At 36.6% G+C, this 72,089-nt stretch overlaps 2 protein-coding genes across 6 annotated transcripts; one reads left to right on the forward strand and one right to left on the reverse strand.

The window, feature by feature from the left end:
* Positions 1-5,452: 5,452 nt before the first annotated feature.
* Positions 5,453-32,524, reverse strand: ddx23 (DEAD (Asp-Glu-Ala-Asp) box polypeptide 23). Of its 2 annotated transcripts, none has more exons than XM_073938116.1 (17): positions 32,290-32,524; positions 25,424-25,602; positions 25,242-25,343; positions 24,282-24,375; positions 24,128-24,193; positions 23,895-24,033; positions 23,520-23,653; positions 20,913-21,025; positions 20,601-20,744; positions 15,639-15,864; positions 13,614-13,759; positions 13,352-13,529; positions 12,126-12,368; positions 10,233-10,384; positions 10,010-10,118; positions 9,137-9,311; positions 5,453-6,317 (listed from the first exon to the last, which is right to left on the reverse strand). In XM_073938116.1, exons 1-17 carry the CDS (start codon positions 32,299-32,301, stop codon positions 6,094-6,096), a joined length of 2,436 nt encoding a protein of 811 aa, XP_073794217.1. In that variant the 5' UTR covers positions 32,302-32,524; the 3' UTR covers positions 5,453-6,093.
* birc7 (baculoviral IAP repeat containing 7) lies at positions 29,126-45,402 on the forward strand. Of its 4 annotated transcripts, none has more exons than XR_012398207.1 (7): positions 29,126-30,000; positions 34,828-34,927; positions 36,639-36,720; positions 36,818-36,857; positions 39,275-39,434; positions 42,004-42,072; positions 42,256-45,402. XR_012398207.1 is itself a non-coding variant. In NM_001430917.1 (7 exons), exons 1-7 carry the CDS (start codon positions 29,496-29,498, stop codon positions 42,456-42,458), a joined length of 1,215 nt encoding a protein of 404 aa, NP_001417846.1. In that variant the 5' UTR covers positions 29,458-29,495; the 3' UTR covers positions 42,459-42,509. The 4 variants fall into 4 exon arrangements, 2 of the variants coding, with proteins under 2 accessions (NP_001417846.1, NP_001092238.2); XR_012398206.1 differs by having other exon boundaries at positions 39,164-39,434; positions 42,256-42,498; NM_001430917.1 differs by having other exon boundaries at positions 29,458-30,000; positions 39,219-39,434; positions 42,256-42,509.
* The last annotated feature ends 26,687 nt before the right edge of the window (positions 45,403-72,089 follow it).

Here is a 72,089-nt window from a genome sequence, read left to right on the forward strand (position 1 = left end):
CTTGGATGATGCGACGGCAGCCACAGGACAACAACTTTAGGAGGAGTGGAAAGATACTGATAGAGCCAATTCGGTGGGGATGGGAATGACCACAGCGAATCAGGACCTTTTGGACATCTTATCCGAAAAATGGTGCTTACTGACAGTATAGTGTCCCCTTCACTTTACTGGGGCATTTGGACTCGCACAGAATGCAGGTTAAGTGCCCCCTGCTGGCCTCACTAACAACATTTCCAACAGCAACCTAGCTTTCCCATGTGGTCTCCCATCAATGTACTGACCAGGCTCAGCCCTGCAGTAAACAACATATTTTGTAAAGATTCTGTCAATTAAACTGCACAACCAGCCTGTTCTCAAGAGGAAACGTAGCTATTTTTTATTTTGTCCGTTTAGTGTCTAATTCGTATGAGTTGTACGAAAATGTATGATTTTAAGGAGGCGTAGCACCCAACCACACCCCTAAACCCAACCGACATTGAGTAATAAGCAAATTATACTAAATTGTACGAATAAGCTTGTACGAATTCACACGAATACTGTGCCACTACATCAAAAATTTACAAATTGCCACGAGATTGTGTTCACATAACCCAAAAGAAACAACGCTAATCTAAAGTTGGCTTTCTATAGAACAAAAAAATTATTGATTTAATTTAATTTGACATTTTTATTATTCTGCAGTAATGTAAAATATAAGCCTACAAAAAAAATTATAATAAAACACGTAGAAAGTATTTTACTATTTTGTTAAAAACTATTTTTGTTCATGGCAAGACTGAGATTTGTATGGAATTGCTCAAATACTATTTAGGACGGATAATATGCGAATTGGGACACAACAACAAGAGACTTCTCTTAGTGAAATTTATTTATCCATTACAGGAATAATCCAGCCAAGACCAACACAAAAACCCACTCAGCTAAATGTTACGTTATTATAGTCACTGAAAAAAATATCATGCTATTCTGATATCATGTGTGGATTTAACCAATAGGCGAGGTAAACAGCTGCTTAGGGCCCCAGATAATCTGATGGCCCCCAAATAAATAAGTAGAATTACAGTTCTAAATAATATAAATAACATTGTTTTCTATTGTATTTTGAATGGTGAGGGTCTACAAGTTTTTAATTGAACGTAATTATTACATCTGCGCAAATGTGTCCACCCTCAATCATGGACCAGTCCAGCAGTCAAATCAGTAGAGATTTAGGGCTCAATAACACTATGCTATACGAACCGTGCCCAGGCATGTTTCCCGGATCAATTGAAAAGTGTCAGTGCTCTGAATCAGGCTCAGGCACAGTTTAGTTGGCCGACCCTGGTCTGGTTGGAAGGAGTGTGCCAGAGCTCGGTTCACTATGGCTCAGAAACTGAAGACGAGACATGACTTTTAAGGGACTGTTTCATATAGATTTATTAATCATTCTTACTGTTCAATGAACAAAAAAACTGTCGTAGTTTATTAAAGACGCAAACCCCTCACTGCACAACAGCTGCACCTTTAGCAAATTTAGCAATCACTGCAAAAAAAGCTTTTCTTGCCTAGATTTTTTGTCTTGTTTCTAGCCTATATATCTCACAATTCTTAAATCAAGAATTTTCTAGACAAGCAAAACATATTTTCTTGTTTTCAGCAATAATATACCAAAATTAAGTGAGTTTTTCCTTAAAACTAGCAAAATAATCTCGTTTTTCCTTTTGACATAAGATTATTTTGCTCACCCCATTGGCAGTTTATTTTGCTAGTTTTAAGGAAAAACTCACTTAATTTGGTATATTATTGCTGAAAACAAGAATATGTTTTTCTTGTCTAGAAAATTCTTCTTGATTTAAGAATTGTGAGATATATAGGCTAGAAACAAGACAAAAAAATCTAAGAAAAGTATTTTTTGCAGTGTATTTGGCGAAATATTTGACTGCGTGTCACTGCTTCCCAAACGATTAAACGATATAACTAAAGAAATCTCCACTGTGCTGAGTGAGAGCACTCAAGTGTGCCCAGGCCGAATGTAATGTAAGTGCGGGCCGTCTGGGGAGACGGGAGAGGGGACAAGTGTGCTTCGGCCCGGTTCAAGGCAACTGTGCATAGTGTGAGAACACCCTTAGTTTAAAAAACGAAATAGTTCATTTACTATTTTTAGTTGTGAATTCATTTTAATAAATAAATCAATTCAAACAAATCATTTTAAAAGTTTGACAAGATGCTTTACATGTTATTTTGCATTAAGATAATATGTAGAAAAGAAGACCGAGTGAAATAATAAAACAACTAAATAAATTCTTTAAATCATTTAAAGTACAAAAGGTGCATTTAAGAACTGTTGGGCCTCATAGCTGGAATTAAATCCGCCCCTGTCTGAGATAAAATGACTTCAAATACAAAGCTTCACATTTCAGCTTTTAGAACTCTAACTAAACTCTAGAAGATGTTTTTTGCGCATGATTTTTCTGAGATGAGTCTGATTTATTTTCTGTGGTGGCAAGTTGACAGAACTCAAGTTGTTTTTTTAGACCTGGAAAATTCCTTGAATAGCATTTATCAGGACCTGTAAAGAGGATGAATTTAAGAGTCAAAAATGTCGCATTGTTATAGTTGAACTGGTATTAAGACAAGTAAAAACAAATGGTTTGTATGTTCCACAGAGCACATGTACAAAAAAAAGAAAGAAGAAATATGTACTGTGTGAAATACTGTATGAGATACTGTCAAAGTTTGTGTAGAAACAAAGTTTGCATGTCCTGATATATGTAAATGTACTTGATTTAAAAAAAAAAAAAAACTGCATTGTTTTCTAGTGGACCAAATCAGCATCCATAACAAACACTGATTTTTATTTATTTTTCTTTCCGAGGTATTAAGAAGCACAATTTTTACAATGGGTATAATTTGAGTCCTTTGTCTTCGATTCCGTATGCAATACAAACATGGAAAGAAAACGCCTTAGAACATTAACACTTCCTCTTTTGTGTAAGTAGAGAAAAGGATATTGCACTATTTCTTTTGTTCTTTTTGATGTCTGCTTTGTAATGCAATAAATGCACTAGATGGAACAATAATTGCAATGAACATTAATTGGTCCTCAGGCGTGATGTAGGTAAACTCTTTCTCTCGCCCCTTCATCTTTCTGACAACATGAAAAATAAAGTCCTGCCTGATGCTGTACATGCTTTCTATTTAAAGAAAATGCCACTAGTTATACTAATAATAAAACAAACAAAAAAAAACATTTTATGTACTTTTGAAAACTCCAGTCGTGTCTCAGTTGTTTGATCATTACTCATATTTTATTGCTGTCTATTTGTTTTCTTTTTGGAAATATGCATACACTGCTGTATTGTCCTACACAGAAGTCAGTCATATCTGCATCTATAGGTGTTATTTGGTGCTCATCATTCGGAGAATAATAGGGTATATGCTGAAGCATGCTAATAGGACTTTTAATTTGCCAGTAAACTGGGTTAACCGCTTCTGTTATGTCAATGCAAAATCGGCACATTTAAGGTCTATTTTCTTTAAAAAAAAATCAGTGATCTCCACTGGCTGTGTGATATCCAATATAAAGTGGGTCTCAGATTGTACAAGAAGCACTGCATTAAATTGCATTTTCCCTGCCATGTCTTTATAATATGAGCATTTATTTTACTCCAGTATATTTAATAGAGCTTCTGCGCTTGCCTACCGATTCTGACGGGCGCGTGCGAGTGAATGGCTTTTTGTCTTGTTTTACGCTTAAGCAACTTATGAATGCCAGAGTCTATTTAATTGAATGTATTTTAATGACATTACAACATCGTTGCTGTAAAAGGAACCGTTTAAAATGGAAAAAAAAAAGCACAATAACAGGTCACTGAAAGTTTATCAGTATGGGAACAACACTAGCTCGGCATATACCCTATTATACAACCAAGTAAAAAAAAAAAAAATATATATATATATATATATATATATATATATATATATATATATATATATATATATATATATATATATATATATATATAATTTAAAAAGTAAAGTGTGTGTGTGTACAGCAGAATTATTAGCCCCCTGTTTATTTTTTCCCCCCAATTTCTGTTTAACGCAAATTTCTTTTTTCAACACATTTCTAAACATAATAGTTTTAATAACTCATTCCTAATAACTGATTTATTTTATCTTTGCCAAGAGGGCAGTGAATAATATTTACTACAAATTTTTCAAGACACTTCTATACAGCTCTAAGTGATTTTTAAAGTCTTAACTAGGTTAATTAGGTTAACTAGGCAGGTTAGGGTAATTAGGCAAGTTATTGTATAATGATGATTTGTTCTGTAGACTATCGAAAAACAAATATAGCTGAAGGGGGCTAATAATTTTGAGCTTAAATTTTTTTGAATTATTATTATTAAAACTGCTTTTATTCTGGCCAAAATAAAACAAACATTTCCAGAAGAAAACACGTTATCAGACATACTGTGAAAATTTCCTTGCTCTGAAACATCATTTGGAAAATATTTAAAAGAGAAAACAAGATTAAAAGGGGGCTAATAATTCTGACTTCAACTGTATATATTATTAAATTTTACACTCCTTTCATCTTAGGGACAATAACAAAATCAAATTTCCACTGATCTTTTGACATTAAAAATCCAGCAAACCTCAGCTTTAAAAGCCAAATGAAGAAAGAATGAAGTATTTATTTAATCAAAAATCTAAAAATGGTTCATCTGAATATATGACACGTGTTCTCTGAAGAGCACATTTATTTTTGACAAGTTATTAAAAAACAAAGTATAAAGCATTCCAAAAATTTAAATGTTTTTGCATGGTGTACAGTTTTATCAGCAGAAAAAAAAAAATAAATAAATAAAAATAAAAAAAAAAAAATATATATATATATATATATATATATATATATATATATATATATATATATATATATGTGCATGCTCCGGTTTCCCCCACAAGGCCAAAGACATGCGCTACAGGTAAACTGGGTAAGCTAAAATTGTCTGTAGTTTGTGTGTGAATGAGTGTACATGGATGTTTCCCAGTGATGGGCTGCAGCTGGAAGGGAAGTCAATAATGACTCAAGACACCGCAACTACACCCGCGCTTTGTTTTGAACAGGAAGCAGGCTTTGCGGGCATCCGGTTTATCAGTGCAGTTCTCCCGTGGACGCGCAAAGTTGAACCACTTATGACATGATGGATTGTGTTTCCTCTCTGGACTATTTTGGCTGCCTCATGTTGTGTTTGTTTGATTGCTTGTATTGTTGCCACGGACAACCAATTTTGGCGCTATTAGCTTTGTTGCTTCTAGCATTTATTGTTTCAAATTAATTTCATCTTGAATTTAATTATTTTTTATTATTATCTTCTTTCCCACCAAACATTTTACCTGACCCAATTAAAATTAGCCACCCTGCTGTCAACAGGACACTGAAAAATAAACACCAAACTCCACATAAGTCAGTCTAAGGACTTTATTAATAATCCATACCGAATGAACATTTTTACTCATCCTCTGACTGAAATGCAGTATCTACAGATGCATTCTTGAATTGGTATTGGTTTTACACAATTTAAAAATCACAAACATTATATCTCCTGTGTAAAAAAAAAAAAGAAAAGAGATGGGCTGTTCTACAGTTTAACATTTGACTATCTGTCCATCTTAACAAAACCAAGGGATTGATTTCTCTCTACTACAGTTTTATCACAGACATCTACATCTTGGGGTTGCACCATAAAGCCGGAATAACTGGCAAGCCAATTAAGTTTCAGTTTAGTTTGCACCAATTCTGGGTTTATGGTAGCTCATCTCATATCAGCTGCTCCATAATAACACGTCAACAAAATGACTGAAGTCAAGCTGCCTTCACGTTGCCTAAAACTCAAAATTGGTGCAAACTTAATACATTTAACTGGATAGCCAGCTAATCCATGGAACAGGCCCCTGGTTTATCTGTCAAGAAAAGTGTAATGTACGATCTCATGGTTTACTGTTTTTTTCTGATAAACTTGGATATAGAAAATCTGGAGCAGTAAAACAGCACAAATGTCACAACATGTACAAATGAAAACAAGTAATGTGTGTAAATAACGCGGATCAAGCAAAGATGGTCTCCTCTCTCCTCTTCTTGGTGAGGATGGTGCCAGGCTTGTGCTGAGCATCTGGGTGATTTGCCAGCTCTGGCGGGCAGGTGGACACTGGGCTCTCTAAGATGGCCTGTTTCAGGTCGTAGAACACAGACGAGTCCTCTTTGGTCAGGAAGGTCATCGCCACACCACTCTTTCCAGCACGACCCGTTCGGCCAATACGATGGATATAGTCTGGAGAAAAGAGTTCAAGTTACCGATTCATCTATAGAGTAAGAATGAGTGAAGGAAAGCCTTTAGGAACACTGCACTTTTTAAAACTCCCCTAGAGTTGAATTGTTACCATTTTTTAATTCATTCAGCCAATCTCCGGGTCTGGTAAGAGCAGTTTTAGCTTAGCTTAGCATAGATCATTGAATCTGATTAGATCTTTAGCATCTCACTCAAAAATGACCAAAGAGTTTTGATTATTTCCTATTTAAAGCTGAACTCTTCTGTAGTTACATCGCATACTAAGTTGTTGCTGTTTTCTAGGCCGATATGGCTAGGAAGTTCCTAGTAGGAACTATACTCTCATTCTGGAAAAATCATGGAATTTTGACATGGCATTTTCCACGTCTGGAAAGTTTTAAAAAAACAGAAAAACCCATAAAGTTTTGGGAAAATCATGGAAAGGACATTGACATTCAGTCATTTAGCAGACATTTTTGTCCATAGCTACAACACTAGTGCTTGCAAAATTATTTTGTACGGCGCTGCAAAAAAGGGCCGGGGTTAAACAATATGATTAGAGATAAATAAAAGTGAGCGATTGCTCCATATTTTAAATTTCTTATTTTAAATTATCTTTTATCGAACTAACGCAATCACATGATGCGATTTCACAAGTAAGAATTCACCAAGCTTGAACTTTCGAATGCAGTGACATGTGAAACTTGTCGCACGGGCTTGCGTTTCTGGTCTGCCACATTCGCATGCCTATGAAAGGAAGTCTATGGATCGAAAAGTGCAGTGTGATCGCGGCTTTTCAGTAGTAGTAGTTTTATCCAACTATTACTAGTTTAACAAACTATTAAGATTATCTAAAATTAGTCTGAAAAATATCTGTATGTTGGAATGGAGGGTAGTTGTTTTTACTTCTTTTCTTTTCTTGTTCTCATTAATGCTGTTTAAGCATCTATTTTATATAGATATAAGAATAAATGTAAACTTTTATGATATGCTGTAATAAATTTAAACATTTCTTATTATTTACCGAGTATATGTAGACATTACATGAACATTAGATCATGAAAATTGACTTGAAAGTTCTGGAAAAGTCATGGAATTTTTATAGTAAAAATGTGTATGAACCCTGTGCGTTGAAAGGGGCCTTTTTTAAATGGTTTGCTAACGCCTATGAGTGTTTTACGTGCTGTTTATGCACCTTGCGCGCCTTGCGTTTTAACTGCTTTCTGCGCATCGCGTTTTTGCAGTTGCACACTGTGCGCTCGCAGTTGAAAAAAAGTCAACTCTGAGTGAAAAAAAGCGTGACGTCACTTTTCATCCTCTAATCAAATAAAAGCAGAGGCGGGGTTTCCGTTGAGGTGACTGCAGTGTTTGTGTTGTCAAGACGACTACAGAGATTTTTGAAGATGAAGGAGAGACTAGTGGTTGCTGTTTTGAGTTGTCCAGTGGTGTCTGACTAACAAATTTTGAATATCACAATATTAATAAATATTAAAGTTATACCAATATTAACAGCAACACTCGTGCACTATACCCAGCTTAAAAGGTACACCACGCTTCTTTTTTTTTTTTTCAACAAAAAAGGCAGTGTGGTGCGCCTTGCGTTTTTAGAACGGAAAATCACGTTCAGTGTGATTGGCCCCTTATACTTCTATTTCAGGCGTATGCATATGGTTTGACGCAGCCTTTGCGCAGTTGCATAGCTCTTGCCATGTCTGGGCTCTCGAAAAATGTGACTACACGTCGCAACGACGCGTAGCGCAAGCTCTTTGATTGGTCGGTTTAGCGGTGATGAGTGTGGCCGGTGCTGAGAGCCGCAAGCCCGTTGGAGCGAGCGTTTACAAACGCCGAGTCCCGTGGAAGAGCTCCAGATGCAAACTTTTCTTTTCTGTTTAATTTACAATTAAAGTTGTTGCACTTCTGTTGGTTCCTGCCTCTAAATGAGCAAGTTTTAACTACTTGTAGCGTTCAGAAAAAACAAAACACCTGTGAAGAAACTCGACACAGAGGAACATAAAAACCTACTGCCAGCTAGCGTTTCAGAAGTGTTGTTGCAAAGCAACACAAACAGCACGCAAAGGTATGAATGCATGACTACGCACAAGCCAGGTGCCATGAGTCCAGTTAGCATAGCTTTGTTTAGTTGCACCAGTTCTTTGCGTGCAACAGAAACGCGATGTTGTGAAGCTTTTACAATTAATTAACTGAGACGAATTAAAGCACTGTTAGTAGTGAAATCAGTTAATCGTTGCATCCCTAATCCTGAACCGTAGCTATTTGAACTGGAATATGGAAGTTAGTTAATTTTCAGGCAGTGCTTAATATCATTGCATCTGCTGCAAAGTTTCCTTAGTACTACATTAGAATGACAGTATAGTTTTCAACTTTTTTTTTTTAAACAAAGAAAAATTATATTTTCATAATTATCAAAATTTCATCATTAACCCCAGTTTAAAATATGGATGAAAAGTTCTGTTTAATGCTTAAAATAGAAAAAAGAGGATATTGCGCTTTATTTATTTCACATGCAAGACCATTGTCAATAACAGAATCCAATGAAGAGCAAAAAAATAAATAAACAAAAACTAAATTAATGAAATGGATAATATACTTGATGTGTCCAATAAAAACCAACAAGAGTCATACAAACGTTTCAGTCATGTAGGACCTTCCTCATTGTTCACATTCAATTGAAACAGTTAAAAAAAATATTGCAATAATTACCATTATCATAGCATCACCCAGTCCTACGGTCAAATTGATGAGAAAATATGACCACGAGTTCTGCTTTATGAAAAAAGTGGCAGAGATGATGTTAAACTCACCCTCGATGTTCTTGGCCATGTCGTAGTTTAAGACCATCGAGACGTCCTGAATGTCGATTCCTCTGCCTGCCACATCTGTGGCCACCAGGATGTCTTTGGCTCCGGCCTTCAGGTTGGAAAGAGCGAACTCTCTCTGTTCCTGACCTTTACCACCGTGAAGTGTGCAAGCATTGTACTGCAGAAGAGGGGAAAAAAGAAAGATTGAGTCACTGATTAATTACCAGCAGGTCAGTATGTCATAAAATCTCTTTTAAAAAAGTTGTATTTTATTTAGTAATGCTTCACGATCTACGTTGAGCTATAACAGGCAGATGTCCATTTTCTTCCTGAATTTGCAGCTCTCATAGATTTGCTTACCAAGTCTGTCTAAATATGGCTGTTTGCTATTATTATGTACATCTTTAATATCAAAATCAGATTGGTTGGCTTTTTAAACATTATGCGCCTAGGAAGATAGCATTTTTTGCCATCTTGACATAAAAAAAATGCTGCTATGGTGTCCCAAAAAACTGCCTAGGTAGCGGTAAGCTCTGTTTCCAGATCATGGGTCCCACCCCTTCATCACCAATAAGCATTTCGAAGCCACGGTTTACAGTAAGTTTATAACATCTAAGGAATGTTGTTGGGCATGTTGTGAAGCAGAGTGCCTAAAACTGCCAAGCTGTTACACATTCAATGTAAACCATGTCTTCATTTCACAATTATACATTCAAATTCAACATTCATTTCAACAATTACAGCTCTATGTGTGTAAAGTATGTTACAGCAACTTCAATTGCAGCTCCACCAATCAGAATCAAGAAGCAAAACAACAAATTTTAAGAATTTACTCCTGTAAAGCATTACAGACAGCACTTAACACAGTGTACTCACTCCCATCTTCTCCAGAGATTTAGCAAGCACATCGCAACCCTTCTTTTGGTTAACGAAGATGATGATGGGCGGCTCGAAGCCACTTGCCAAAACTTCCAGAAGCTTCTTCCTGTTCGCCACAAGAAAACATTTGTCAATTAAAAACTGAAGAACATTTTTTGGACAAAGTGCGCTTGAATAAAAACTACTCATTTCGACAAATGATGGGTTAACGTGTTCTGACCTCTTTTCACCCTCGGACATGAGGATGACCTTCTGCTCCACCCTCTCGTGGGGTTTGCCTGCAGAGCCGATGTACACCACCGCCGGCCGACGGAGGTAACTTCTGGCCAGACGCTCCACTGCAGGAGGCATAGTAGCCGTAAACATGACCGTCTGAAACACAAGAGATATAATATGATACAATCTCATGCAATACAAAGACATTTAGGAAAATGAAACATAAAAGAAAGCAACAGAAAGGACGCTTGCGAATTTATTACACTTAGTAGACAATTTATTTTAATCAAAATTTCTAATTAGCCAATCAAATAGCAGCAACTCAATGCATTTAGCCATGTAGACGTGGTCAAGATGATCTGCTCAAGCATCGGAACTTGGAATAAATAGGAGTTGAGTGACTTTGAACTAGGGAATTTTTACAATTTCTGCAATAAACATTGATATTTTATTACGGTTTCTCAAGATAGTTTAATAGCTCTATTTGATGGACCTCAGGGGAGTCGTTACAGTATTTAGGTAGAGAAATTAAATAAACACAATGCAAAAAAAGCTTTTCTTACTTTGCTTTGTCTCGTTTTCAGTCCAAATATCTAAAGAATTATTTACATATTTAAAATAGTAAAAGTATTTTTTTGTTTTCAACTTCGGGAGAAAGAAGTTTACATTAAATTACACTGACTTTTTCCCTAAATAAGTAAAATTATTCTGTTTTTGATGACAAAAAGATTATCATAAATCATAAAAACTCTATATAAATACAGTAATTATGTAAGGTCTATCCTGTCTTATATCAACGGTTCAGGTTGCTGGTGGTGGTGTAATAGTGTGGGGGATATTTTCTTGGCACAGTTTTGGCCCATTAGTACCAATTGAGTATAGTGTAAACGCCTCCGCCTACCTCAGAATATTGTTGCTGACCATGCCCATCCCTTTAAGAACATAGTGTCTAGCTAATTTCTTGGCACACTTTGGGCACATTAGTACATATTGAGTATCGTGTCAATGTCACAGCACGAGTATTGTTGCTAACCATATCCATCCCTTTATGATCACAGTGTACCAATCTTCTGATGGCTAGTTCCAGCAAGATATCACACCATGTCATAAAGCGCAAATCATCTCAAACTGGCTTCTTGAACATGAAAATGAGTTTAGTGTACTCAAATGGCCTCCACAGTCACCAGAACTCAATCAAATTGAGCACCTTTGGGATGTGGTGGAACACGAGATTCACTTCATGCATGTGCAGCCGACAAATCTGCAGCAATACGTGATGCTATCATGTCAATATGGACCAAAATCTCTGATATTATAAGAATATTTTCAGTGTCTTTGTCACAAAGGATTAAGTGAGTTATGAAGGCTAAAAGGGCGTCTAATACCGGTACTAGTAAGGTGTACCTAACAAGTGGCCCATTTTTAGCATAGCATGGTTGTTGGTCTAAGCATTTAAATAAAACCTGCTGATCCACTGAGATTTGTGCGTAACCATCTTTAAAGTTTACAAAGAATTGTTTTTAAAAACAGTAAATATCCAGCTATGGGCAGTGAAAATGGCTTGTTGATGTCAGGAGTAAGAGAATAATCACACAACTCTAATCCATGTAAAAGTAAGGTATTTCTAAAGCTAAATGGGGTTCCAAGAGCATTCAAGCAAGTTGTACCCGTTAAAGTGGCCAGTGAGCGTATATTAAAGTGAGCAACACGAGTTTAAAGGTCCCATGAAAATAAAATAACGCTTATTAGATGTTAACATCAGTATTATTAAGTTTTAAGATATAATAAGCTAGTGGGCTCCAAGACAGTGACAAACGTCGAATAAAAATGCACTTTATGGGACCTTTAAAGTTAGATATGACCTTATTTAAACCACAATGGCTGAGTTATCGGTTACCTGTCTGTATTTGTGTTTGCCGGACTCAAAGTTCTGCATCATCTTTTCAGGGTCCTCTGCGTCATCTGTGTCTGGTTTCTGATTGGTCACAGGAATGTACTCCAGAATCTTCTGGACGTCGGGTTCGAAGCCCATGTCAATCATTCTGTCGGCTTCATCCAGTACCACATATGTGCATCTGCTCAGGACGAGGTATCGGTTCTCCAACACGTCGATCAAACGACCAGGTGTTGCTATGACAATCTGGGAGCGAGGAAGAAAAACATCAGATCTACAGCTGCAATTCAGTTCCATTTTTGTTTTAGAATACTTTCTAAATGTATTTACAATTTTAGTTTTTAATTCAAAGATTTATTACTTTTGTATATGTCAGTTTTGTGTTAAAGACAAAAAGTGTAGCATAGCTTTAACCTTGTTCCTATATATTATAATGTGTCCTGTTTTATTAATAAAAAATGTATGATTATCAAGAAATTACAAAATAATGTTCGAATTTGACCATGATTTACAAAACACAGCAACTAAAATCGCATTCAGTGTAATATGTAGTATATACTGCAAGCAATTTGTCAAGCATTTCTAGAACAATCATTTAATCATTAAATCACCACCTTTTAAAATACTCTGAGAATAACTGTTTGGCCCCAAAATACTAATTAATTGTAATTTCTTAATATTTTTATACAACCATTCTTCTTTAAACCACTGCATTTGAGCCAATTTAATCAATAAGTTCATAATATTTTAAAATACATTTAATATCTGTATAAAAACAAATACAGACCAGAAAAAGTGTTTAATTTTTATATGGATATATCCTTTATGCTGTACATTGTGTTGGGAAACATTATTTCACCCAAATTTTGATATTTTATTTTCCCAAAAGCTATTTAAAACATTAAAGTAGACATGTGTATATAAATGAACTTTAGTGAATTAAAGAAACAGAAAATATTTTATTAGATATTGTTCTTTTTATAAAGGCTTTGATTCAATTTAGTTTTAAGTTATTTTAGCGGAGCAAATTAAGCGAAATGAAAATAACTTTTACTTGTAAACTAGCTCAAACAAGTTTTTAATAATAAGTGTTATATTTTATTTCGTTTTATTGTTTTAGTTAACTACAATAACCCTGACAACAGCACAAAAACTATTATGAAATGAATTATCACTAAGTAACCAATAGCAATATATAAATGAAATGGTTGATGAGATTTCACTCTCACCTCACAACCCATCCTAAGTCTGAAGCCCTGATCCTCTCTGGATATTCCACCGATCACAGCTACAGTTCGGATGCCTAGCGGTTTGCCGAATTTAATAGTCTCCTCCTCGATCTGCTGCGCCAGCTCACGAGTCGGAGCCAGAATAATGGCGTATGGTCCCTGATCAGAGTCCTCAATCCTACAGTAACAAATCCAATCGTTTTTATTAGTGATCTGATTCCACAAAACCATAAAAGTGTGAGAGAGAAAAGCCAGTTCTTGCCTGTCAATCTTGGGTAGAGTGGTGATCCAGACCAGTAAGGGAATGAGGAAGGCGGCGGTTTTACCGCTACCAGTCTCAGCCACACCGATGATGTCACGGTTCTGTAAACCAATAGGAATGGCCTGCCTCTGGATGGGTGTGGGATCCTGGAAAAACATGTAAAAAACATTTACAGTTGAGGGCAAAATTATTAGCCATCTTTTGAAATATTTATTCTTTTTCGAATATATCTCAAAGGATATTTCATGGAGCAAGGAAATTTCCACAGTAATTTGGATAATATTTGTTTCTTTTGGATAGTCTTATTTGTTTTATTTTTTTTATTTTTAGCCCCCTTATGACTTATTAGTTTTCAATTCTCAACAGAACAAACCATCGTTATATAATGATTTTCCGAATTACCCTCACTTGCCTAGTTAACCTGATTAACAGGGCTTCTGCAGGTTTCACCAAGTTACTTTTAAGACTTTAAGACATTAAGACCATTAATGAAATTTTAGACTTAAGAAGGAGTTTATCGAATGGCCCAGATGGAAAATTATTTTATTTGCCCTATATTTTTTATATACATTTATAGATATTTATGTAATTTAATACATTTAATAATACAATAATAATTTATTAATGAAAAGTTTTATAATTTTACATATTTTTTAGCAAAATATTTTAAATATTATGTCAAAACAAGCAAGCTCTAGTTGCAAACAAACTTTTTACAACATAAACTTTCTTTAAAATAATAAAAAAAAGACTGTTTTAATAACAATAACAATGTTTTAATAACAATAATAAATTAAATGTATGCACAACAGTCTGCCTGGGTCAGTGTCCTCAGCAGTAAATATACGAGGAACTTTTAAACTTTTAAACAAATGTAATTTTAAGGATAATAATTAAACTATTATGGCAAATAGAGTAAAAAATTACAATCTTAAACAAAAGTTCAAAGTTTTATTGAGATGGATTGTTTGTGATTGTATAGATGTTGGCCAGATTAGTTATAAAATTAAGACTTGTTAAAAAGAGAGATTTAAGACCTAAAAACAATATTTTGGTATATTTAAAACTTTTTAGGACCTAAAATTCTGTTTTTGAAATGTAAGACATTTTAAGACTTTTTAAGACCCCCAAGATACCATGTAGTTAAGCCTTTAAATCTCACTTTAAGCTGACTAGCTGACATGATACTAGTATCATGCAAAATATCTAGTAAAATATAATTTACTGTCATCTGGGCAAAGATAAAATAAATCAATTATTGGAAACGAGTTATTAAAACTATTATGTTTAGAAATGTGTGGGGAAAAAACGGCTCTCCCTTAAAAAGAAATTGGGGAAAAAATATACAGGAGCTAATAATTCAAGAGGGCAAATAATTCTGACTTCAACTGCATATATAAGTGTAGAGCCCATTCAGTATGGAAATAGCACCAGCAGCAATCGCAAAGGTCTACATAGGATTGTGCAAACTGCTGGACGCGTAGTAGGAGGTGAGCTTCCCTCCCTCCACGACATCTACACCAGGTGGTGAATGAGGAAAGCCAAGAGAATTATCAGCAACTCCAGCCACACAAGCCATTGACTTTTCACTCTGCTACCTTCAGGCAGACGGTTCCGCAGCATCTGATCACGCACTAGCCAGCTGAAGGAAAGTTTCTTCCCTCAGACTATCAGGCTGATGAACACTTAACACACCCAACACAAACTCTTCCATACCCCTCACTGCACACCATTAATATGTAGCATGCACTGCACTATAACCAATCCATACTTGAAACAGTACTGCCTACAACAACTATTTGGACACCTATTCATTGCACATATCGCTGTTCTGTTTTTTTTTTTTTTTTGGGAGTATGCTGTTATATTTTGCACTGTCGTTGTATTTGCACTATCTGTATTTTTTACTGTCTGGAGCCAGCACCTAAGCTTTCACTCATCATAGCACACATGCTGCTGATGATGTCACAATAAAAGTGATTTGATTTGATTTGATATTTTAGACCAAGTGAATGAATGACAGACCTTATATCCACACTTTTCGATGACCTCCAGAATGTGTGGGGGCAGTGAATACTCCTTCCAGTTGCGGATAGGGTTGGGGATCTTCCCTCCTTTGGTTGTGATGCTGTAATCCTCTCTGAAGATTCTCCAGTCTCTGTCGGTCATCTCATCCAGCTTCTTCTGAGACCAGTGCCGGTCGTCCCAGCGCTGCTTGGCCTCCTTCTTTCTCACCTTCTTCAACCTCTGTCTGTGAAAATCAACAAATAACTTCATTACTGCATCTGCCAATTGAGAACTCAAATTACTCTTGATCTTTTGACGGATAAGAGAACGTTGCACTATAAATTATCCTGCAACATACACAACTTTGTTATTCCAATAGTTCTCAATATGACGATGGGAAAAACTCCACAAATTCTACACCATTGCCCCTTTAGCTTCTGTTCATCAATAGTTTCCATTAAAGGATGTACAAAACTGGAATATTGCATAAAACATTTGTGAATAAAGCACAGTTTCCATGAGAGCTGCACGATTCTGGCTAAAATGAGAATCGCAATTTTTTTTGCCTATAATAAAGATGACGATTTTCTCACGATTCTGTAGATGCAAAATAAAGGTTAACATGAGTGGGCTATTATTGTTATTCTTAAACATGTAGTTAAACAGCAATAGGCTTTGTGTAGCTGTACTGTTGGTTAAAATGCTAAATTTTGTATAGACTTGAACAGACTTTAGATTTGTCCTGGTCATGCTGATGATAAGTCTGATGTTGAATTATTGTGTATGAGACATATGGAATCTGTAATTTCCTGCTTAAAATCTCTCACTGACATGATTTTCGTGAATACAGAAGCCTGGGGCGGTGTTTTTGCATTTCGGCAGGTTTTGGATACTTTTTGGGCTGGAATCAGCCAGCTACATCTTTCAATACTGTGTTCGCTTTCGGTTTCATTTTCACTGCTAAGAGCGGTTCACTTCCCATGTTGCTCCCAAACGATCACTCTGTGCCACAAACTGAATGTTATTTACAACTTTATTAACTGTAATTTACAGCTTATGCAGGTTCTGTTTACTAAAGTAGACTTCATTCAGAGGCCCGAACACGCACCCCCGGAGTCACTGTGGTAACAGCTGACGGTCAGCTCACATCACTTCTGATTTTGCGGTCGCAAATACATTACATGAAGACAGAAATTACATTTTTGGGATGAATTATATCTTATTAATACAGCATGTGACTCTTTCAACACCATTTGGAGGTGTCCACATTGCTGAACAACGTATGGTAAAACAATGTGAAGACTTTTGCTGCCACCGTTGCTTCTCTCCGGAACTTGTAAATATGATTGAAAGAATTGTAGAAGTGCTGGATTAAGATCGTCTAGGGCAGGGGTTCTTAACTGGTTTGGCCATGGGACCCACATTTTTACATGGTCATCAAGCCGCGACCCAAATTTTTAGGAACTATAATATAAGTTAAGGAATTTTCATTCATTTGTATTTATTTGTTAACAAACAAAAGTAGTGACAAAAAAATCAAGACATTCACAGAGACTTACAAATAAACACTATTTTACAGCTGTCATTTAACAAAATGGATCAAATTATAAAAATATTATATATATACTGTAAACAGTGATTAGGAAATGTTCACTTACTATGAACTAAACTGAACTGTTAATGAAACATGTTTTCTGGTTTCTAAATGTTGTTTTAATTTAGAAGGTTTCATGCTCTCTTTTGAGAGCACCTCACTACATATGACACTGAGGCTTTAGGTCTTTTTTTCGTCAATATATGTAAATCCATACTTTGCATATTCAGGGTGGTACTTGCGCTATGACATATTTGTTGCTGTAATGAAATTAAATTTCAGATGTCAAACATCATGGTTGTCGCGCACGAATTTCGAAATAAAAGTCTGGTACAAGCCAAATAAGTAAAAAATTAAACTTTGTTGGTTTTTTTGACCACACACTCCGTGACCCACAGAAAATGTTCCAGCGACCCACCAGTTGAGAAACACTGGTCTAGGGGGTAGAATCGAGATCGTGATCTTTTTACGATTAATTGTGCAGCTCTAGTTTCCATTCAAAAATTCAACTAATTTGTCACTTCCTGATAAACTGGCATCAAACATTAAAAGGATTTGCTGGTTAGGAGAAGTCACTGTGGGTCTTTAATACCTCAGAAGATGAAATGTAATTAAGTGCGTTGACTTCTGGAGGTCTGAGATGCTCTTTGGGATTGCAATACAGTTCCGGGAGGTAATACAACCACTTTGACGACAGACTTTGGCAGATGGAATTTAGAAAGACCGCACCAACATGTCAGATTACAATGTGGACAGTCCGCTGGTTTGTTCATTAATGAAATAACTGATCTGTTTACTGATAAACATGCTGGAATTTATTCGGCAAATGTATTTTCATTTAAGTTTATGCACGTTTTTGTTCATCAAATTAAAAAGTTTATCCTACTCTATTGTGTGCATAAGTGTTTTCATCCTCATTTTTTTTTTTACAATTATGCACATCCAGGTATTTCCAACAAGCATTTTTCAGGAGTTAACACTTAGCTATTGCTGGATTCAATTTGGAGATTTGGCATGCTGTCACAGGAGAGAACCCTGAGCTTGGAGATGCTTGGAGATACTTGAGCCCAGGGCTCCCGCCTGGTCATGTAGCATGACAGGGCGTGCAAGATCAGGTAGGTCTCAAGAGCTCACCTTGGTAAAGGAGGAAGGGTGGAGATGGGGGGATTCTTCAAAAAGAATATAAGGAAGGTAGGACGAATAGGTTTATTTATTGGAGGCTAGAATGCAACTGATTGGTCTAGCAATGACTTCTGATTGGACTAGCAATTATTATAGATGCAAAACCAGCTGTTCATAAAACTTCATTTATTTGCTCATATTCCAAAACTGTTTGGCTATTTGTTGTCTATTAAATAAAAATAGCTGCACACTGCTTTGTTTGTCTTTTCATAAAGACTTAAAGGTCAGTTGAAATTTAAAAGGTTTTTTTAGATATTAGTTTCAGTATTGTTCGTTTTTAGAATATCAACAAGCTAGTGCATACATTAAAACAGTGACAAAATTCAAGTTTAGAAGATATAGAATAGATATAAACATGTAAACTTGTAGTTTGTCACTTCCATTTAAATGGGTCAGCGTTTTTATTCACGTCACATCATACTTCAGTTTCTCATCAAATCTTAATCAATCAAATGCTTTCTAATATCTGACATGCCCCACCCCCTTCAAGATGCTTCACATTTGTTGCGTTTGAGCTCAGCCACTTTCACAGGCAGATCAGTGATAAAACAAAAAGAGGAGGAACTACACTATGTCCCACCCTCTCTTGATATTTCATTGAGACATTTCAAATCACTTCAGGTGACCTTAAAACAGGGTTTATTCAGGTTACAAGTCAAATTTAAGACTTTTAAGACAACTATTAATTATTTTAATGATCTAGGCGCAAAGTCTGAAGCTCAAGGCACAAAAGCATTAAGGGCATATCTGAATCCACTTTTGATATTTTAAGGACAAAAAAATATGCTTTGCACCGGTCTACAGGGTTGAGTTTATTCTCTTAATGAGTTATGGGTGTGTTTTGAGAATAAACCAATTAGAGTCTCATCTCTCATTCTCTTTAAGAGTCAGTTGCGTTGCGCCATGGCGCATTTGCCGTGTACATGGCGGACTTTGTAAGTGGAAAAAACTGAACGCTTCACAAGCGAGAAAACAGTTAAACAGACCATCTGCAGCGCAAGAATGAGCCTCCTCCAATCGGCCTTTACTTTCACTTTCTGTCTTTTGTGGAAAAGCGCAAAGATTTGTTTCAAAACTATTTGGAAATTCTGTTCTAATTTCCAGCCAACGAATAAATGAACAATAATAACGAAGTGAGGTGAAAAAAACAAAAACACACATGCTATGCCCAACATGATCGAAAACCTAACAGCTGGACAAATCTAAGCTCATTTTTAATAAAACAAATCTAAATATGACTATAATGAATACCACTAAATTGTCATAAATAAACTAAAAAAGCCCCCCTGAGATGATTAAGTCATGAAGGCAGTGGTTTTTATATTTATGTAGAAAGTAATTTTTTTATATATATTTTAATCTTTTCATGCTTTTTTATTTGTAAAGATATTTGCATATTGACATTTTGCATGTTTTAAGTAATGTGTAAGCGAGGCGCACAACTCATGCGCTTTAAGCTGCTTTCAGCTGGTCTATTGAACAGTCTATTTTAGCTCCTCAAAATAGCAACGTGCCAACAATGCGCCTTAACACACCTCTTTGTGGCGAAAATGGATTTATTATTTAAACAACATGACAATAATTGGAAAAATTAGGGTTGCATTGGTCTGAAAATAGCAACACAACGTGGAAACATGTCTTGCATCTTATTTCGTTGGGTGTGTGATAGGGCCGTTAGACTTTACAGAGTTAAAGACTAAGGATTTTTTTCTAATGGCCTGGTATGATCATGTATAATAGTTAAATTTTTTTTTCCCTGATAAGGGAATTTAATTTTGGGAATTTGCTGTAAAATGTCTAACCGCTGCTGTCAATTGTATATCTTTGCAAAAAAAAATAAATAAATAAAAACTTTAATATAAAAAAATAAGGTTTTATTGAAATGTATTGTTGGCCATTGGATGGATGTCGGCCAGATTGAGTAACTTTATTTGGACAAAGCAAAATTAAGACTCGTTTAAAATGATTTAATACCAACAACACAAGATTTTAGTGAACTTATAACTTTTTAAAGCCTACAATTTAGTTTTTGAAATTTAAGAAATTTTTTAAGACCCAGAGGACACCCTGTTTGAAATAAGAGATGATGCAATGCAGTACCACAATTCAGCAAAACAGCAGCCTATAATTTTTTACTTTCACTATTGTTTTGTGTGTTGCACGTTGCTTATTATGAGTTCCCATGAAGTGTGTGAGTGTCTTACTCCTCTTGCTCCTTCTCTTCATTAGTCCTCCTCTTCTCCATCAGGTCTCCATAGAATCGAGACTGATCTCTCTTTTGCTGCTTGAGATCGATGCCAGCGATGAAGCCTCGTCCGTACAGATGAACCTGATGCTTTTCTTTATAGCTAAACACATAAACAGAGTCAAACCTGTTTCATCACCTGATACACTACATAAATATGTACTCACTAAAGCAACTAAGGCAGTGAAGATCAATTGCAATGTAGATAAAACGATACTAAATAATCAAATAAATTCAAGCAGTTATTTATGGCATCTGAAAAGAAGCTCACATTGGATTGTAGTCGATTGATGTGTCTTCAGACGCATCCCACTCAAAGACAAACTTCCTGTCGTTGAGATGGCGTGTACGCCGCCGCTTCTTCATCCCACCAAGATAACGCTCCTAAAGAGAAAACAATTAATACCGATTCACCACTCAAAGACATATTACCACCTAAAGCACTTCAATGCACAGCAGAAAAAAATAGTCTGACAGCAGGATTAATTTGAAAATGATTTTCAAAAATGTTATTGAGGCCCACTCTAACTCCCAAACAGATATTTAGTAATAATTTGCTCAAATTTTAATAATGCCTTAACGCTTTTTCTACCTGACACATTTTGCTGATTGCCTATCATTGTGACTCGACATCTACATATGTAACTGTCAATGCTAACATTTTTTTAAATTTTGGCTTTGCTCCAAACTTTTTTCAATGCTGAAAAAGGCACACTTCATATGAATTTGTTTGTTTACCTGTTCAGCATCATGTGATACATTTGCTAAATCATTTGCATATCATATTAACATGCTTATATCCAGGAAAATTGCATTTTTGCTTTTCTGCTATTACTCAACTAATTGCTCTTATAAATATTAGCAAAAACTCATACAGCGATACAATTTGCTGTTGAATCGGAATTCCAGGTGCATCATTCTAACTGCATCCTAATAGATTTCATCACAGTTTTTTCTTGCAGATTACGTGACATGCTTGATAATGTCAGCTTACCTATTATTGATACAACAATTATATCATAGATAGTTAATTTTCATAGCTCTAATTTCTACATACCCACTATGCTTACTGATAAATGAAAAGTCTAGTTCTAAATAATAGTATATTTAAAAGATTAGTTTCAGCTATGATTAATTGAAAGCATGTGAAATTACCACATATACTAACTTGTTTTACTCCACTCACTTCAAAACTTCATTTAAGTGTTTAAAATAAATCCTTCTGTGAGATCATTCCATATTTGTCCATGATTTTTAGTCACATTGAATCATTAAAAGCTGTTTATACCGCAACCTAAGGGAATTTCAGAGATTCCTTCTTCATTGGTGTTAAAGGTTTCTGCACAAGAGCGTCCTCTTGTATTCTGAGAAGATTTACTACTAATCACACAACTGTTTTTCCCTGACAAGATGTGCGCAAAGATCTCAGCTTTCGATTAATTATATTTGCGATTTCATTCTGATTTATCATGCAGCCCTAGATGATCTAAATCTGTTGCTCCCAACCTACCAGGGATGACCAAAGATTTATGAGGGGTCATTCATAGTTTGATTTTTTACAAGTACAAATAAAACAAATACCAGTTTGATGATTAAAAACTAATTCTTGACAGTTCATTTTATCATTTTAAAAATCTTTAAATATCAGGATTCAAACAAATTTTTACTACAAAATTTACATGATTTTTCCAGGACTTTCAAGTCAAATTTCATGACCTAATGTATCATGTAATGTCTACGCATACGTGGTAAATCATAAGAAAAGCAATGAAGGTTTACATTTATTACAGCATATCATAAAACACACAACAATCTCTTTAGTTTCAATTTATTTTTTATATCTACGTAAAATAGATGATGCTTACACAGCACTAATTATGTGAGACCATGTTTTTGGCAAAGAAAGGAGTAAAAAAAACAACAACCTCCATTTCAGTATACAGATATTTGTCAAACAAATTTTAGATGATGTTAATAGTTTGTTAAGCTAGTAATAGTAGGTAAAATTACTTCTATTCTAAAGCCGCGATTACACTGCAGTTTTCGCTCCACAGATTTCTATTCACAGGCAAGCAAATGCGGCAGACCAAAAACGCTAGCACGTGCGACAAGTTTCACATTTTACTGCATTCGAAAGTTCAAGCTTGGTGAATTTTTACCTGCGAAATTGCATCACTTGATTGCGTTAGACCAATAGAAGATCATTTAAAATAAGTAATTTCAAATATGGAGCAATCATTACAAAAACCCAGCCCCTTTTCATACCTCCATACGACAGAATTTCGCATACACAGGCTCTGGTGTGACCGCAGCTTAAGTCGCTTTGGAGAAAAATGTTTGCTAAATGACTAAACGTAAATGTAATATCCACGACTTTTCCAAAACCTTGTGGGTTTATCTGTTTTTTCTAAACTTTTCCAGGCCTGGAAAATACCATGTCAAAATTCCATGACTTTTCCAGGTTTTCAATGACTGAATGAACCCTAAAATATGCAATTACAGATACTTACAGCTAATTACTTTCCAGCATTGAGCAAATTTCTTTCTGTCTATAAGCACCTCCTACTGTCAAAAAGTGGATTTACATTTTCTGTCAAGGCTGTTTGCAGTTCAAACTGGAATCTGTATACACTATTTCTAACATTACACGAAAATATAAATATCAAAACTTTACTTGAAGAAAGTAAATCATAGTAGATAACACAAGTCAACCAAACTTATTCATTTAAAAAACCATTGTGTCAGCTATGAATTTTTTAGGGCTTGTAAATGTGGAATTTTTTTAAATAGGGGTCTCTTGGAAAAATGTTTGAGAATGACTGATCTAAACAATGGTGAGTTTCTCCTCCCGCTGAATAAGTGAGGACAGTGTCATCACCTTTATAGCCACAAGCTCTTTTCCTTTGTCCTTTTCTTCTCTAATCTTCTGTCGTTCATCATCGTCATCGTTCCCATTGTTCTCTCTTTCCATCCGCTCCCTTCTTTCCCGTCGTTCTCGCTCTTGAGGATCCTCTACAATTAAGAGCAAGCAAGATAATGAGATGAAGAGAGCAAATAATGCATGCAGTAATTGTTTAGAAGTGCACAAGCATACAGATGATCTCTACGTGACCTTTTTATTCTTGCACTAGCATAAAGATGTGCCTTTTATTTAACTTTCTGTTTTTTATCGCAATGTAGCAACATGCATCTTCTGTAAAGCTGCTTTGGAACAATAATAAGCTTGAATTTAATAATGATTCCTGTCTCTCACCTAGCATCTTCCTTCCGATGTCCTGAAATACTCTTCGTTTCTTCCGCTCTTCATCCAGTTGTCTGCGTCGCTCCTCTGCCACCTGCTCTCTGCGTTTGATGGCCTCAGCTTCTCGCTCTGATTTAGACAAGAACTTGGGCTGCAAAAGGAGAATAAAATATGATTAGGGAAAAAAACAACAACCATAAAAATCGAGAGCATTATCTTTTATAAATATCTAAATATCTCCTGACTTTAGATTCTGCCTCCTCTTCTGCTTTCTTCTTGGCGAGCAGCTCCTCAAGAGAGAGAGGCTGAACCTGAAACAGCACAGAAAGAGAGAACATCAAATAAAAGCCACACAATATGCAGCTTTTATTAAACTAGAAATGACTTCTTATAGTGCACCTTGTCTTTCTTCTTCTCCGCTTCCTCCTCTTCCTCTTTTTTCACATCTTTCTCCCTCTTTAGTTTCAAATCCTTGGATTTAGGAGAAGCACTCCTGTGAAGACAAATACCAAAAAAAATAGTGAAATGCTTAATTTTTATATCAATAACTTTTTAAAAACATTTATTCAAAGATTTGCAATGACAAAACAGTGGTATAGGTGTCTCACATCATGATATACAATAATAGACCCATCTATTTTTCAATACAGCCATCGGCAAGAAATTCAAGGGTTTTGTGAAGGGTAAAATTAACAATAGTCTTTTAGTATACATTCTCCACAAACTTTTATCTTCTATGTCAGCTGTCAATTGCTCAGGATTATTATTATATCATTATTTGTTTCCTATTCAGAGTTTTTATTTATCTATAATCATGACAAAATAAATTCATCATTTAAACAGTATAATTTCAATAAAATACAAAAAATAAATATACACTTAGCTTTTAAATAGATACATAAAGAATATTCGCATACAGAAATATGGATACACACACCGTAAGGAATCTGTAATTGTAAATTTCTTTCGGGAATGGTAAAAGTGTTTTTCATTTTGTTAATTTTTTTCAAAAATATAAATTTGTTTTATCCTTTTCCTATGTAATTGTGTCTTATGATAGGTAAAAATGTTTTTCAAAATGTAAATTTGTCTCGAGCTTTGTAAAAGTGTTTCACACTTTGTAATATTGTTTTGCACTTCCCGGTCACCGTAGTCTAGACATTTTTACATATTAAAAACTATAGAACTTTCATCAGAAAAATTTCAGCACGTGTCAAAAATGATCCAGGTATATAAAAAAAAAAAAACACACCGGCATGATCAAGGAAGACATGACACACAAATCAACTGCACCAGTCCCTACAGTGATCCTTATTTTTCAGCTACCGAGAAATTTTCAGCATTAAATACAAGTCAAACCTTGATTTCTTGGAGCGGTCTTTGTCCCGTCTATCCCGTTCTCTTTCTCGGTCTTTGCGGCTTCTGTCTCTGTCTCTATCTTTGTCTTTTAGACGACGATCTCTAAAAACAGAGAAGAAAAGTCCGTGTTTGGTGATCGTTAGCCTTCATATGAGAAGAACAGTATATAACTGTATACACACCGGTCTGGAGATTTGGATCTGCTGCGGGAGCGCTTGCGTTCACGGGATCTGTGACGTTTGCGCTCTCGGCCAGGAGATCCTTTACGATCGCGCTCTCTAGAGCGAGAGCGACTGCGCTTACGGGACTCTCGTTCCTTCCCAGCCGAGTCCAGGTCCTTCTTCTCAGAGTCACCAGCCATCTGGAAAGAAGAGCAACTGTGCGTTATGTTAAGGAGGGAGGTATGCACGATATCTTTTGATTGCAATAAACCGGCAAATCGTCAGCTCATGATAAAAAGAAAATTGATTTATAATAATAAAAACCACAATAAAACCTACAACAGACCATTTTCACATGATTGTGATGATGCCTGAAGTTTTAAATATCTTGTTTTTTTGTTTAATATATGTGTTTTTGAGCAGTATAAAAAAACTTAAATGAGATTTTTGAAAGGAACAATGTTTAAAATTTAACACACTTTCAGATTCCTCCCAATTTCAGGTTTTAATTTATCCAGATAAAGGCTAAAGTCTTTTTCATGATAGGACACATGGCAATATTCAATAACTCAATAAAGATATTTAAATATCTGCAAACTACTGTGAATAATTATTTATACAGTGTTCACATTGAATTTGCAGTGGTGTTCAAAACAGCACCAAAGCTTAAACACTTTATTGGAACTTTTCACTTCTGGCCTACTACATGCTGAAATATTGATAGAAATGGGCTAATATTCATTAATTAACATTGTACAATACGACTCCAGTAGTTCACTACAGTAGTTTTGTCGTACTGCGCCTTTAAGGCGAGTCCTCCCCGCCTACCATTTTTACGTGCCTTTCTGATTGCCTTAATCTCCTCCCTCGTCTGCGTCAGACATCAGACAGACTTAAAGTAAGATCTCGTGTAGCGTTTGTGAGAAATACTACAGTAAGAACTTTACCAAGGAGTATTTGTTGTGCAGTGTCATTGATTAGTCACACACAATATCGTTACAAAGTTCACGCGCGCGCACACACACACACACACACACACACCGCAGCAGACACACAAAAACACAAACACAAACACAAACACACACACACACACACACGGACAGACAGAGCACGCTTAGCTTTGCACTGTTTTTTCATGCATATGTGACAGGATACAGCTTAATCTCCACTGCTGTGTGGATATCTGCTATGTTATTGAACAAAATAAACCTGATTTAACATCCCCAAACAGGGATTGAAACGTCTTCCTTTATAATTGTTTTGACACGCAGCTGTGCTGATGAAGTAAAGCTGAAGTGAATCGCTGTACTTCATTACACACGTGCTCTGTTTTAAAACATTTTAAACATGTAAAACTTACACATTAGATGATGATTGATGATCCTAGCAAACTGAACAGATTTTTTATTTCCGGTTGCTTTGCGCACGTCTGGTCTTGTTGACATGATTATACATGTGACTACCGGGAAATGTTAATGCGCACAGCTGTCAATCAATTCGGTGGGCGGGGGGACCGCACTCCTGCGTCAAGTTGCGGTCGATCTAAAAACAGCTCGAATTGGTCCACTGTTTTTATGTTGTTAAATTAAAAAAAAAAGCACTGGGTAACTTTATATCACCCCAAGATCCTGGTCTATACACTATGCCTACACATATGTCTGTCCAAATAGCTTGAAAAGTAGATTTTTCACCATAGGTGCCCTTTAAATTTGGTTATTAACTAACAAAATTCCACTTTATTTTTTTACTTTCATTAACATAGTAACTGTAATGAATCTACCTTTTTTACTGTTGATTTTAATCTATTAACTAACATTAAGCAAGGAAACTTCATCGTGAAGTGTTACCTATTGTACGTTGCAACATTTCTTTTCCCTGAATTTGCATAAAATACAGCAATATACCAATGACTTTGTTTTTATACCTATTTAAAGCTCTATATCGCGATAATACCATATATCACCATAAAAGCTTCAACATTTAATCGGCACAAAAACATTTGACATCATCGTTATCTTATTCTCGAATAGAGGTAAAGCTGGTTTTATATACGCACATTCTGACTTTCCCCTTAATAATACAACCATATAAAAGTATTTGCAAACTCTAAATAGCGAAATCATATTAACTTAGCAGCAAATGACTATCAAAGTACAACATTGTTCACAGTCAAATTGTCAACAGTGTTAATGTTGTTTTCAAGCCACACTACCACTAATTCCGATCGAATATTCAAAGTAACATGCTAAACAATAACGTTAGAGACTTCTAAATAAACAAATGTGCTAATATAAAACCAACTTTACCTCTATTATTCTTGATACACTCACTGCTGTTCTTTCATTTAAACTCCCCGTTTTGCACAAATAAAATATTTTTTGTCAAAGTGCGTTGCTTATTTTGTTAAAGACTGTTCTACTAGCATAGTAACGTTATAGCTTAGATACAGTAACGTTAATTCCTTCACATTTGGCAGATTAACGTTACATAATTTCTGAAAACACCACATGTTCATATTGTTTTTTGAATCTGATGTACACTATAGAAGATTAGCTGCCACATATATTGCTTATATTTTGGAGATTCTTTTCTTATACCTCGGTAAATGCATTTAACAGATTTGACTTAAATAAATAGAAAGGGCCTTTTGTATACCTTAGGTAAAATTATTAACCTCATTTTAGTCAAACTACGTCAAATGTAATCATTAAAACGGGGATGACCATAATAAAACTATAACATTCTATGTGCAATATAACTTGAGATGAAAATAAATTCACTGGAGTTAATAATCTCGCTGCACCCCACACTGAAGGCAAAGAACACGGCAATGGCCAACAGAGTCTAAACAGAAGACTATAACGAGTGAACCTTAGTTATGAACAAACGTTCAGCTGTGCAGTGGATAACAAGAGAAGTTTTGTGCGTTTACTTGCCTTTATTGATCGAAATTAAGGATCTTGCGAAGCCTGTGCGTTTCACTGAGCCGCCATTATGTTTGGCGTCAACATATGACGAACTTCCGGCAAGGAATTGTGGGAGATGCAGTCAAAAACGATTTTTTTAAGCCAGGGAAGTTCAACAACAACAAAACAGTATTGTTGTTGCTGTTCTTTTGTTTTTATACATATATTTTGTGTTGTTGTGGTTCTTGCCTTGTTTTGTACAAATTGTATTAAAAATTCAAAGTTAAAAAAGCATTGTTATTTGTATCAGGCATATAATAACAGTTATATGTTATGTTATATGTTAATAGCATTAAAATAATACAAATTAATTGGTAATAATAACTATTATTATTATTAGCTATTAACAAAAATAATAATATAGAAATAAATAATTTTATAATCTATAACTAAAAGTAAGAACATCATTTTGGAAAGCAGGATTTTCTTTGAAATTGTGCCTAGTTTACCTTTTAAGCAAGGTAATAATAATTTAAAAATGAAAATTAATAGTGTGATAAAAAATGTTGCTCACAAAAAGCAAAAATAATAATCAACACAAATTTAAAGAAAAAATCATCTAAAAGTATCATCTAAAAAGAACATCTCCATCATCATCATCATCATCATCATCATCATCATCATCATCATCATCATCATTATCAGTATTATTGTGTTATTCTTCTTCTTCTTCTTCTTATTATTATTATTATTATTCTTATTATTATTATTATTATTACTACTTTTATTATTATATTATTTTTATGATTTTGATGATGGTGATGTTTATTGTTTTTCTTATCACTTTCAAAACATGTGTGTTTATAAATGTATCAATGAAATATTTCAATATTAATATAACCACAAAAAATATAAATATGCCTATAGGCAAAAGGTGGTCTATGTTCATATGATATCATGTGAAAGTTAGAGAAAATCACCATGAAAGGCGTCTATTGTATAAATTGTTATTCAGGGCTCGGCCACGGGGCAGCAGATCATTTTAACAACTTGCTTACATTCTGGAAATGTGTGCGCTATAGTGAACCGCCGCGCTGTTATTATCACTGGCCGTAATAATAGGCTCTATGGCGGGCGGAGGGGGGGCTTCGGCACACCTGAACAGCCCGCTATGGAAGGTGAGCAGGATGAGCGCAGATCGCGGACACGAGCGCCAGAGGAGCGCGCGCATGGAGGCGGAGGTTCGGCTCGGGATGCGCAGTGAGGAGGAGAGGCTCCAGACCTTCCACAACTGGCCCAGCGACGCTGCAGTGAGTCCAGAGGAGCTCGCACGGGCTGGCTTTCACTATCTGGGCTACGGGGATACGGTGCAGTGCTTCTGTTGTGAGGGCATCCTGAGGCACTGGGTGGATGGAGACACGCCGCGAGGGGAGCACGAGAGGCACTTCCCCACCTGTGGATTGATGAGAGGCAGGGATGTGGGCAATGTCCCGCGGGGCTCCTCTGATTCTGTGGACGGTCAGCTGCTGAGTCAGCTTCAGCGCTTGACCATGGACGAGCAGGGCCTGACCGGACAGGCTGCATACTCGGAGATGGAGACGGAGGACAACAGGCGATCTACCTTCCACAACTGGCCCACAGGAGCAGCAGTGCAGCCCGACACACTGGCACGCGCTGGATTCTTCTACACAGGTGCGTGGAGAATTTTTCTTTTATTTTGGGAACAAGGAAATAAAATTATGATGATTCACATGATGTTGATTTTATCAGAAGTGAAACTGAGGCGCTTCTGCTTCTTTCTCGCGCAAAGCCACAGTCACGCGCCTGCAGTCACGAGCACTGTGAATGCACGGAATGAGCGAGAGGCCGCGAGCACAGAGCAGAGCACAGCGCTTTATTCTCAAAGCAATAGTGTTTCTGGTTGCTCCTTATGTAGAAAGTGTGCATTCAGAAATTAATATCACTATCTGCTCTCAGAGGACAACAAAATTGTAATTTATAGGCATACACTGTAAAAATATACAATTTATGTATAATTATATATATATATATATATATATATATATATATATATATATATATATATATATATATATATATATAAAATATATATATATATATATATATATATATATATATATATATATATATATATATATATATATATATATATAAACGTAAATCGGCCGTTGAATTACAGAAATTTATTGTAAAACAACAGAGGTTTAATCACAGAAATTTAAATTCAAGGAAATTTATTATTATATTATTAGGCCCCACCTTCCATTTTTCCCCTCAATTTTTGTTTAACGGAGAGAACATTTTTTCCGTAAAATTACGTATTTTAATCAATATTTACTCACCATTATGAGGTTCCAAACCTTTACGAGTTTCTTTAGAACACTAATGAAGATATTTTGAAGAATGATAAAAACCTGCAACCTTTGACTTCTATTGTAGGAAAAACAAATACTATGGAGGTCAATGGTTACAGGTTTTCTAGCACTGTTAGTCAGAAGTCAGAAATATGGTGAAAAGGCCAGAATTGTCACATAGCACACAAAAAGATAGAATTGTGAGATATAAAATGAAAATTTGGACAAAAGTAAAGCCACAATTCTGATATAAATTATGTAGTTATTAGGAACTGTAAGCAGTTCTGTTAGAAAGAAATCAAAGTTCTGAGAAAACATCTGAATTATTATGAGTTTTAAACTCTGTTGTAGGATATTCATTTACACTGTAAACCCTAATGTTGTCTTTACTTAAACAATCAAGTAAAGTTGACTGGACATTACTTTAAATTTAGCGTTTTGGTCCTGTAACCTAAAATTATGAGTTCATTTAACTCATATACAATGAAAATGCATAAACTTAAGATTTCAAGTATAGTTATAAGTTCAAAATCACAATGAATCGTTTGAAAAAAATAGGTTGTTTTTAATGTAGTCTTGACTGTAAAATTCCAACTTGTGCAAACTTTTAGTGCAAGGTCTTTTTTAAATCAGAAAACAAGACTTCATGTATAATATAATGGGAAGAAATTGCTATTTTTCTTTTAAACATTTTTTATAGTATATAATTATACACAGACACACACACAATGAACTGAACAATTTAAGTATAATCTAACAAACCGGCAAGTTAAATAAACTTAAATATGCAAGTTTTGGGAGACTCCGTTACTCAATTAATTTCGTTCAGTCAACTTATTAGGGGTTTCAATTGTAGGATACAAAGTAAGAATTAACAGATAAAATATAAAAATTGTGACATATAATCAAAAAAGGCAAGAGGAAAAAAAGACAATATTGTGGTCACTTTAAGGTTTCATTCGTTAATGTAACAATACTTGTGAGAATCAGAATCAGTTTTATTGCCAGGTGTGCTCCACACACATATTTGTTTAGGCTACAGAAGCTTCCAGTTTACAAACCATATCGTACATCAATTTTTAGTCATAGTTTAACATTTACTAATGCATTGTCAAAGTTCATGCTTGTTAATATTAGTTAATGCACCGTGAGTTAGCATGAACTGACAATGAACAACTGCATTTTCTTATTAACGTTAACTAACATGAACAAATAATGTAATATATGCATGGGCCATTGTTTATTCTTGTTAGTAAATGCATTAACTAACATTAACTAATACAACCTTATTGGAAAGTGTTACCAACATTGTCATATGTAAATTTATTCAGTGCAAGGATTCACTTAAAGAAGTGAGTTGTCTTATATAAACTGATAAAGTCTTAGTTGCCAGAAAAATAAAAATCTCATTTGCAAGTCATAGGAAAGTTCATTCAGTACAAAATAATACATAGATACTGCTACACATCATCCAGACTCTATAGGATGGGACTAGCTGGAAATAATCAGTGTTGGAAATGCAATAAAGAAGAAGGTACGTATTTGATCTGGGAATGTTGTCTAGTTTACCCATTGTGCTGTAAAATGTGGCTAGGCTGTTACTTACCTGTAGAGCCATGGCTATGCCTTCTGGGTGACAAATTAGTGATACCTAATATAGGTAAAAATTCCTTTATTCTTCTCAAGATTGGATGCATTACAGCTGCTAGGATGATACTATGTAATTGGAAGTGTCCCAGAATGCCAGAAATCCGGCAGCTAGCTCTCTGCAACTCTCACATGGTCACCCACTGAAGCTGAGCAGGGCTGCACCCAGTCAGGACCTGGATGGGAGACCACATGGGAAAGCTAGGTTGTTGCCGGAAGTGGTGTTAGTGAGGCCAGCAGGGGGTGCCCAAACTGCGGTCTTTGTGGGTCCCAATTTCCCAGTATAATGATGGGGACTCTATACTGCTCAGTGACTCTATACTGCCGTCTTTTGGATGAGACTTAAAACCGAGGTCCTGACTCTCTGTGGTCGTTAAAAATCCCAGGATGTCCTTCGAAAAAGAGTAGGGGGTTTCACCTTGGCATCCTGGCCAAATTTGCCCACTGGCCTCTGTTCATCATGGCCTCCTAACTCTCCCCATATCGTAATTGGCTTCATCACCCTGTCTCCTCTCCACCAACCACCCAATAGTGTGTGGTGTGCAATCTGGCACAAAATGGCTGCCGTCACGTCATCTAGGTGGATGCTGCACACTGATGGTGGATGAGGAGATTCCCCCTCATTGTGTAAAGAGCCTTGAATGCCCAGAAAAGCGCTATATAAATGTAATGTCATTTAATCATTCAGAAATGAAAGAGTGGATTAATATTGCATCATATGAGTGTATGCTGGGGAGATTGAACAATGAGGGAAAAGTACATAGAAAATGGGATAATATCTGGAAACATCTAAAATTAGGATAAATGAGTATGTACATTCAAAGGTACCACAACCTTAATTTCCATATATGTTTGCTATATGTTGTTTTTCTTGGTGTGACAGGTGGCTGAATATGTAACATGTATCATATGTATGTGTAGTGTGAAGTGTGTTCTTTGTTCTTGGCTGTTGAACAATAAAAATAAAGTTGAAATATAAAAAATAAGTTCCCATTTGCAAAAAAAGTCAGAAGCTTGATGTGAAAAATTGTGAAAATCACAATTACGAGAGGAAAAAAGTGTCAATAAGACACATTCTGAGAGACTTAACATTTTGACTGAGAAAATCTGAACTGATAGAACTGTTTGTAACTGTCAAGCTTCTATACCTTATTTACATTGAAAATAAAAGAAGCACTTTAGATGCCAAGAGTGCAGTAATTTTCATTCATTTATTTTCCCTTCAGTTTAGTCCAGGAATGTCAAACTCAATTCCTGGGGGGTCGCAGCCCTGCACAGTTTAGTTCCAACCCTGCCCCAACACACTGAAGCTGCGGTCACACTGCGCTTTTCCTCCCATTGACTTTCATTCATACGCATGCGAATGCGTCAGACCGGAAACGCAGGGTCATGCATCAAATTTCGCAGGTTGCTGCGGTGCAAAGTTCAAGCTTGATGAACTCTGACCTGCGAAATTGCATCACTTGACTGCGTGAGGCCAATCGAGGATCAAAACATGACCTCTCTGGACAGAAATTTAAAACATGGAGCAATCGCTCGCTTTTTTAAATGTCTAATAATCTTGTTTAATCTCACCCCTTTTCGCAGCGCCGTACAACAGAATTTCACACACACAAACTCTAGTGTGACCGCAGCTTTACCTGTAGGTTTCTAACAAGCCTGAAGGACTCAAATAGTTTGATCAGGAGTGTTTAATTAGTGTTGGAACTAAACTGTGCAGAGCTGCGGCCCTCCAGAAATTGAGTTTGACGTCCCTGGTTTAGTCCCTTTATTCATCAGGGGTTGCCACAGCGGAATGAACCACCAACTTATCCAGCGTAAGTTTTACACAGCGGATGCTTCTCCAGCTGAAACCCAGTACTGGGAAACATCCATACACTCTCACATTCACACACATACACTATGGCCAATTTAGTTTATTCAGTTCACCTATACCGCATGTCATTGAACTGTGGGGGACAGCGGAGCACCCGGAGGAAACCCACGCGAACACAGGGAAAACACGCAAACTTCACACAGAAATGTTAACTGACCCAGCCAAGACTCGAACCAGTGATCTTCTTGCTGTGACGCAATAGTGTAAACCACTAAACCACCATGTTGCCCAGAGCAGCAAGATGCCATTACAAGTCTAAGCTAGTTTAGCAGTTTTTTTAATACACACACATACACATGCACACAGAGAGGAAAGAGCATGTCTCCTAAAGGTGGTTAGTGAAGCACACCTAAGCACACTCAGAATTTCAGTCTTCGCAGAAACAGAGTGTTTATAGGAAAGTATCTGGTGCACATGGAGAGGAAAGTTTTGACAATCATCATATACCCTACATGTTCATTTATAAAAACATTCTTTCAAAGGTTATTGCTGTTTTGACCATCGTTTAAGTTATGACAATACTGCATATGAATTAATCGTGTGTTTGTGTGTTGAATGTATTTTGTGTATAATTTTTTTTTTAGATGGTAAAAATTAAATGAGTGTCTGTCTGTTTCTCAGGTCATGGTGACAACGTGAAGTGTTTCTTCTGTGATGGTGGTTTGAGGAACTGGGAACCAGGAGACGATCCCTGGCAGGAGCATGCCAAATGGTTTCCACAGTAAGGGATGAATTACTTTTCTTCTACACTAAAAAAAAAAGAGATGAGATGAGATGATTCATGCTTTATGACATGGTGCATTAAGATGGGTAAACTGTGGTCATAAAGGGATGAACACGGTCAGCAACAATACTCAGATTTGGCATTGACATGATGCTCAATTGGTACTAATGAGCCCAAAGTGTGGCAAGAAAATATTCCTTGCACCATTGCACCATCAACACCAGCCTGAACTGTTGATACAAGGCAGGATGGATCTATGCTTTCATGTTGTTGACGCCAAATTCTGACCCTACCATCCAAATGTTGCAGCAGAAATTGAGACTCATCAGAACAGGCAACGCTTTTCCAATCAGGCAACACTTTTCCAATTGAATTCCAATTCAGTTTCCTGTTCTTAGGTGACTAGAGTGGCACCCAGTGTGGTGTTCTGCTGCTGTAGCCCATCCACCTCAAGGTTGGACGTGTTGTGTGTTCAGAAATACTCTTCTGTATACCTCTGTTGTATCGAGTGGTTATTTGAATTACTGTTGCCTTTCTATCAGCTGAAACCAGTCTGGCCATTCTCCTCAGACCTCTGGCATCAACAAGACATTTGCACCCACAGATCTGCCGCTCACTGGATATTTTCTCTTTTTCAGACCATTCTCTGTAAACCCTAGAGATGGTTGTGTGTGAAAATCCCAGTAGATCAGCAGTTTCTGAAATACTCACACCAGCCCGTCCTGCACCAACAACCTTGCCATGTTCAAAGTCACTTAAATCACCCTATTTCCTCGTTCTGATGCTCGGTTTGAACAGCAGCAGATCGTCTTGACCATGTCAACACACCTAAATGCGGAGTTGTTGCCATGTGATTGTCTGATTAGAAATTTGTTTTAACAAGCAGTTAGACTGGTGCACCTAATAAAGTGGCCAGTGAGTGTGTATGTAGTGTAGAAATAGCTTTCAGAAATTATTAATGAATTCCACAAACAATTATGGCAAATTACAGTAAATTAAATATCTCTTTTTTGTAGAATAATACACTATACACTAAAGCAGGGGTCACCAAACTTGTTCCTGGAGGGCCGGTGTCCTGCAGATTTTAGCTCCAACCCTAATCAAACACACCTGAAAAACTAATCAAGCTCTTACTAGATATACTTGAAACACCCAGGCAGGTGTGTTGAGGCAGGTTAGAGCTAAAACCTGCAGGGACACCGGCCCTCCTGGCCCGAGATTGGTGACCCCTGCACTAAAGTCTGCACAAACCACAAATTGCTGAGACTTTTATTTCAGCATGGTTGATGTGTTTCTAACTGAAACAGAATGTTGGCGTTCATTTTGCAGATCATTTCCTCATAGCAACAGAAGGACCGCCACTCCAAATACGGAATCAAATGGTCAGACTTTTACAGAGGATTACCAAAACAATTAGTTTTTTTTCCTGTGGATTCATTTACACAGATAAATTATTCACATTCAGAATAATAAAGTGAGCTAACAAAATAAACATTGTTTCAAATCTTTAAATAAGCTTAAAATGACCCTTTAAGAGTATTTATTTATCATTTGAAGAGAGTTCTGCAGTGTAATATGTACAATACAATGTTATTAATACTTACTGACTGGGGATTATTAATATTTTCTATTTAAAAATGGTGTTTTAGTAAAGTTTTGTGTGTGTTGTGTGTGCTGACTATATCATTTTCTCTTGTGTCTTACAAAGATGTGAGTATTTGCTGCAATCCAGAGGACAGGAATACGTGCGTAACGTCCAGCAGTCTTTCTTCAACATGAATGGGAGAGGGGTGAGAAAGAACGATGCACCTCAACAACAGTTTATGGTTATTTTATTCAGCTAACTTCATCGCTATAGGGGTTTCATTGTGTTGTTTTGTTTTAAAGGGTGGATCTCTATCATCAGCTGCAGGAAACATTACACCAGGTAAGACAATCCAGATCTTTATTTTTAAATAGTTTGTAGCAAAAGACAGGGGTTTTCAAAGGATTAGAATGCCACAATCAATTGAACTGAATTAAATATGACATTTTGAAGTAACCTAAAAGGTCTGAAGTGAAGTTAATTTGCAAAAAATAAATAAATAAAATGCTTAATTATTTTTTGACAAATTATCCCATGATAATCATAATTAATAATAAGTTTTACTCCAAAAGTTTACACAAAATACACTGAAAAATTTTGATTTACTAAATGTTTTTAAGGAAAGTGGTTGCAAAAAATTTATATGGGCTGAATGTAAACAAACAAATATGATTTAGTAATGTTCAACTTTAAATTCAAAAAATGTAGTAAATTTAATAATTATTTTGTCTAGTGTAGAGCCAAACAACCAGTAATTAATAAACATTCATAAATAAATTAATGAATAAGTTATATTGAGATTTCTAACAATATTTTGTATTAAATTTGCAGTAAAATCTAATTAATTTATTCAAATTGCTCAAGGACTCTTTAGCCCTTCCTATGGTGTTTTTGGGATTCGTGCCCCTGTTTGAAAACCCCTGAAATCTAAAATTTTCTATTGCTGTGAGCAGTGCTTGTGTGCTTTATATAAACACACTCTTGTGTATGTTTATTACATGACTCAATGCAATACTCGATTCCGATTGGGGGGTAACAACATTCAGATATGTCTGAAAAATGACCATTGTTCATGTCCATCATCCATGACGTCAGTGTTGCAAATGTCAGCTATATGCTCTGCCGTGAAACAAGCATAAAATCCAAATTTCCTGTGTTTATTTTCTGGGCAAGGAGCCATGTAATAAGCAGAATAACAATATCAGGTTGCATGCATTTTATGTCCCTCAGGAGTTGTTTTTATTGTTCCAGCTCTCACAACCTACTTTTCATCCAGGAACAGGAACTTCTTTTCTTATTTTGTATTCATTAATTGTCCATTTTCCTACTAACAGTAATGATGTTACAGTTTGCAGTTTACCATAAATCATTGGTCACTGTTGGCAAAGAAACATTCCTGAACTTGCTGATTCTTTGCTATTACAAAATAATTGCCTGCAGAAACATCTTGATCTGCATAATGTATCATACACACTAGCCCTGTTTACACTTGTACTTAAAACAGCAAATTACGACACCCTTAAGGATACCTTTGTCATTTTAAAATTTGAATGTTCCCCTTAATGTAATTCTAAATGGTTAATATTTAGTTTTGGATGTCTCCTACAATAGGCTTACATTCATTCAATGTCAAAAAGATAAAAATTTTGTCTGAACCCTGAATTTAGATGTGTTTTGGTATCGTAGATCCAGCCTGATCTCGAAAGGTAATGTAACTACTTTACATTATGTCAGTTTAGTGGATAATTTATACAAATTTATATTTAACTTCTGTCATATTAAAATGTACGATTTTTAAAAGGAGGCATGGCATCAAACTCCACTCCTAAACCCAACCAGTGGTGTAAAGTAACTAATTACAAATACTCAAACTACTGTAATTGAGAATTTTTTCTCAGAGATGGTAATTTACTGTACTTTTACTTTTCTCTTAAGTACATTTTTACTGCAGTATTGGTACTTTTACTCAACTACTTCCCTTTAACTTGCAGTCCCTACTTTATTTCTTCTTGTCTTTGGGGATTAGTAAAATCAGTCCTGTGATTCCTGTCTTAAAAAGTACTAAAAAAACATCCTCAAAGCAAATCACAAGACTTCAGTGGTTCGATCTGAATATTATTAAGCTACGGGATAACTTTTGTTAAAATAGCAAATCTTGTAAGGAGCAACTGAAACTGGCATTTTTAGTTAAATTTTTTTATTTAATGTTTTATTTATTTATATATAGTCATAAACACTGTTTTTAGAGCAATTAATTTAAGCAGTTTTTGTCATTGGTTATTCCTGTCATTTCCCCTCAGACAACTGAAAAGGAAGTTCAAAAACAACCACAGAATAGAACTTCCTTCATTATTACTACATTATTTACTCACCTTACACTTGTTCCAAAACTGTTTAAGTTTCTTTCTTCTGTTAAAGACAAAAGTAGATATCCTGAAGAAAGTTGGAAACCAGCAGCTATTGACTTCTATAGTATTTTCTTTATCCCTATGCAAGTCAATGGCCATTCCTTTGAACAATCTTCAGGATATCTTCCTCTGTGTTGAGCTGAAGAAGAAAATCACTGCTTCATTTTTGGATGAACTATCTCTTTAAATGCACACATTCCGGTTGTATTGATCCTCGCTGGGATCATTTTCCCTCTCAAGTGAAGATCACAGTAGTCCTCATGCATGCTCTGACGTTCCTGTGTCCCGCTGGCAGAGGTGTTGGGTGGGCAGAGATCAGTGGCGGCACCCATGTTGTCTCCTGTGGTGCAGGCGGTGCTGCAGATGGGCTTCCAGCACTCGCTCGTGGAGAGCCTGGTTCAGTCCCGCTTTCTGCTCACCGGTGCGCACTACACCTCCGTCTCTGATCTGGTGACGGACGTCCTGCAGGCCGAGGAGGAGGAGGAGAGGCAGACAGGGGACACAAGATCAGGTGTGGCTCATCCTCTGTTTGCAAACACATTACTCTATCAAAACAAGATAAAACTTTATTATGTATGTTTATATACAGCTGAAATCAAAATGATTAGCCCTCCTATGAATTTCTACTATCTTTTTCAAATATTTTCCAAATGATTTTTAATTTTTCACAGTGTTTCCTATAATATGTTTTCTTCTGCAGAAAGTCTTATTTGTTTTATTTTGGCTAGAATGAAAGCAGTTAAAAAAAAACATTTAAGGTAAAGATTATTAGCCCCGATAAGCATTGACTGTCTACAGAACAAACCACTGTTATACAATGATTTGCCTAATTACCCTAACTTGCCTAATTAACCTAGTTACGCCTTTAACTGTGACTTTAAACTGTATAGAAGTGTCTTGAAAAATATCTAGAAAAATATTATGTACCATCATTATGGCGAAGATAAAATGAATCAGTTATTTGAGATGAGTTATTCAAACTAGTATGCTTAGAAATGTGTTGAAAATCTTCTTTCTGTTAAACAGAAACTGGGGGGGGGGAAATCAACAGTGGGGCAGGGTGGTGGGGCGGAGGGGTCTTTGAATTCAGAAGGGCTAATAATTTTGATTTCAACTCTACACTGTAAAATTATCTGTAATTTTACGGTTTATTTCCGTAAAAAAATCCGTTAAATACCAGCCAATAAATTACAGATATATACCGTAAAACAGATATTAAATTACAGACATTTCTTTAAAATAAAATTTCTGGTAAATTTATGTAATTTAAATCTGTTATTTTATGGTAAATTTCAGTAATTTAACGGACGTTATTTTACTGTCACCCCAGCTGCCAGAAATAAACCTTAAATTTACGGATTTATTTTTACAGTGTAGTTTAAAGGGTTAGTTCACCTAAAAATGACAATTATGTTATTAATTATTCATCCTCATGTCGTTCGTAAATCCTGAGGTCTTTGTTCATCTTCAGAGAACAAATAAAGATACTTTAGATTAAATCAGAGTGCTCTCTCATCCTCCATAGACAGAAACGTTCCCAACACATTAAAGGCTAGAAAAGTAACAACAATTCTGTGTATAATTTCAACTGTAATATTATGAAGCTCCAAGAGCACTTTTGTGCAAAAAGAAAATTAATATGTTGAAGCATTTCAAAAGATAATTTCCTGTTTTCTTCTCAAATAAAAGCTCTATGGTTTAACATTTAAAAGAATTTTTTTTTTTTTACTAATTTGTTGAATAATTACATAAATAAAATAAATAATAATAATTACAGCCATGAATATTATTAAATATTTTAGAGGTTAATGATAAGTGAAATTTTGGTGTATTTTAGTAGAATAATTTTTTTTATTTTACAAAAAAATCTTTAAAAATGATCTTTATTATTATAAAAATGCAACTCACCAGAATTATATATTTTCATTGGTTTAATATTAACAACACGGTGGCTCAGTGGTAAGCACTGTCACCTCACAGCAGGAAGGTCACTGGTTCGAGTTCCGGCTAAGTCAGTTGACATTCCTGTGTGGAGTTTGCATGTTCTCCCCCGTGTTGGCGTTGGCTTCCTCCCGGTGCTCTGGTTTCCCACACACTCCAAAGATATGGGGTATAGGTCAATTGAATCAACTAATTTGGCCGTAGTGTATGTGTGAGAATGAGAGTCAATGGGTGTTTCTCAGTACTGGGTTGCAGCTGGAAGGGCATCCGCTTTGTAAAACATATGCTGGATAAGTTGGCGGTTCATTCCGTTGTGACAACCCCTGATAATTAAAGGGACTAAGCCGAAGGAAAATGAATAAATGGATGAATAGTTTAATATTTATGATTTGAAAAAATAATATTAGTAATACTATTACAACTACACTGTAAAAATATCTGTTTTTACAGTTAATCATATATCTGTTATTAACCGTTTCCAGATTTTGCGATTCACATGTGTTTTTTGTTTGTGAATTGCATTATGGGCTCTTGATCTCTGCTTTGTCAACTTTTGATATTGAAAATTCAACTCTACAGTGACTTCAATTGACATTTTAGTTGTTTGAAATAATATAATGTATAATACATAATAATTATAGAGAAATAAGACCGTAAAATAAGAGAAAATATACTGGCAGTTTATTATAAGGTTTATATAAAACCCAACCTAGACAGTATATCACTTCAAACTATTAAATATGTAAATAAAAGTCACTTTTCCTAACTTTTTTAAAGGTTAAATAGTATCAAGGTCTCATAATGCAACTCAAAAGCAGAAATAAACAAGGACAAATAAAAAATAAAAACACGAATTACAAAACACAATGTACTACTACTACTACTACTAATAATAATAATAAAAATAATAATAATGAAATTATTCTTATTATCAATAACACTACAGCTTAATAGAATAGTTGTGATGTTTTAATTTATTGGTTTATTAAAAAAATGTAAACCAAATATCAGTAATAAACAGTAATAAACAGTAATTTTTTAATATATATTATTTTGCTATACTGTTTATTTAAAGATAAATTAAATTACATGTTTTATAAAATGACCCTCCACTAACGTAAGGATGTTTGTCTCCTCAGAGACTGTGGAGACGCAGAGAACACCAAGAACGACAAGAACAAGAACGCAGGTCTCAAGCAGGGAGAAAGGTTCATATTAACATGCTCTCATTGCACTTATAATGTGTGAGTGTGTTTGTGTGAGTGTGTGTTTGCATACAGCTTAATCCCTCTATCCAGTAGCCTCGAGATGAACCAGATCCAATTGATCATCTCATCTGATCCAGACCAAGTGAAAATGTTCAAACTCATGTGTCCGTGTGTGTTTTTCAGTGCGCTCAGACCTGAGTCCAGAGGAGCAGCTAAGGCAGCTTCAGGAGGAGAGGACCTGTAAGGTCTGCATGGACAAACTGGTGTCCATGGTCTTCATCCCCTGCGGTCATCTGGTGGTCTGCAGCGACTGTGCCGCCAGTCTGCGTCACTGCCCCATATGCAGAGCGGTCATCCGGGGCAGCGTGAGAGCATTCATGTCCTGAAGAGCAAAAACACACACTCACAAACGCCATTAAAAGATTAGTTCACTTCTAGAACGAGCATTTCCTCAAACTCATAGACTGAAAATAATTATTTAGTTTGTTCACCCAATTTTTTAATATAAGCTGCTGCAAACAATTTATTTTGGTTGAATTTAAACAAACTAATTAAATGAAGTAATGTTTAAATTAATGTGTTTGTTTAAAACTCAGTTGTTTGCAATTACTTAACTTAAAAATGTTTAGTTAATCAATAAATATTATTTTCAGTGTAAAAGTTTTCTTTCTTCAGTCGAAATTAAATTAAAGGGAAAGTTCACCCAAAACTGAACATTCTGTCATCGTTTACTCATCCTCCACTTGCACAAATCCTGTTTGAGTTTTGTTCTGTTGAATACAAAGGGAGGTATTGTGAAGAATGTAGGAGAAAATGGCCATTGACTTCGTTGTGATTTGGACATCAATGGCTGCTTTTTCCAACATTCTTCAGAATATCTTCTTTTGTGTTTGACAGAGTCATAAGACTTTCATAAGAGTAAATGCTGAGGAAATGTTCAGTTTTGGGTGACCTTTCCCTTTAAGGGTTTTGAGAAAAAATATGCAGGATTTTTCTTCATATAATGAACTTATATGGTTCTTGGTGGTCTGAACTTCCAAACTATAGTTTCAGCACAGCTTCAAATGGGTGTAAATGACCGCAGTACACTGTAAAACCCCAAAAAGTTAAGGTAACGCTAACCATTTCAGGAAACCAATAGCAACAAACCATTTAAGTTCAAAAACTATTCCAAATGAGTACTGTGAACTTAATCCATTTGAGTAAACGGAGCAATTTGAGCACAGTAAAATAAAATAAAGGAAGAAAACTGAAACCAACTGAGTACTGTAAAACCCAATAAGTTAACGCAAGTCAAACCATTTGAGGAAACAATTGCTACAAACCATTTGAGTTAAAAAAAAATAAAATCTATGTGAGTACTTTGAACTTACTCCATTTAGTGTGAAGTAATGGGGTATTGAATTAACTCATTAACTTCAACACAGTTCAAAACTCTTTTCAAATGAGTAAAACTAACTTTCAGTCAATTTTGAGTTAACTACATTTAATTTGATAAACTGGACGGTTTGGTTTTACAGTGTATAGAATTCAGTGTGTAACCTAGCAAAATGAAATTTTTTTTCTAAAAAATAAACAATTATATACATTTTAACCACAAAAGCTAATCTGCCACTATCTTTTGGTAAATGCAAACCCTTTGGTTGAAAGTATGCAGTAAATATATATTCATTTGTTTTTAAGAAAATAGCTAATTGGGTTGTTAAGCATCTTATTCTTAGGTTGCGCTGTAAAAAATGCTGGGTTCCACGCAATTCCTTCATGCTGTTCCGACACAAATTCTTACAAATTTAAAAATGTAAGTGTATTAAACATAAAACAATTAGCTTGTCCCAAAAAAAAAACCTTAAGAATTGAGCTATTTGAACTCATTTTAAATAAGTTGTTTAAACTAGCAGCAAAAGTCATTTTTAAGTATGGGACCATTTACAGCCATTTGAAGCTGCAATTTTTAAGTTCAAGCCACTGAGCACCATTGACATTCATTATATGATACAAAGTAGAATAATCAAAATAGTCATTGAATTAGGGAAGTAAACTAAACCTTTAACAAGAACCAGACTGCATGGACTTTTAACACTAGGACCACCACTGGGTAAAGTTGACTGCCTCTCAGGTATTAAAGGATCGCTCCACTTTTTTTGGAAATACAATTTTAATTTAATTGGAAAGGAAATACTAAACTTAAACAGTTGAGTTTTACCATTTTTGAATCCATTCAGATGATCTCTGACAGGAGGACTTTTAGCTTAGCTTAACTAAGCAAAAATCATTGACTCTGATTAGACCATTAGCATCTCACTCCAAATTTTTTTTTAAAAAGTTTAGATCTTTTTCCTATTTTTAAGGTTGACTCTTCTGTAGTAATGCGTAATATCATTGCTCCTGCTGCAGCCTAGTCATGGCAGCAAAGTTCCTTTGATTATTATGTCAGACTGAGAGGATAATTCCTAGCTATATCAGCCTAGAAAATAGCAACTTTTAATTTTTCATCAGTCTTAGTCAGGGCCGGATTTAGTGATTTGGGTGCACTAAGCAATTCTGGCCATGGAGCCCGAAAATTCTATAATGCCTTTTGGCCTAATTTAAATGTATTTTTAATTTATTTATTGAGCTGTTTTTAAAACTTATTTCAGTCAATCACTAATTTTCTCCATTATGTCTTAATGCAAAATGATAATAACAACATGTAAAGTATCTTGTAAAACTTTTTAAATTATTTGTTTTCTTGAAATGTATTCACAACCAAAAATGATATTTAAACTGTGATGTAACAACAGAAGAGTCCAGCTTTAAATAGGAAAATTATCAAAACTCTTTATATTATTATTTTTTAAGTGAGATGCTAATGGTCTAATCAGATTCAATGATTTATGCAAAGCTAAGCTGAAAATGCTCCACACCCTGACACCGGCTGAATGAATTGAAAAACTGTTAAAACTGTTTAACTAGGATTTTCAATAAAGTAGCAAGTCTATAACCAGATTACAAGGTATTTTTACATATGAGCACCAACAGGTCAAATTTACATATATAATAATTTCATGCATTTTCATTTTTGCGTAAATGTATCTTTTGCCGTTCTTTAATGCAAGGCATTGTCTTTCCCCCACAGAGATAATCAGTTTTATTCTCAATGGATAGAAGAAAGTGATTCGTGGACATTTAATGCCATGAGTGAATGTGAATCTGAGGGTTGATATCATGAGTGAGTGTGCTGGGTCAACTGATAATAAAAAACTAAAAAACTCATGACTCTAGTAAACTCTGTTAATTTATATAATACAGAGACGGAGTCTTTTGAATAAATAAAGGATAAATAATATATAATTGAGTAAATAATAAATATTTTCATGCAGTTCTTTGCTGTGGATTTGTCATCTGAAACATTCAGCGGAATATAGCTGGAACAATGTATTTTACTTTTTTTTAAATGTAGACCGAGGGACATATTTCCAATGAGCCTGAGCTGGATTTAGGTGTTTAATGACACCTGGTGGTTCTAGTGTTAAAGATGATCCATAATATATAATGCGGAATGGAAATCAGCTTGGTACTTATTAATTTTTGGCTATACATTGAATCAAAAGGGGTCCAAAAGTCAATGTTTTACATACAAAACAAAGTAGAAAATTATTCGTCACCCTGATTTTTTTTTTTTCAAATCAGTGAATACAAACTCCAGAACTCAAGACTTCAACCCAATCCAATACTAAAATCTAAATGTGGCCATTTCTCCAACAAGAGGAGAGACTTACAGTATGACAGAAATCCTCCAAATGCAGATGTGAAAAGTTTGTCTTGTCATATCCAGCAAGACTTGAGGCTGTAATTAGAAACTGGGTTATCGGGTATGAACACTTATCTGGTTCTTGCTTTGCCTCTGAGGAGTTTTTACATAATGCTGCAATATAAAATATGACAAAAAGAAGGGTGAGGAATACTTTTATAAGGCACTGTATCAGTACACAACGAATGAATAAATAAGTAAATATTCCAAAACAGGCTTATTGTAAATACAAGTTCAACCCTTGTGCTGCAGAGTGCTCGGGTTCAAGTCCAGTAAAGCATGGTTTCACAAAAGAGATAAAAGTAACGTAAAATCAAGGTAAATCTATGTGGTTGCAGTGCAATTTTCTCTTACGTTAACTTTAATAAAAAAACATTGGTTGGGTTTAGGTCAGTGGTTTCTTAATCTAGATCAGGGGTGTCCAAACTCCATCCTGGAGGGCCGGTGTCCCGCAGTGTTTAGCTTCAACTTGCTTCAACACACCTGCCAAGAAGTTTCTATCAAATAAGAGCCTGATTAGCTGCTTCAGGTGTGTTTGATTAGAGTTGGAGGTAAACTCTCCAGGACACCGGCCCTCCAGGAACAAGTTTGCACACCCCTGATCTTGATGATCTGTGCGACAAGCCCTGCCTTTTGGAGAGTGTGTACAAGAATGACGTGCATCTGAAACAGCAAAATGTACCCTAAATAATGCATTTTAGATTCACCAAAGTCTAGACATCACCCTCTAATGGATGTGTCATCTGAAACGTGCAACAAAATGTACCAGAACAAAGTATTGAATGGTTTGCTAAAATGTAAGATGACGCATGTATTTCCAACAATCCTGAGCTGAAATATCCAGGTTTAAATGGCATTTTAAATCTCTGTGTGTACTTTTAGACCCCACTGAACACTGAAATGTTTTACATTCTTGCTAAACATAGAATTTAGCTTGTGTCATACAAAAGTAAACGGGTTTAAAATCAAAACAGATCATATTGTGTCAATGTGTCTCATTCTATTACCTGTAAGAACATTGCACATATTTTCCTTAATGAAATGATTTGCATTGCACGTCTTTGTCAAAACTCTGCTTCTGTTTTATATTTCTAGTTTCGAAAACCTTTGAACTAGTGATCAAAGTCTTTAAATCAGTCACAAAACGGTTTACGCCGTCAAAGCATTTAAAATGTATTCTGCAAAACTAAAATAACATGTAACAACAAAACAAAAAAGCTACAAATAGAAATGATTACAGTGTTATTGAGAGTATAATCTTTCCAAGGTAATTTAGTCATCAAAAAATGATTCAAATACAGTTCACATATATATATATATATATATATATATATATATATATATATATATATACATAAGCAGTTGAAGTCAGAATTATTAGCCCCCCTGAATTATTTGTTTAACAGAGAGCAGATTTTTTCAACACATTTCTAAACATAATAGTTTTATTACCTCATTTAATCATCTGCTGATCATTTTAATGATTTAATCATTTGTTGTACTTCGAGTTATTTTAGTACAAAACTGTACCTGAAGTTGTTTTTTGTATCTTCTGTTCTTGTTTTTTCCCTTAGTATATCTTCATTTGTTCATCGCTAATCCTCAATTATCATTCAATTAGTCATTTAATTAATTATTTTACTTCAGCTTTGCTCCATGTTTCTTGAACACTTAGTAGTGTGGAAACTCGGAACTGTTTGATTAAAACTGGGTTGAAAGGTTAAAGGTGTGAGAGGTAAAAACACAGTGTAAAAATGCATTTTAACAGTAATATAATATTAATTTAAACTACAGAGGTAGACTGTAAAAAAACAGATTGCTGGCAACCACAGCTGCCAGTAGTTTACCGTAAAGTCATATTGTAAAACCTGAAGCAAATTTCTTGTGTGTGTCACTGTTGTGGAGGAGAGTAGAGCCAGTGCTTGAGTTAAAAATGAACAATGAAACACTGATGTTATTCTGCATCTGACAGTGGCTGTTTAGTTGCTGCTGCAGTGAGAATCTCTGGTAATTCCATTCCTTAAATGTATGTGTTGATGTGAAATTTAAGACATTTGAGTTAAACTGAACTTTTCTAATTAACTAAAATAAGTTATCATTATAAGTATGCTAATAAGCATATATAGCACTTCATAAACTCATACAGTAGTTGGCCAGTTTGAGGAAGTTGCTTTCACTGAACAAAATGAGTTCACTTGAGTTTTGTGTATATCAGTGGTTCTCAAACTGTGGTACATGTACAACTAGTGGTACGTCGGCTTCCTTCTAGTGGTATGCGGATGAATCAAATATGTCATATGTACATGCTACATATATTTAAATAAATTATCAAAAATTATTTATATATGAATATGATGACATAACACCTATATTTATGAGGTCCAGGCAACAGTTCCAGGTGCTGATAAACATGGAGTTTTTTCTTTTTTTACTTTTTAAGAATAGTAACCTACCATTTTTAACTTTTAAAAGCACATTTTAATTTAAATGTTCTTAATATTAGGTTTTTAGAACTTAATATTAGTTTTTGAACTGTACAGAGCTTTAGCTGCTTTACTGGACCTAATACACTACTGTATTTCAATACTACTCATTATGGTGGTACTTGCAAACACAATTTTTTTTCTGAGGTGGTTCTTGATGAAAAGCGTTTGAGAACTACTGGTGTATATCAATGTAGGCCATGTATTTTTACAGCAACATACTGTAAAATAACAGTACATTGCTGGCAACTGCAGCTGCCGATGTTTTACTGTTAATTTACAGAGCAACAGCAAGATGCTGTAAATTTAACAGTAACATGCTGGCAACCATGCTGCCATTAACTCACTGTTTCTTAACGGGACAATTTTTAACAGTGTGGCCCGGTTTGGAATCAAAAAATGGAACGCTTCTGCTTAAAAAACGATTTAGCACGGTTGTAGAAAAGCGGCTTATGAAAATTGTAGATTCACATTGAAGGCATCAAAACTATGAATTAACACATGTGGAACTATATACATAAAAAACATTAAAAAAAAGTGTGAATCAACTGAAAATATGTCATATTCCAGGTTCTTCAAAGTAGCCACCTTTTTTTCTTTGATTACTGCTTTGCACACCATATTCCATATAACTAAAGAAATCTCCACTGTGCTAAGCGAAAGCACTTACTGAACAGCGCATCATCGATGACGTAAGCATGCCCAGGCCTGAATGTAATGTGAGTGCGGGCCGTCAGTGGAGAAGAGAGGGGGGACAAGCGTGATTTAGCCCGGTTCAAGGCAACAGTATATAGTGTGGGTAAGCCCTGAATGTAGGTTGGGATGAGGAGATTCGAAAGAGCTTGAATGAAAAGTGGGTTAGATGGAAGGAAGAGCTCAAGTGGATAACTAATTTTTAAGTAGGCAGATGTATCAAACCCAACAGCTTTGGCAATCATACTTAAGTACAACTTCACCACTTTGCTGATGCAAGTGAGCAAGGCTACGTAACTGTGAGCTGTCTGAGGCTTGTCAATGTGCAGAATGTGGTGCATGTCACCTTCCTGATGGGAAAATCCAGACCAGCCCCTCTAAAAAAGGTAACAATTTCCAAAATAAAGGAATCTGAGGGTGATGTCTAAATCTGCAGCAGTACTAGCTGCTAAGGCAGATAAGGGCCTACTCACACTGTGTTATCTGAACCGTGCCCAGGCCCGTTTCTCGGATCGTTTGAGAAGTGTGAGTGCGCTGAATCGGGCTCAGGCATGGTTCACTTGGCCGGTTCTGGCCCGGTTGGAAGAGGTGGGCCTGAGCGCGGTTCATTTGGGCTTTGGCGCGGTACGTTTGTAGTGTGAGTCCAAAACGAGCCCGAAACTGAAAGCAGGACGTGACTTTAAGGGATTGTTTCATATGGATTTATTAATCATTCTTACTGTTCAATGAACGCAAACTGCCGTAGATTTTTAAAGAAGCAACCCCTCACTGCACAACAGCTGGGCACCTTCAGCAACCTCCCTCATTCCTGCAGCACGAGGGCTTTATGATTGTTTATGAGCGCCAAAAGTGGCGGATCTGTTCGGCGAAATATCTGACTGCATGTCACTGCATCCCTAAGGACTGTTTGGTGAAATATTTGACTGCATGTCACTGCATATCAAACGACTGACACAATATAACTAGAGAAATCTCCACTGTGCTGAGTGAGAGCGCTTATCTACTGAACAGTGCAGCATCGATGACGTAAGTGTGCCCAGGCCCAATTGTATTGTGAGTGCGGGCCGTTGGGGGAGACGGGAGGGGGGACAAGCATGCTTTGGCCCGGTTCGACGCAACTGTACATAGTGTGAGTACGGCCTAAGTTTATTAAGACAGAACTTCAAATGAGCTTGGGTACTTCCATTTTTTGGACAGACAGTGAATCTGTTTTGAAATGCATAGCCAATGAGCATACAAACTTCCACACCTTTGTGGCAAACAAATAAGAGAAACTACTAAATTATCACAGTGTAAATATATAGACACACAAACTAACCCTGCGGATGATGTTTCCAGAGGACAGAATGCAAAAAAGTGGGGTTCAACGGTCCAGACATCCTTTGGAAATCAGAATTTGATTGGCCCTCAGGATTTCTTACAGGAACTCGCTCTTTGTGTGAAGATGATCCAGAGGTAAAGAAAGGGAAAACTGGAAATGTAATTATTCAAGATGAAATCAGACCAACTGACAAATTGATGTCTTGTTTTTCAAGTTGGATGAAGCTTAAAGTCACAGTAGCCTGGTACTTGAAGCTCAAAGGTATCTTAAAAGAACTGGCTCTCAAAAGAAAGAATCCAATTTCATCATTCAGTCACTCAAAACTATTTACTTGAAGCATGGAAAAGCAGCAACAAAAAAAGGCAAGCCGAACAAGATCTTACTGAGTAAACAAAGACTTGAAGTGTTTCAGACTTGGAGATGTTAGACTTGTTAGTTTTTATGTTTATATGACTCGTCTCCCCTTATTTCTCTCATGCATTTGCAATACAGTTAATTCAGAATTCCCTTATTGTTTAGAAATGTACTCTAGTTTGTAGAGAGTGTATTATGTTTTATTTGTAAAATTTTTTGTTGTTATAAATAAAAAATAAATAAAAAATTATGATGAAGCCATGTGACCGGTCATCAGAACTGCAGCTACTTTGAGCCCCGAAGTGTCCAGCTGTCTGGCTTGACAGGTCCGTTTTCAACACCGGCCCCACCTGCGCTCAGCTAATCTCGTTGATCATCGGCTGCAGATGCGCTTCATGTCGAACGCATCTCTTACCTTCAGTGTTTGATGGCCAAAGTCGTTTGATTTTGTTTATTTCATATCAGTTTTTTTGTTTAACTAGCTCTGCAATAAACAGCCACAAATAAAGACTTACAGTATTGTTCCATGTATTATTTTCTAAGGAAGCGTCTAAACCCCTCAACAGCCCCAAGACGTGACTAAGTAGAAATTTCGATTAAGGATAGTCACAACACGCCTAACTTAATAAAGTGCAAGTGCAATTTAAAGGCTTAACTGGGTTAATTAGGTTAATTGGCCAAATTAGGGTAATTAAGTAAGTCATTGTAGTGGTTTGGACTGTAGACAATTGAGAAAATATTGCTTAAGAGAACTAAAAATATTGACCGTAAGTGTTTTTTTTTTTTTTATAAAATCTGCTTTTATTCTAGTCAATATAAATAACTAAAATTTTACACAGAAGGAAATATATTGTAGGAAATACTGTGAAAAATTCCTTCTTCTGTTAAACATTATTTGGGGAAAGTAAAAAAAGAAAACATTGACAGGAGGGCTAATAACTTTGACTTCGTATTACAACGAATGGCATGTAGTGTGTGAAAGGCTTAATTTAAAGGAACCAAAAGTTTTTTTGTTAAAAGCACAGAGTGATAGTGAATGAGGACTCACCCGGTGCTGCATCAGAGTTGAGTCAAGTGCAGGTGAGCAGAGATCCAGTATCTAGACTGCAGGTGCTCTTGAAGCTCAGCAGCAGCAGGGCTTCCCAAAGTACTGCTCCCCACTTCCTTTCTGAGGAACGTCTTCCTGCGCACAAGAGCATTTGTGTTGCTGTACTGATAATGCCTCATGAACAATCTTGCACCAGAAAGATGGCTTTGGGCATCAACATCTAGAGAAATTCAGTGAGAATACTGTTTACTTCATTAGAGAGGAGTCTGATGTGTATTAAATCCATTCTAATAATGCTTGACACAGAAAACTGGATTTTTAAACTGTATTGCAGTAATTATAAAAGACTGGATGTCAGTAACTAAACAAGCTGGGCTAACAGTACTATATAGCGATAACTATAAGCAGTGGTGAGGCTTAAGGGCCAGGGTGGCTCTGGCCCACTCAAATTAAAGGCTGGCCCGCCCAGACAAAAATGTTTGAAAGCTGAAACTTCTGCAATAAAAACATGTAACGAATGTGAGGCGGAATATGAATGTAATTGAATGTTGACGATTAACAGTAACCTTTAATTATTGTAAGTTTGTCAAAAACATTTAAAGTTTGTGCTAATGATCACTTTTGTTTTGGCTTGATTTGAGGCAGCAGATGAAACTAGAAGTGCTGTCCTGCTGACTATTCGGATTTGCTGCTCAAAAACATTACAAGTGATAAAGAGTAAGATACAAGTAATATGAGAGAGGCATAATAATAGATGAATCTGGTTTAACTTGTTTTCAGCATTACATTAAATGACTTATTTTAGTAGTTTATTTATAATGTTGTAGTGTAGTAATCTTGTTAGGCGACTGTTTGGAGTTTTACGCTTCAAAAGTATAAAGTATATAACATTTGTTGATTTTATTTGCAGTGTTGGGGGAAAATTATTGCATTATTGCGAAAATTAAAGGTTAACTCTTTTTTTCAATCCCAGTGATGGGTTGCAGCTGGGTGACGACACAGTGGCCCAGTAGGTAGTGCTGTCGCCTCACAGCAAGAAGGTTGCTGGTTCGAGCCTCGGCTGGGTCAGTTGGTGTTTCTGTGTGGAGTTTGCATGTTCTCCCCATGTTAGCGTGGGTGCTCCGGTTGAGTTGGGTTGCAGTTGGAAGGGCATCCACTGCGTAAAACATATGCTGAATAAGTTGGTGGTTCATTCCACTGTGGCGACCCCAGATTAACAAAAGGACAGCCGAAAAGAAAATAAATTAATGAATTAGTATAGGCAATGATAGACACGACAATGTTTGATTAAGTGGAAGTGTTTTAAAATGCCTATTTATTAAAATAAAGGTTACAAAGTAATGAAGAAATATATTGTGTGTTTGTATATTTATTTCACTGCCTTCAAGATTTTACCTTGTAAACTAAAGGGAACAAGGGGGGAACAAATGTGGTATTTAGGCTTTAACTAAAGAGAACAAGGGAGGAACAATGCTTCACTTTATTTTAAAAACTGCAAATGCTGTATTTATCCTTTAACTACAGGGAATAAGGGGGGAACAAGGGAGGAACAATGCTTCACTTTAATTTACAACCCTTAAATGTGGTATTTACCCTTTAAGGAACAGGGAACAAGGGGGAACAAGGGAGGAACAATGCTTCACTTTAATTTACAACCCTTAAATGTGGTATTTACCCTTTAAGGAACAGGGAACAAGGGGGAACAAGGGAGGAACAATGCTTCACTTTAATTTACAGCCCTTAAATGTGGTATTTTCCCTTTGAGTACAGGGAACAAGGGGAGAACAAGGGAGGAACAAGGGAGGAACACTGCTTCACTTTAATTTACAACCCTCAAATGTGGTATTTATTTACCCTTTAACAACAGGAAACAAGGGGGGAACAAATACTATTTTTACCCCTTAACAACAGGGAACAAGGAGGGAAGAAGCTGAGCTTTAACCCACTAGTGTATACTTGAACACTAAGAACAGAAAAAACTACAGCAGCAGTTTTTATTGATTGAAGACCAAATTACTACAATTTTCTATAAAGCATCAGCTATAAGTCCACTGAAATGCAAGTTAGTCTCCCCCACCCCCTCTGCAAACAGCAGTAAAGATGCGAGCCTGTTTTAATCTGCATTGAACCCTGACGGTAGGCCTATATCATCCAAAGGTTTTTGTTGATAGTGATGTTGAGACATTGATGGCTGTGGTGAGATCGACGAGTAAAGATTCATAACTTAAGGTAAGTAGTGTATGGAAATATATTTTATATTGAATTGCAGATTTAAAATTTCCCAGAGATGGGTTGTGGCTGGAAGGGCATCCGCTGTGTAAAAACTTGCTGGATAAGTTACGTGGTAATTTTTGTGTCGAATATCTGATTGTTACCCCCTTATTACCCAAGCATTACAGTTTGTTCCTTTATACCTACATACGTTCATTATACTTACACTATACGTACAGAAAAGTACACTGTTATTTTACTGTACTTACGCGGTACTTTGCGGGTTGTAAAAGAAATCGTTACTCGGTTTTCTATTGGCCTTGTAGCACAGGTAATAATTTCAGATTCTCTGCACATTTTTGCAATTTAATTATTTAAAAATGAGGACTGGATACTCAAAAATGTCACTCATTAAATCAATGACTAAATTATCAGAGATCATAAATATAAGAAACTAGTTATTTTACACTGTTAAGAGTTTAAGAGTAGGCATTAAAGCCCAACCCTATTCCACCAAGGTCCACTTATTTTAAAATGTCTGGCCTCAACCTTCATTATTGTAGTAGTAATATAGTATTAGTAATCTCTGAGTCAATAATAACTCTTTAATGAAATCTCTGAAATCAGATCTTATGCTTTTGGCCACTCAGAGGTTTGAGAATACACATGTTGAAAATTAGGTCAAATTTACTTTTTTATTATTTAACAATGAAAAAAGTGCTGAGAATCACATTGAACACTACATTAATAGCCTCAAAAGATCTTTTGTGTGTCTACTATCTGAACGAATCCCTGTTTTAAACAGTCCAGACATCGCTTGGCTTTACTTCTTTGTTGAATGATTCACTTGTTTGAGCGAATGGTCTCACTCGTTAGACATTACTGCCAGCTGCTGGAAGATTTAGATTCTTATTTTCAGGAATATTTAAATTTTTTATCAAAATCACACTTTTTCATATTAAAATGCAATAAAGTACAATAAACTATATTCTTTGAAATAAAGGGAATGTTCACACACAAAATAATGTCATCATTTACACACTTTTGTGTCATTTAAATCTGTATGAATTTTGTTGTATTGTAGACTATTTTTGGTAAATGATTCCTTGCTTACTTCTTTTCTCATTTAACACAATAAGGAAATTAATTTTTTTTGGTGGTAATTTCTGAGTCAATTTTACAACTTTGAATAGAACTTTGCAATAAATGGCATGAATTTAATTCAGGAAACCCAATAATAACTTTTTAAATTGTCATTAGTTTTTATTTTATGACACAAACTATTCATTTCATTTATGTGTTTTCGTAAAACTCACCCATTTCAAGACACTGAAAAGTGTTTTTTTTACAAAATGATTAAAAATGTTCTTTAAATTAAGCTAATTTATAAATATTTTACCAAAAAATATTTCATTCTTACGTCTGCAAGATTTGTTCTATTTTTTTGTATGCATGTGTGTGTGTGTGTGTGTGTGTGTGTGTGTGTTTGTGTTGTATATACATATTTTAGAGAAAAGCTAACAGTAGCTTGAATTGGTCCATCTGTAACTCCACATAAGCAGTCATTTTAAAGTTTCTTCCGGTCATTCGGGTGACATCTTCTGTCTGGAGCATCAGGCCAATCTTCTGCTGTCCAGAATAAAGTGGTTTGTCTTAGTCGGACATCTCAGCTGAGACCTGTCCACTATGGGTGACCCTACCGGTAGCTGTGAAGTACCAGTGGCGTAGCTCTCAGCATCACTGATGCACACAAGCCCTCACAGCACGTCAAGCTGCAAACCATGTGAGGGACCCTAACCTATTCTAACCCAACAGCCAACACTAACAACCCTAACAACAACCACAAATGTGCCAAAAACCACTCAGAGGAGACCAGCAACACGCAAGAAACTGCCTAGAAAACCTTGCTAAATGCATGTCAACATCCAAAAGAACACAAGAGTTGAATATCAGCAGCACGGACCATCACCAAAACATCCAGCAATGTGAAAAAAACTTGAATGAAAAGTTAAATTTGATTTATTGCAAACTTATACTATAACTATATACAATATATACAGTATACATACATGCCCATGGTCCTCCATCTGGCACTAGGATGGCTCAGTGCCTGGGCCTCTTCCTCCGGGGCTCCTTGGGCAGCGGTTCTTTGCTGATGTCCACCTTGATGTGAGGGGGGACGCTGGACTCGGATCTGATCTCTGTGATGAGCACACGCCCATCAGGCTGCTCGGTTTCCAGCAGTGCAGGCCGGTCCAGCTTCTCCCACAGCCGCTGCTTTACTTCTAATCCTTGCTGAAGGGTGTATCTGCCAGCTCGCTTCTTCACGGTAGAGTCCATCACACTATGGTAGATGTCCTGATATTCTTGCACACTCCGGCCGTGGATGGAGAGCGGCTCCTCATGCGGACACTCACCCACTGGGGAGACAGAGGCTGCAGGACGGAGGACAGGAAAAACAGCTGCAGAACGAAGGGCAGGTAGTACAGCCGCGTTCCTCAGGTGTCGCTCCAGCAAGAAGTCCTTGAGGTGTCCGGGGAGAGTCCTGGTTCTTTGTGAGCGTCGCAGCTTCATCGTGAACAACTTCAAAACAACTTCGCAAACTGATGAAACTCAGCCAAGAGATTTGTTCAGTTGTGTAGCGAATCGAATCGACCAACTATAGACAGTTGTGTGGATTTGTAAACCAACTCATGTTGCCATGGTGACAGAATGACGAGGGTCATTTAAATGTACACAATTTCAGCGTTAAGTCAATTAGAGCATCAGGAGCTGTATATGTTTATACACTACAGTTTTTTTTTTTTTGATAAATGTTATTAAACTCAGAAATTCTATTAATAAATATTAGGTGTAATATTAAAGGTCCCATATACCCAGATAAATAAATATTGTCCCCGTTTTTCTTTATTAAGATATTTTCATCTTTGAACTTGAAAATCGCGTCATCCGTTTCCACGTCAGAAATCCGGTCACGTGTTTTAATTTGTTTATTGCAGTATAGCACAAATACAAGGCAAAATTTGATCATTTTTTTCTACATTTACAGGACAGAGCACAAATTATAAGCAAACCAATAAGATAATAATAATAGGCAACTACTATGACTAGAAAAAAATTGTATTTTAAAACTGTAATTTAATATTAAACGCTTTCATCTCACCATTATTTTTACAGATTCGTCAGGTATTGAACCACGCTTTTAAGCTATCTTTTGTAGCAGCGAGCTCTCGATCTTGACCATCCTGCGATGGAGGAAAAAAGGCGTAACGTTAGGCCACAGTTTAGCCGTGAGGCTTGTATTCCATAATAAATGTAAAAAATATATATAAATATTTTGGTGTATGTATAATTACATGTGATTAAATAATCATCACACCATGTAATTAATTAGATTTCAATCGCATGACAGCATTAGTAGGCCTACATCTAGGCCTAGTAGGGAAATGCAAGTTCATATTTGGTGTTTTATACATATGTTAACTTACTGTCATGTGTACATATATGTAAAAAAAAAAAAACACACATATATTGGGCAGGGAAATACATGTTCATTTATATATAAAACAGAACAATTAGTTTTTTTGATTGACAAGCAATAACAGGCGGTTCACTCAGCTGTGGCGACCCCAGATTGATAAAGGGACTAAGCCAAAAAGAAAATGAAGAATGAAAAATAAATAACAGTATTATTGTTATTATACAATTATTATTCTAAATAAACAACATAATACTTGTACAAAAGATTGTTTAATTATTTTGTTTTCTAACTGTACATTTAGTCTTTACCTGTTTTGTTATTATGTGGGCGTGGTTAAAAGGTCCGCTCGCGAGTTTAATGAATAAAGTGAAAGTGTTCGACACAGTAATGAAAGAGGAACAGAGAGAAAGGCAGGTGCGCATCGTGATGCTCAGTCGCCAGTTTCGAGAGTTAAAGCCAACAAACTGTTAGGATTGCAATCACAGCATCCTCAGAGAAGGCAGTTTGACTGAATCCTATCAGATGACAGGAAGATGTGCTGTGATTACTTCAGAGTTTGACAGAACTTTATGATGTGCGTCATTGAAGAAACGTGAGTGTTCATAGTTCATTATTAAAAACTTTAATTATCATTCGATGTATATATACATGCATCTATACGCATATTTATAGTTTGCAACTGTATTAGAACGACACGTTTATTATATTATGGGTTCGTGATCTTTCACGTGTTTATTCACGTGTAGTAATAATGACGCAGCATTTTTCCGTGAGTAGTTTGAGGACTAATTAACCCTTTTTTTCTTTATTATAGAACCACACACATACATACAAAATCACACGCTACTGCATGAACATTTACAGCAACATTTAACTTAATCTGATCACTTGCTTTTACACAATCACTCATTATACATTATACATTCATTGCAAATGAAGATCCCGGCAAATGTTGCACACTGGCTGATGACATCACTACTATTGATCGACTGCTGAAGTGATCGCTGGACCTTCTGTTTATGAGGTGGATTTTTCTGTGAAACTATTGGGACTTATTTCACCATATTACAAGTGATCGCTGGACCTTTCTGTTTATAAGTCCTCTGAAACTATTGGGATTTATTTCCCCACTATATTACAACCTTACAGTACTGTAATTATTGTCATCTTATTTGATAATTGTTTTCATTTACGTGGGCCTACGCTATTTTATTTGATTTGTATTGTGATGATTATGTTTACACACTAATCATAAAGAAATTGATACATTGTTTGAACAAAATAATTTGTGTATGACCTCTTTACTCTTCTCCTATTCTTTGGACATCAATTGGATAATATATCCTTTAAGGTGGTATAGAACCGTATAGTAATCAGTGCTTTCATACAGGCTTCAATACATTTAATGGTCCTTCGAGCCGGATATTTATTACTACCTTAACAATGATGTCCAGGAATAGGACAGGAGTTTCAGAGCCAGATGTTATACGTCAGCGTAGAATTACTAGACCACCAGCATATCTACGTGATTATGAAGTAGGTTACACTAGCAAACATCTTACATTTGCAGATGAGCGGTCAGAAATGCTTACATGTATACGTGAAATGAGGGAAGAGAATATGCAGTTGAGGCAGGAGGTGAGACGTATATCAGATGTGATTGCTAATTCTCCAGTTTTAGCTTCTCAGGATCCAGTAGCTGTGCAGCAGTCTAGAGTTAAAGAGGCAGGAGTGTCATCTACACCAAAGTCTACAGGTATGCTGGTGTCATTTCAGGATTATGAGAATCCTCGCCAGATAGAACATACCCCTTTGGTGCCACCCAGAGATGAATCCCTCCTCGCAGTGTCGCAGGATCGTGACCGAGAGCTTATTGAGGAGCTAACAGAGAGTCTAAAGAGAGTAGGCAGGTTAAGTGATAGTCCGCCTAGTTCAGGTATATCAACACCCTCTTATCATGACCCTCATAATAGCAATAGCAATTCACCTCCACGTAATAACGCTAGTGATGCTAATATCCCTGTTCGACAACATAATCTGACTAGATTCCATTATTGTAATACTGATGATTCTCCAGTGTTGCAGTCCAGCATACCACCTTCTGATGCTTATCGCACAACAACTGATCCTTACTATCATTGTGTGAATGACAGGACGCATTACTTATCAAAGAATGCCAGAGATCATCTTGACTACTTTTCATTTGATGGGAAGCAAGAGTATAATAGAGAGAATAGACATTTCCTATCACCTGGTAGTGCATACAATCCATACACTGTGCCTCCACATGCTTTATATACTCAACCTGTACAATATCGTGGCCCTACTCCTACCATTCCGAATTTTAGTAGAGATGACCCCCGCGAGTTTGCTCATCTTAAACTTGCATTAGACAATGTTCTTCCCTATGATGCTTCAGAGGCATTCAAGTTTCAAATACTTGTGGACCATCTTAAGCTGGAAGATGCTTTGCTTGTAGCTGACTCCTATAGTCACAGCCGTACTCCATTCAGCGACACAATGAGAGCGCTTACTGATATGTATGGGCAGCCACATCAATTAGCCTTGCAAAGGATTACAAATTTGATGGAAGGGCCAAACATTAGGAGCGGAGACGTTAAGTCATTTAAATCATTTGCTCTACGTGTCCGAGCATTGGTTGGAATGTTAAACCAGTTAGGTAGCACAGGTTGGACGGAACTAAAATGTGGTTCACATGTATCTCGACTCTTAGCCAAGTTGCCACACGACCTAAGAGCTAACTTCAAGAGATTTATTAACCCCATTCAGACACCGATTCCAACTCTGCTTGAGTTTGCTGACTGGTTGGAGTATGAAGTGCGTGTGCAAGTAGATGGAAATCAGTATGGATCATACCCCGAATATGAAAAACATGTTCCACGTAAAGACCAGCGGCCCAGTTTTATGCCTCGGAAGTTGACTACAGTGCTACATGGAGGAGAACAAAAGGAAGTAGCAGTTGAGAATATAAAGAAGGAGCATGCTCATGTGGAACGGCCACAGGACAAGCCAAAAAAGTACTGTCCTTTCTGTGACTCATTCCAGCACTATATGAATCAATGTTCTAATTTCAAACTTCTCTCCAAGGAGCAGGTAGAAAGTTGGATTAAAGCAGGCAATAGATGCTGGCGTTGTGGACGAGGACATTTATCGTCAAAATGTACGTTGAAAGCCAAGTGCAAGCGATGCGACAGAAGGCATCTTGATGTCCTACATGAGGTGAATGCTAGTGCATACACAATGATTAAAAGTAATCAGAAGATTCCTCAGAAAAGTACAGATTCAGAAGGGCCTACCTCTCAGACATTATACTTGGATCGCCCTACTTGTGGTAAACAAGTGCTGTTAAAACTGAGCCGAGTTATTATTCAGAGTGGTAATAAGTCACTAGAGACATATGCAGTTCTTGACGACGGGTCAGAACGCACTATTCTAATGTATGAAGCCGCTCAACGTCTAGGTCTTCAAGGAGACAGGGAAGACCTGGCTCTTCGGACTGTGAAACAGGAGGCTCAGACCATACAGGGAAAAGTTGTTTCCTTTTCCATTGCTCCCTTTTCATTCCCTGATCGATCTTATCAAATTAAGGGTGCCTTTACAGCCAAAGAACTCGCATTGGTCCAGCATACATACCCAATTTCTGACCTCCAGAAAAAATACCGACATCTACGTGACTTACCCTTGCATGAGATCAACAAAGCTCAGCCTCTTGTTCTTATTGGGTCAGACTATCCGCACTTGATTACCCCATTGGAGCCCGTACGTTTGGGGCCCCCTGGAGGTCCTGCGGCTGTCCATACCAAGCTTGGCTGGACTTTACAAGGTCCTTCAAGTCTTCTCAAATCTTGTTTACGTCCTCAGGAATGTCTCTTCATTTCTTGCCTTTCTCCTGAAGCTGAATTATTGCGACAGGTTGAAAATCTTTGGAAGTTGGATATCCTTCCTTACCGCTCAGAGAAGATTATCAGCCGATCTCGTCAGGATGCAGAAGCAATTCGTATCTTAGAAGAAAAAACAATCAGGATCGAGGTACAGGATGTAAAGAGATATGCCACCCCTTTACTCTGGAAGCAGTTACCCCCCCTTTGAATGCACCTCAGGAAGCGGTCATGGGTCTGTTATGTAGCACTGAACGAAAACTGTCTAAAGAGCCAGAGAAAGCTGAATCCTATGATTTCGAGATTCAGAAACTACTGCAGTCGGGTTATGTCACTCAGCTGACACCTGCAGAAAGTGAATCAAGTGCAAAGTCGTGGTACATACCACACCACATGGTTCAACATAACGGAAAGAACCGTATTGTTTTCAATTGCTCCTTTGAATACAAGGGTCAATCCTTGAACGAATATCTTCTGCCTGGCCCTACTTTAGGCTCAAGTCTCTTAGGAGTCCTTCTTCGCTTTCGTGAATATCCCGTAGCTATCTGTAGTGACGTGAAGGGCATGTTCCACCAGGTCCGCCTGCTTGATGAGGACAAGCCATTTTTACGATTCCTGTGGCGACAGGGAAAAACATCTGAGATGCCAGTCGTGCATCAATGGGAAGTCCTGCCATTTGGCACTGCTTGCAGTCCCTGTTGTGCAGTTTTTGCACTCCAATCTCATGTAAAGGGGGATCTTGATCCTACTGATGAGGTGCGTCAAACAGTCGAGCGAAATTTCTATGTAGACAATTGTCTAAGCAGTGTTCCAACTGAATCTCAAGCCAAAAATCTAGTGAACCGACTGCAATGTCATCTTATGGATGGTGGATTTGAGCTCAGACAGTGGGCATGTAACATCCCTGAGGTGATTCAGCACCTTCCTAATGACTTAAAGTCCAAGAGTGGGGAGATATGGCTCAGTCAGGGAATAGATAACCCACAGGAAAATGCCCTTGGATTGATATGGCATTGCAAAACGGACAACTTAGTTTACAAACCTTACCAGCGAGAAGATGGTGAGATTACTATGCGAAAAATCTATCGCACTTTGGCCAAGCTCTATGATCCGCTAGGATATCTCATACCATATACTACAAGAGCTAAAACTGTTGTGCAGTTGTTGTGGGATAAGAAACGTGAATGGGATGATCCCAATCTCCCTGAAGATCTGCTGGCCATTTGGCATCAGTGGGAAAATGAACTCCCAAACCTGTCTCAAGTATTCTTGCCAAGATGTTACACTTCTCACATTCAATGTACAGTCAAACATCGCTGTGTACATGTATTTTGTGATGCTTCTGAAAGAGCCTATGGTTCTGTTGCATACTTGTGCTCTGAAGACGAACAAGACAATAGACATGTATCTTTCATTGCGGCAAGATCACGGGTTGCCCCCCGAAAACAGATCTCCATCCCTCGTTTAGAGCTATGTGCTGCACTAACGGGCGCACAGCTTGGAGATGTTCTAAAACGAGAGCTGACCCTAAACATCAATCAATTTGTTTATTGGTCAGATTCCACTACCGTCCTTAACTGGCTACAGTCTGATTCGTGTAGATACCGAGTGTTCGTAGGAGTGAGAGTGACAGAAATTCAGGAACTTTCTGACCCTGGCTCTTGGCGCTACATTGATTCAGCCACAAACCCTGCTGATGATGTAACTCGTGGGTTGTCACTAATTCAGCTAGCTGAAAATTCAAGATGGAAACTTGGTCCAGACTTCTTGAGGCAGCCTAGTAGCTGTTGGCCAAAATTACCAGTAGGTCCCGCTTCTGAAGAAGTTCAGGAGCTTAAGAAATCCATCTTTTGTGGATTAGTGGATGACATTAAAGAGCAAGATGAGCCTGATGTCCATCAGTTCAGTAGCTATTCTGAGTTCTTAGAGGCTACTGCACGATCCCTTCACGGGGCGGCCGATAGCACATTTTCACCAAGTGCAGATGATTTCAGACAAGCAGAACTGTCTATCCTCAGACAATGTCAGAAACATGACTTCCCAGAAGAATATGCTTTGCTCAGAGAAGGTAAAGCCATTCCCACACGTAGTCGAATACTTAAACTTGCTCCCGAATATGACAGAGACTTGGATTTGATCAGAGTTGGGGGACGACTTCGTAGATGCCCTTACTTGAATGAAGAAGTATTACACCCTATAGTTCTGGCCCCAGACCATCCCGTCGTCAAGCTTCTAATTAAACATTATGATGCACAATTGCATCACCCGGGAGCTGGAAGAGTCTTGGCTGAGATACAACAAAAGTATTGGATTTTGCGTGGAAGAGAGGCGATCAAACGGCATCAGCACAACTGCCTTGACTGCCGGAAATGGAGAGGCAAGCCAGTTGTCCCAAAATTATCAGACCTACCACCATCAAGTCTAAGATTATTCAAACCTCCCTTCTACTCTACTGGAGTAGATTGTTTTGGGCCACTGATGGTGAAAATTGGACGCCGCATAGAAAAAAGGTGGGGCATCATCTACAAGTGCCTCACCACACGAGCTGTGCATCTTGATCTGCTGTATCACATGGACAGTGATTCATTTTTGATGTCTCTGAGGCGCTTCATTGCTCGGAGAGGGAAGCCTCACGAACTCCTTTCCGATCAAGGAACAAATTTTAAGGGTGGTGCTAATGAGTTAGAAGACACCTTCAATCAGATTCAGCCCATCCTTCGAGACATGTTGGCCAAGGATCAAATCAGGTTCCAATTCAACCCTCCCAGTGCCCCTCATTTTGGAGGGTCATGGGAAAGAGAGGTGAGGTCGGTCAAGACTGCTTTAAGAAGCACTTTGGGTGCGCAGACTGTTACCGAAGAGGTATTAAGGACAATTTTGACTGAGGTCGAAAACATTCTAAACTCTAGACCTCTCGGTTACGTCTCGAGCGATATAGCAGATCCCGACCCAGTAACTCCGAACTCCTTACTAATGGGGAGACCTGACTCATCTTTGCCTCAGGTTGTTTATTCAGATTCTGAATTGCTCAGTAAGAAAAGATGGCGACACAGCCAGGTCCTTAGTAACCATTTTTGGAAGCATTTTATTCATGACTTTCTGCCATCCTTACAGTCAAGACAAAAGTGGCACAGTGAAAGGCAGAACATTGTGGTTGGTACAGTAGTACTCATTGTTGATGAACAGCTTCCAAGAGCATGCTGGAAAGTTGGTACAGTTTCGTCCGTCATTCCCAGTGCAGATGGTAGGGTCAGAACGGTGACGGTCAAAGTGAAAGATCAGACATACACAAGACCAGTTGTGAAACTAATTGAACTGCCATCTTTACCTGAAGACCTGGAGAATTCATCCTAAACTCAATAATGGCAAATTTGCTTAGCAAATTTGAGGGCGGCTGTACAAAAGATTGTTTAATTATTTTGTTTTCTAACTGTACATTTAGTCTTTACCTGTTTTGTTATTATGTGGGCGTGGTTAAAAGGTCCGCTCGCGAGTTTAATGAATAAAGTGAAAGTGTTCGACACAGTAATGAAAGAGGAACAGAGAGAAAGGCAGGTGCGCATCGTGATGCTCAGTCGCCAGTTTCGAGAGTTAAAGCCAACAAACTGTTAGGATTGCAATCACAGCATCCTCAGAGAAGGCAGTTTGACTGAATCCTATCAGATGACAGGAAGATGTGCTGTGATTACTTCAGAGTTTGACAGAACTTTATGATGTGCGTCATTGAAGAAACGTGAGTGTTCATAGTTCATTATTAAAAACTTTAATTATCATTCGATGTATATATACATGCATCTATACGCATATTTATAGTTTGCAACTGTATTAGAACGACACGTTTATTATATTATGTGTTCGTGATCTTTCACGTGTTTATTCACGTGTAGTAATAATGACGCAGCATTTTTCCGTGAGTAGTTTGAGGACTAATTAACCCTTTTTTTCTTTATTATAGAACCACACACATACATACAAAATCACACGCTACTGCATGAACATTTACAGCAACATTTAACTTAATCTGATCACTTGCTTTTACACAATCACTCATTATACATTATACATTCATTGCAAATGAAGATCCCGGCAAATGTTGCACACTGGCTGATGACATCACTACTATTGATCGACTGCTGAAGTGATCGCTGGACCTTCTGTTTATGAGGTGGATTTTTCTGTGAAACTATTGGGACTTATTTCACCATATTACAAGTGATCGCTGGACCTTTCTGTTTATAAGTCCTCTGAAACTATTGGGATTTATTTCCCCACTATATTACAACCTTACAGTACTGTAATTATTGTCATCTTATTTGATAATTGTTTTCATTTACGTGGGCCTACGCTATTTTATTTGATTTGTATTGTGATGATTATGTTTACACACTAATCATAAAGAAATTGATACATTGTTTGAACAAAATAATTTGTGTATGACCTCTTTACTCTTCTCCTATTCTTTGGACATCAATTGGATAATATATCCTTTAAGGTGGTATAGAACCGTATAGTAATCAGTGCTTTCATACAGGCTTCAATACAATACTAAATGTAGCTAACTGGAAACAGTTCTAAAAACACAACTGGAGTGATGCTAAGATAATTTAAGAAATATTTTGCATGAATATTAATTTTATTAAAATGAAATTCTATGAACAATTCAAAAGAATACAAAAAAAAAAAAAAACCTTTTTATAGAATTATCTGTTGTGTGTTGTAGACCCAACTCATGGCCGAGAAATGGGTTTTTTCTCCCTGACTCATCATCCCTCCTTTTTGCTTTATACAAAAAAATCTATAAATATATTATAAAGTATAAATAAGATCATCATCATATTATTATTATATTATATTATTTTGTATGTATGTTTTGTCGACTTGCAGCAGTCACTGCGTGCCGACACTCTCCCATAAAATACTCTATCGCCGTTTTTTTGTTTCCGGCGTGCATGTTCACAACGCGTACTTTCACCGGGAGAAGAGCCAACATTATGAAGCTGCTAACCACACGCTCAGATCTGCTAGCTCAGACGGCTAGACCTGCACTTGCAGACCCTCACAGTGTCACCTGCTGTTTAAAAGATCGACTAACCTTAATTAAATTCAGCTGCTTCTAAATTGTAACAAACAATTTTTCTACTTTAAAATATTACGCTATGATTGAATAAAATACATATATGAAATATTAAACATACTAGATTTAGATTTAATGCATTAATTCTGTAGTATTTTTATGCATTTCTATTTGTAAATAGATATTGTTCAGTTACTTCAATATTTCCAGACATTTGTTGTTGTTTTTTAATTTATCACTGTTTTATCAATGATTTATCACTGTTTCGTATTACGTTGAGAAAATTAATATTATCTTCTTACAATAAACTTCTTCACATAGCTACAATGAATTATAGTACTCTGGGTAATTTTCTCACAACAAACTTTATTTTGTGTACTTTTTCTTGAGGTCCTACAAGTCAAGTTGTAAACAATGCAGAGAAAAATGGTAAAAAATGATAACTGGAGTAATAATTATTTTTTTTACGTAGAAAATAACATAAAATAAATGCTTTACATTCTTGTTGGGGAGATTTTTCATTTCTAGAGCAAAAAAATGAAGTATTTGCAATATTTGGTGCACTGTATTAGTGTTGGCAGAGACCTGCTTTTTAAATTGTAATATCAATCTAGGAAAAAAATACAGACCACAAGCAAATTATTTTTGCTTTAACTTAAGAGCTCATATTGTAAATTCTATGCAGAGTAACAAATTTTTGATTTCCAAAAAACTTATTTGTAATCATTTCAGAACTTATCAATAATTGATAAACTGTTATTGTGTTACAGTTATTGTCTTTGATAACACTTTCAGAAAGATAATACAGTAATACGTACTGTAGACCTACATAGCACTAAAATATGTTTCAAATAATAATTACGTTATATAATATACGTTTTATTTTAACATTTTTACTTTAAAGTTTTTTTTATTTTTGCCAGAAAACATTGCTAGAAAATTGTCCCAGAATATTACAATAATATATAAAATAAGAGCAAGCTGTAAATATGATAAAATAATGCTCTTTTGAGACAAATTTTGATCAAATCAAACACTGAAATGATTGTTTGTTAGTGTAATATTTTACACCATATTGATTTATATAAAACCTGGTAATTTTTAGGAAATGCTTTAATAATCAATAACCTTTCCGGCGTTTCTAATGTTCCTACTTGCTACAAAGTGCTGAGCGTAGAGTCGGGTCTCTGTACCTGCTGCTTCACTCAACCCAACAGCAGGTGGCACTGTCTGAGAAAACGATAGGTCTGGAAGTGCAGGACTGTGCGCGCAGGTCTGAGCGTGCAGTTGGGTCTCCGGGCCTGCAGCTTCACCTTCCTCGAGAAGAGCAGCGCTCGTCAGCATCAAGCATGCAGGAGCGGTGCGTGAGGTGCTCGGGTAGCCTATGTTTTTTTGCGCACATTCTCAGTTTGCTTTTTGGTTAAACTACATCAGCGTTGGTGCAGTTGCACATTGAGAAAAACGTCTGTACTCTGGGATTACCACTCTGAATAAATTCACTTGCATATAAAGTAAAGTGTATTTCAAAGCATCTAATGGGGCACTGGCTATAGTTACAAAAAACACAACTGGATCCTGGACTTCTTGTCAGAATGGTACAACATTACCCTGCCACACTGATCCTCAACACTGGTGCTCCATTGGGCTGTGTTCTCAGCCCACTCCTGTACTTCTTGTAAACACATGACTGTATACAGCCAAACACAGCTCCAACGTCATCGTTGAATTTGCTGATGACACAGTGGTTAGGTGGGCCTAATTACCGATAATGATGAGATGGCCTACAGAGATGAGATGCACACTCTGACTCAGTGGTGTCAGGAAAACCACCTCTCACTCAACATCAGCAAAGCCAAGGCGCTGGTGGTTGAATTCAGGAGAGAGAAGACAGAACACACTCCTATCATCATCAATGGGACACCGGTGGAGAGAGTCAGCACTTTCGAGTTTTTTGGAGTCCACATCATACCTGCCAACACTCCTGTTTTTCCTGGGAGATTTCAGACCCATCTCCCGCCCTTCTCTCGTATTGTTCTGTCACCTGGAAACCTCCAGGAATTCCTCAGCTTTTTGGTACAGTCCCCTGATGCGCTGAACCCACGCCTTTCTTGCACACTCCTGGATAAAATCTCTCCGATTTTATGATCCGAATGTTGGCAGGTATGGTCCACATCGCTTAGGATTTGACATGGACAGTTCACACAGACACAGTGCTGAGGAAGGCACAACAATGCCTATTCTTTCTCACGCATCTCAGTAGGTTTGGAATGAGCTGCCACATCCTCCGCTCGTTCTTCATCTGCACTGTGGAGAGCATCCAGTCTGTATCACCACCTGGTATGGAAACAGCACCAGCAGCAATCGGAAAGGCCTACATAGGATTGTGCAAACTGCTGGACGCGTCGTAGGAGGTGAGCTTCCCTCCCACCAGGACATCTACACCAGGCGGTGCATAAGGAAAGCCAAGAGAATCATCAGCGACTCCAGCCACCCAAGCCACAGACTTTTTTCTCTGCTATCTTAAGGCAGGCAGTTCCGCAGTATCCGGTCACGCACCAGCCAACTGAAGGAAAGTTTCTTCCCTCAGAATATCAGGCTGATGAACACTTAACACACCCCACACAAACTCTTCCATACCCCTCACTTCTCACCATCAACATGTAGCATGCACTGCACTTTAACCAATTTATACTTAAAACAATACTGCCTACAATTACGTGTACACCTATTCATTGTACATATCGCTGTCAACACTGCCAATTTTACATTGTCCTGTTTTGAGTATGCTGTTGTATGTTGTAGTATTTGCACTGTCTGTATTTTGCACTGTCTGGAGCCAGCACCTAAGCTTTTCACTCATCACAGCACACGTGCTGCTGCTGATGTGACAATGAAAGTGATTTGATTTGGCACGTGCTCCAGTACATGGGGTCTAGCAACTCCCCTGCTGTAAGACATAATGACGTTTCAAATATTTACTCAAGCAAAATCAGACAAATAGATTTAGAAAAAGCTCTAGCCCCCAATAAATAATTACAAATGTATAAATGACAGTATAAAATTTTTTTTCAAGTAAACGTTCAAACTGCTAGCTATAAAGATTAAAAAAAAAAATTCATAAAGCTTTTGAATCTTTCCAAAATCAGTGATTATGATTAGGCTATATGAGCCTGTTTGAGACCGAACACAAACACAAGTCATATCAGTAAATGAAAAGCAGATCTTTTTATTGACAAACATCTATTTACACATTGGTCAGCAAACACGTCGATGGACAGGCAGTCAATGGAGAACTACGGAGAAGAGACCAAACAGGGGAAAGAGATATAAAAAGTGCTAACAAAAAACACTTGTAAAATGAGACAGAGCCATATTGACGAGAGGAAGAGGTGCAAGATAAATTTATATCATTCTTTTTCTCAACATGTATGCGCAGGAGACTATCATTTGCTGACCTATATTGAATATTCTAAACTCCACACTCAATAACAAATGTACAGTATGAGTATTTCAGACATAATTACAATTATTTTTGTTCCTGGTCTAGAGTTGAGATGTCTTGTAAAGACAGACACAGAACACTAGAGGGCAGGATAAATCCATGTTCAATATGATGATCTAACTGAACATTGTACAAGATTAGGGCAAGCTAATGTTATTATGCTGAAAAATGTTAGTTTATTTGCCATACAATTGATAAACTAATAGCTAAACGTTGTACCAGAACCATTGCTATGCTTAAAATGTGAAAAACAAAGTGAGATGTTCTGAAAAATGTTCACTGCTCCTTTTCATTAGGCGAAAACACACAACGCAAAGACTTTTAGATTTATATTGTTTAAACACACCACTTAATGTACTGTTAAAAAATGTTTTTCACAGTGAATCTATCAAGAATCTAGATTTGTTAACTAATCAGCAAAACCCACATTTACTGCCTGAAAAAGGTCTTGATAAAATTATGAAAAGGGATAGTCTGACCAAATATGAAAATTTCCTCACGTGTTTCTAAACTTTTATGAATTTCTTACTTCTACTGAACACAAAGGAAGATATTCTGAAGAATGTTGTCAATGACATTCATAACAGAAACAAAAAATACTATGAAAATCAATGTCTGTTTTTCGCAACATTCTTCAGAATATCTTCCTGAAATCTCAGATCCAGAATAAGTGTAGGATTAGTAAATGTCTGAGTGACTGAGTGTTCATTTTTGGGTGAACTGTCCATTCAAGATGGCATCACAACAAAGATAATGTCATAAGAGTTATTATGTAAATGTATGGAGATCTAAAAGAAGACAAAACAGCAGTTTTACATATAAGTAACTAAATCTGGGTGCAATTAAATCACAGAAACATTTATTCAAGTGATTTGTTCTGATTCATTTAGCAATGAAAGTCTGCTGTGTTGTTTAAAAATGCAGTCAATACATGAAATCAAATACAAAATCACATTGTAAAACAACTGATAATGATGCTTAAAAAAATGAATCCAGTAATACTGGCAATTTAATGATAACCCTGCATATTTGCTGAAACAAATCCATAGTCCTCTTAGTCTAAGACAATATTTATTTAAATGGAAGGAGTGATTTCATGGATGTTGAGGCTCGGACACACTTTACCGATAGTCTGTTGTTGGTTTGTGTTTGTCAGGTTAGTTGGTTTAGTGCAGGGGTGTTTTCCTGGAGGGGTGGAGGCCTGCAGAGCCCTGCTTCAACACACCTATCTGTAGGTATTAAACTAGTTTAAAGCACTCAATTAGTTTAATCAAGTGCGTTTAATTAGGGTTGGAACTAAACTGTGCAGAGCTGCAGCCCTCCAGGAATTGACTTTGACACCTGTGGTTTACTGTGTTCACACGTTGCCTCTCACCAGGTTAATGTCAGAGCTAGGAGGCTTGATTAAACATTTAGAATTGACAAAACCCGATGGTGAAAGAGAGCACTCTGATTGGCCCGTTTAGCTATGAATCAATTAAAGCTCGAAAACTAAAAGTAAAGTGACAAAACTAAGCAAACACTGCAAGTCAATAGGGAACACAAAGAATCCAGGTGTCATTTCACAGCATTTCTTAAATATTAACAAATTACATTATTATCAGAGAAAGCATGTTGGTTAGCATTGTCACCTCTCAGCAAGGAGGTCGCTGGTCAGAGTCCTCGCTGGGCGAGTTCGTATTTGTGTGGATTTTGCATTTTCCCTCCGTGTTTGTGTGGCTTTCCTCCAGATGCTACGGTTTCCCCCATAGTCCAATGACATATGCTGGAATTGTTGGTGGTTCATTTCACTGTGGCGACCCCTGATAAGGGACAAAGCCAAAGGAAAATGAATAAACAAATAATTATCAGATTATGAGAGATAATTACAGGTAAATGTGTGTATGGTGAGCGAGAACTAAGCAAATTGTTTGTAAATGCTGCTTTGTTTACGGTTTGTATGTGAGCAGCACTAGTTTTGGTTTCCTTTTGTGAAATGACAACAAAGATACTGCTACCCGCTTTGTTTTCAGTTTGAATACGTGCAGCACTACACTAAAAAAAAAAAAAAAAAAAATCCGTAATTTTAGGGTAAACACCCCCCCCCCCAGTAAAATAACGCCTGTTAAATTACAGAAATATACCATAAAATACCAGATATTAAATTACAGAAATTTTCTTA

Source organism: Danio rerio, chromosome 23 (genome assembly GCF_049306965.1).
Source record: "Danio rerio strain Tuebingen ecotype United States chromosome 23, GRCz12tu, whole genome shotgun sequence".
Lineage (NCBI taxonomy): Eukaryota > Metazoa > Chordata > Actinopteri > Cypriniformes > Danionidae > Danio > Danio rerio.

Coding starts and splice junctions, on each gene's coding strand:
- birc7 (NM_001430917.1), top strand. CDS start 29,496: ATGAGCGCAGATCGCGGACACGAGCGCCAGAGGAGCGCGCGCATGGAG. Junction 30,001..34,827: donor CGCTGGATTCTTCTACACAG/GTGCGTGGAGAA, acceptor TCTGTTTCTCAG/GTCATGGTGACAACGTGAAG. Junction 34,928..36,638: donor CATGCCAAATGGTTTCCACA/GTAAGGGATGAA, acceptor TGTCTTACAAAG/ATGTGAGTATTTGCTGCAAT.
- ddx23 (XM_073938116.1), bottom strand. Junction 25,344..25,423: donor AGATCCAAATCTCCAGACCG/GTGTGTATACAG, acceptor CTCTGTTTTTAG/AGATCGTCGTCTAAAAGACA. Junction 24,194..24,281: donor CGGAGAAGAAGAAAGACAAG/GTGCACTATAAG, acceptor GTGCTGTTTCAG/GTTCAGCCTCTCTCTCTTGA.